The sequence below is a fragment of the Prosopis cineraria genome, unplaced genomic scaffold, assembly GCF_029017545.1.
Source record: "Prosopis cineraria cultivar Desert tree isolate PC_DT_omini unplaced genomic scaffold, ASM2901754v1 PC1, whole genome shotgun sequence".
Lineage (NCBI taxonomy): Eukaryota > Viridiplantae > Streptophyta > Magnoliopsida > Fabales > Fabaceae > Prosopis > Prosopis cineraria.
Window position 1 is genome coordinate 15,562,243 of NW_026555332.1, and position 72,089 is coordinate 15,634,331.

Consider the following 72,089-nt stretch of genomic DNA (forward strand, 5'->3'; position numbering starts at 1 on the left):
AACTATTGATATTTCATAAGAAGTTCTTAAATGGACCTAGTGAACTACATCATTTATTGTCTATTCAATAAAAACATGATATTCAAATGGTATTAAATATAAATTGATTTTGACATTAACGAAAGTAGAGAGATAAATATATAGTTAGGGCCTTAAAACCTCATTAAACGTGATTAAGCAAAATTAACTCCAAAACTCTCTTCCATTAACTTATTTAAGCACCATTAAACTTAATAAAGATTGTTAGCTAATCTCATTAGTTTAAACTTAATTAATTATCATTTGGATTTATTCTAAACCCATTATTAACCACTCTAATCATTGTCATTAGCTTAAAATAAAGATTAGAAATTTAAATAACACTCATCAAACCTCATTAAAATCATTAGAGTGGGTAAAATGTTGCTATCATTCCACAAAGCAACTCCCTATACCAAAAACTCCTAGGAAAAGCATGAAGAAAAGAGAAGAATGGAAGAGAAGCCTTATCTAAAGGTTGTTTAACTTGAAACAAGCCTCCAAGGGTCACCTTTCACTTGGGTCAGAAATTTGAGAGGATCGGGCTTATTTAGGTTGAGCTCAATTAGGACTCAACTTATTTAAATCGAGCTTAAAATATCCTACTCTCTTAAAAAAGGTCATATAGCCAAGCCTAACTCTAACTTTTTTTTTTTGTTAGGTTCAGGCATGATAAAAATTACTAACTTTATATATATATAGAGCTAGAAATCTTAACAATCAGGCTTATTCAAACAAGGCTTAACTTGAGCCTAGCTTAAAGTATTTTATTCTCTTAAAAAGCCTATATAGTTAAGCTTAATCCTAATTTTTTTAAGCAAGTTCGTTCTAGCCTATTATATTTGGCCCGAATTACCAACCTTACCTCTCACAAAATCGAATAAAGCCTCCTTGTGCTCTCGTGGTTTCACCCTCAAATCTCTCTTTTAGTTTTGCTTTCTGATACCTCTTAAATTTTGAAATTTGACACATATGCTGCAAAGCATGACATTGTGCACCACGACGGATGGCACAGATTGGAAATCCTAACTTAAGTCCCATTAATTTAGGCCTAAAGCAACCTTATGGCTCTTCTATTCCCCTTTTAAACCTTATATAGGGTCCAATGGACCCAACGACTATCCAATTATTCTAATTAATTCAATTAGAATTTAAATTAATTAACTTAATCCTCAATAAATTTTAATTAATCTTATGTTAAATTTCAATATGTTATAAGAGGAGAGAAAATGATTAGCCCCTCCCCTTCATTTTCCCATCTAAACAAGGAGAGGAAATATTTCACCCTTCCCATCCAAACAAATATATCCTAAATCAACAATAGTGCATGGATACCTATTAATCTTATAAAAGAGACCATTCTTTCCCAATCGAACTTAATAGTCTATGTTAGGTTATTTAAACAAATTGGGAAAGCCTGACCTCTTTTATAAGATTAATGGGTATTTATACATTATTATTAACTTAAATACATTAGAAGCTCCTAGAGAAAAGGTTTATTAATGTTTTTACACCTTAACCCATTTTATATTTATAATTCTAGTAGAAAGAAAATGGATAACTCGCACATCGCATTAGTTAATTACAAGTTTTTATATAATAACTTGAGAATGAAATTTTTAGTCCCTTGAATTTCCTTCAGTTATTAATTTGGTTTCTTAAGTTTTTTTTAATTATTATGTGAGTCTTTTAAGTTTTCAATCATAAATTAACTTTCAAAATAATTTAAAATGTAAGTTAAATAAAAATAAATTAACTCTTAAATCAGTTTAATTTTTTATCAATGTAATCCAGTACATTATGTTTTATTCTCTTGTTTTTTTAAAAAAAATTTAGGGTTTGCTTTTTTCTTACCTAAATAATTATACTTCTTTTCATTAAGTTGCATGGCTACCATAAATATGCTATATCCATAAACAACAACAACAACAACAACAACAACAAGCTTTTATCCCACTAGGTGGAGTATGGTACATGGATTGCAAGACATTATTGTGCTCTATTATTTACCAAGCTTTTAAAAATATTACTAATTAAGAGATTGCGTTCAACAATTTTTAAGAGTATTCTCTTAGGCCTTCCTCTACCCCTCTTAATAAGGCTCAAAGTTATATATTTCACTCTTCTAACTGGTACCTCCAGCGATCTTCGTTGAACGTGCCTAGACCATCTCAAACAATTTTCTACCATTTTTTCTCAATAGGTGCTACCCTCGCTTTGTCGCATACGTACTCATTTCGAATTTTATCTTTATGTGTTTGTCCGCACATCCATCGTTCTGCTATTTCAACTTCATGCTCGTGTTATCCTGTTAGAGCCCAGCATTCACTACCATATAACATAGCCAGTTTGATAGTAGTATAATAAAACTTTCCTTTAAGTTTATTAGGCATTTTATGGTTGTGAATGACTTATTTAGCTTTTCTCCAATTAAGCCACTCAACTTGAATCCTATGTGAAATATCCTCACTGATTTCACTATCATTTTGAACAATGGCTCCCAAAAATCTAAACTTTTTAACTTGAAGTATAATTTGATCTTCCAATTTTACTTCCAAATTACTATCGACCAGTCTCTTACCAAATTTATAATATAAATGTTCTGACTTACTTCTACTCAAATGAAAACCTTTCGATTCCAATGTCCTCCTCCATAACTCAAATTTATAATTAATCTCTTCTCTTATCTCTACTATAAAAACAATATCATCTACAAAGAGCATACATTTGAGAATTTTCTCTTGAATATGTTCTGTCAAAACATTTAGGATCAAGTTAAATAGATAAAGACTCAAAGATAATTCCTGATGTAGTCCAATCTTCATAGGAAGGTCCTTTGTTTGACCATTAGACGTTCTTATACTAGTTTTTACCCTCTCATACATATCTTGTGTAACTTTAATATAAGCAATTCGTACTTCCTTCTTTTCCTAGGCTTTCCAAAGTACTTCTTTTGGTATACGGTTATAAGCTTTTTCTAAATCAATAAAAACCATGTGTAAATCTTTATCTTTATAACCATACTTTTTCATTAATCCCCCTAGTAGATAAATCACCTGTGTAGTTGATCTACCTGACATAAAACCAAACTGATTCTTAGAAATACTTGTTTCCAATCTCAACCTATACTCAATTACTCTCTCCCACAATTTCATTGTATGGCTCATGAGTTTAATCCCTCTATAGTTAATACAATTCTGAATATTCCTTTTATTTTTATAAATAGGAATTAATGTACTTCTCCTCCAGTCATCAGGCATTTTTTTGGACTATAAAATCACATTAAATAACTTAGTCAACCATTTTACCCCTTCTTCACCTAAACATTTCCACACTTCAATAGGTATACAATCAGGTTTGTTGGCTCTACCATTTGTCATTTTCTTAAGAGTTTTCTTTACCTCCTTATCACGTATTATTCGATAGAATGACAAATTTTGTTCTCCTACACGAGTTACTAAATCCGCCAAGTTACTAGACGAACCCTCTCCATCATTGAAAAAGTTTGGAAAAGTAAGTCCCCCATCTGTTTTTAATTTCATCGTCTATAACTAAAATTCCTCCCTCTTTATTATTTATACACCTTACCTTTTTCTAAATCTCTTGATTTTCTTTTCTTACTCTTAGCAAACTTATAAATTTTTCGTTCTCCTTCATTTGTCTTAAGGCTTTTATAAAATTCTTCAAAAGCTTTAGAACAAGCTTCACTCATAGCTCTCTTAGTTTCTTTCTTAGCCATATGGTACTTTTTCTAATTTTCCTCATTGTTACACAAATGTACGGTTTTAAAACAGTTTTTTTTATGTTTGATTTTGTCCTATACACTATTATTCCACAACCAAAACTTCTTATCTCTCAGATCAAAACCTTTTGATTTTCTTAAAAACTACTTTTGCAACCTCTTTTATATTTTTTGCCATATCCTCCCACAAGATGTTAGCACTTCCTTTAAATTTCTAAATCCCTTTTTCAAAAGATTTCGTTTGAAAATATCTTGCTTCTCATCTTTTAATTGCTACCAGCTACTCTTTGATGCTACTAGTTGTCGATATTTTTGAGTTTTACTCATAATACACACATCAAGGACAAGGACCCTATGTTGTGTCATTACAGTATCCTCGGGAATCACCTTGCAATTTTTACAGAGTTTTCTATCTGTGTTCTTAACAAAAAAAAATGAATACGTGACCTTAAGGCTCTACTTTTATAAGTAATGAGATGCTCATCTCTCTTCTTGAAATAAGTATTGACAATTTTAAAATCATACGCTAGTCCTTCATTGTTTAGCTCTCCAAAACCAAAACCACTATGCACCCTCACATACTAACTAGCCTCCCTCTCGACATGCTCATTAAAGTCTCCTCCAATAAAAATCTTTTCACTCTATGGTATGTATTGAATCAATCCCTCCAAGTCCTCCCTAAATAATTTCTTAAGACTGGCTTCTGTCCCAACTTGAAGCTCATAAGTGCTAACAATATTAATAGTTTAACATCTAGCTATCATTTTTAAGAAAATAATTTTGTCTCCAATTCTACTAACTTCTATAATGTTCTTCTTCCACTCCTTATCAATAATGATGCTTACTTCATTGCATGTGCTTATTTTTTCTATATACCAAAGTTTGAAACCTTGAATATCGTTAACTTTTTATCCACGCCATTTTGTTTCTTGTAAGCATAAGATATTAATTTTTATTTGAATCATAACCCCTACAACCTCTACAAATTTATAATTCAGTGTCCTAACATTCCAAGTACCAAATCTAATTTTTCTCTCATAGACTAACTTCTTTAGCCTCACACGTCTAAAATGATGTGGTAACCCTTGCTCATTTAACACTATATCTGGGCATCAATGTAGCGGCTCTAACTTACTCATCACTATACTTGAGCCATGTAGCGCGTTACTTACAGGCAACGACCTAGCATTAGCATTATAACGTCTATTGTCTATGTTCATGATAGATTTAATAGAGTTTTAAGTTAGTTGTTGATGGCCTAATACAACTCTCCTCCTTTACCCGAGCTTGAGACTAGTTATAAACATAGGCAGAGTTATATTCTATATCCATGTTAGCAAATTTTAACATACAACATCTTTTTTAAATAATAAAAATCAAATCAATAGCCAAATTAAATTTAAAAGGAAATCAATTGATAAAAATTGAACTTGATAATCAAATGAATAATTGATACAAATTTGAAAAAAATAAAAACTGCATTATCTTAGTAATATTTAAGATATCAATGACTTTTTTTTTGGTAGAATAAGACTACAAATAGCCCTAAAAATAAGAGAGTTGTTACATATTACTTATTGAATAATGAAATTTATATGGTAGTCTTTGAAGGAGTTCAAATGGCCGAAGCATAAAAAAATTTTGAGGAAAATTATTCAACATATACATGTGTAAGTTCTTGTATGAATTAAAATAGTTTAAGCGTGTGTATATAATATTATCCTTGCAAATATGATAGGTTTTCATCAAAATAATTTGAGAATAAAATTTTGATATTAATTTTTCATTCAACTTGTTGATTAAGTATTTAATACCCAATGGTCATAAAATCATTATACTATGTTTATTTATTTGTGAGACTGCATAGGATTAATTGTTCATGAAATATCATTTATTTATGAATATTTATACATTTAGTTGATATTGTATATGATTTAATTTTATTAGCAAGTTTAAGTTCTTGGTGACCTAATAGATATTGAAAAAGAGATAATATGATGAGAAAAGTGACATATCCGGAAGATATATTAGAGAAATATATTTGCAAAATTATAAATATGATAACAATACATCTAGTATGATTTGACCAAAAGTGAGATTTACTTAAAAAAATATTGATAACAATTACATTTGAAAAATTATTATATTATCTTGAAGTACAATAATTTGAAAGTGATGTTGTCATCGAGAGAAACAAGTACACGCGGTATTTTATCTCATCGATGGTTTAAAAAAACCTCGTGAATTGACATGGGTTATGGGTGTAGTTTTGACTATATTGACCGCATCCTTTGGTGTTATTAGTTATTCCTTACCTTGGGACCAAATTGGTTATAAGGGGGAGTGTTGTAAATATTAAAAGTATAGATATTCATCTCTTTCACCTTTTCATTTTCTCTCATGAAACCCCTACTATAATGAATATTGATTATCATTTATATTTGCCATTATCATTAGCGTAACTCTTGGTAAAAGATTATGCCTATTTACATGTTATTTGTATTGTAAAGGACAATAATTCATAAGACATTCTCTCATTCATTTTAGTATTCCCTAATTGGTTAATTTTATAACAAATTTCACTGTATAATAAGTTTTGTTTAAAATTGGTTTAGTTAATTTGACTTATCAATAGTGTTGACATTTAAATTCAAAATATTTGATTTATTTTAGGTTTTGTATTTTATTGTTTTCCAAGATCAGTAAAAATATTTTAACTTCTCCTCTGTTTTACTTTAATTATAAATACCTTCTTTTTATTTTTAAAATTTATATCAACTTCCTTAGTATAAATAATTACACAATACAAACATTTCCTCTATTTTTAATATTTTATTTCCATTCACCTATCCATTAATTGAATGTTAGGTCACACATATTGGACTAAAATATTCCTTCTTTAAATATAAATGTGATCTAAAAATAATTCAGATTATAAAACAATTAGTGCATTTTTTAATTTTTATTTATATTTAAATTTTTTAGTTATATAAAAGTATTTATTTGGTAACATTTTTTAAAATTTAAATACATAAATTTGTCAAAATAATATTTCAAACAGGAAATTAAAAAGACTTGTTGAAATAAGGATTTAATATAATAAATTACTCAATATAATTTATATTTAATTTTTTAATTTTATTAATTCTAGCCCAAAATTTTAAATTATGTATTTAAATATTGGAAAAATTATTTAAAGTTTTTAAAATTATGAGAGAATAGACAATTAGATTATAAGGTTAAATAATTATTTTAAATTTTTCAGCGTAATTAAAAATAAAAAATTAAGTATTTGAGAATTTTTAATGGAATATACCTCTTGGGGTTAACAATTGAAGGGCTCTATAATTTAAACAAAACAGATGGAAGGTTACTGTATTTTACTTTTTTATTTTATCTAATATAATTAACAATAATAATTCATGTTGTATTTTATTAGATTTATTTTTTCTTTTTGGTGGAAGATATTGTTGTATTTTTTCTTGAATGAGAGAAAACAGATACTGAATGGAAGAAGATGGGGACACGCTTTTTTCCATTTCATTTCTCTTCGCTAAAGGAACGCATAGCCTTCGGCTCTCGTACATAAATGATAAATCATAGCATATCCTTCCGTTGAAGCAAGCTTTGTAACGTTCCATTCATTCCTTCCTCAATCCTTACTCACACACAAGTCACAGCACATACAACACCCTCGTCGTGTACCACCCCTAAGCTTTTCCTTCAACGCAGCGTTTTTGCACTCAATTCGCCACTTTTGCGCCCCACACAAAGTATCCATACGACACCGTTTCGGTCTGTGCCCCGGCACCGGCGTCAGTGTTTGTTCATCTCCTGCCAATTTTGTTCACTCATAAATGGATTTCCATTATTCTTCCTCACCTGGGGTTTAAATTCCGTGTTGTGGCATACCTCTTATTTGGGACATGACCTGAAGTTCTTGGACTTGAGTAATTTTGATTCTTGGAACCGAAGCCCTAAACTGTTGTTTTAGGGTTTTGTTCCTTCGGGATCTGTGCAAAATTTATTGTTCATTTTTTCTCTTTTTCAAATGGCGGATCAGGAAGAGGAGGATTTTCAAATGGCTATACGGATGAGTATGCAACATTCGCCGCCGGAGCCTAAGCGTAGTAAACCGAGGGATGCCGCTATTTCTGGGTCGCCGGAGGAGTCTCCTGAAGCCAAGAGCCGGCGGTTGCAGCGGGAACTTATGGCTGCTGCTGCTGAGAAGCGGATGATGGTGGCGAAGAGTGCTTCATCCCCAACAGTTAGAGGTGGGAAGAGTGGAGATGTTGGCAGGAAAGATGAGTCGTGTTTGGAGGCTGGAAACTTGAGTAGGGAGCTATCTCTGGAAGAAGCCAATCAATTGTTTTTTATGGTGTTTGGCAATGAGGTTTCAAAGTCCGTTCTTGCGCAGTGGAGCAATCAGGGAATAAGGTATTTCCTTTTTTTTTTTGGTTACGTGGGATTGTGTGGCATTTCATTTTCGTCATTTTTTTTTTCGATGCTTTTGGCAAAGTTTTGTTTATGATGAAGTTTCTTGATTCTCCAAGTAGCCGTTTTATTCTAACTTGACATTAATTTGAAAAAGACGTTTTGGCATTAACAACTGGTTGAGTCAAATTTGAATTTAAAACATGTCGCTGTGTTGAATCATCCACTGCATGATGATGTCTTTTGCATCACATACCGAGCTATCTTGAGGAACTTCCGAACGTGAGAGTCTTCAACTGTTACTCTTAATCATGGAATTTCTTCTAGTTGACTGGAATCTATACGAAATGTTCAATGCATAGTTCAGCAAATGTAATTTTTATTATTAACATTCTGTAAATCAGAAAGTTTTTTTTACTGTTACTCTCAATCATGAATTTTCTTCTAGTTGATTAGAATCTATTATGGAATGTTGAAAGAGTCCTGCAAATGCAGTTTAATGTTGATATTTGCTTTCTGTGTATTACTTACTTCCTTATTTGTGGGCAGTAAGTTACTTCTTTGTGAACCTGGAGAGAGTTAATCTGACTTGTAACTTACTTTGCCCCTGCCAAATATCTTTTAATGACAGAAGGGAGGGGAACAGCTAAGAATGTAATAGCCAATAATAAACTAACTGAAATGAAATGGAAATGATCACAGTGTTTCTTTGTTTGGATAATTTCTTATAATAAAGGAAAGGGAATGGCAGAATTGATTGGGAGAGCAAAAGATAGAAACGAAAAAGGAAAATAATCTATATTAATTGACCTATACACCTTTTTTTGGATAGCCAATTTTAAATAAAAATATGACAAAAGAAAACATGGAAACATTTAAAAATACTTATGGTTCAATCGAACTGTAAGGAAAGTTTCATAAGTTGGAAATAATGATGCCTGATTTGCCTGTGAACCCTGTGAAGTGGGATCTTGTTTATATGGGCCAAATTGTTGGGTCATTTGGGTAATGGATAGTAAGGTTGGTGGGATTGAGATCTTACCGAAGATCAATCAAAGAACTAAATAAATTGATTCAAGTAATTAGACCTAGTAGGATCAAAATAACCATAGTGTGCGAGTACCAGAATAATTACCAATTTGGTAGTGTACGAGGATAAAAAATGGGTCTATGTTCAAATCTAAGGGTATATTAGTTCTGTCGAAGGTGGGCATAGGTATGCCCGTATATATTCTAAAGCATGGAATTTGAGAAGCATTTGAATAAATTTTTGGTGCTAAACTTGTCGAAGTTATGTTGATTGTGTTTAAATAATATTAATGATTGGGAAAACTTCATTTTATTATATTTATTGTGAGTTTATATATATAATTTTCATGTAAACGGGATCTAGTTTGGGGGTTTATGGATTAAATGGTGAAGGAGATATTGATTGAGTTTATTACTCATTCGGGCATGGGTTTAGATATAGGGGCACTAGTACTCTTGCCGTATCCTACACATGATCATACCTAATCCAATCAAGGATTAGAAGCGTCTACCTTGAATGAATAATAACCCAAAAAAGAAAAAGCTTATGTACAAGTATGGAAGTTTCAGTTAAGCGTAATATTGTCAGATTATGTATGAATTTACTGAAACAGTATGCCATTCAAATAAATAAGGCCTGACAAATGATAACAGAGCTGTCATTTCACAGAAATAACGAGAGGAAATTATAATACAAAGTGTGAGAATGTGAAAGCAGTGAAGTATAAACGGATCCAAATTTCACTTCCTTTAAGCTTTAATAGTTTCTCCATGCCTTCTGTTGTGCCCCTTGCGGCAGCTATTGTGCAATGAAATGTCTCCGCCAGCAGCACACCAAGTTGAAACTCAAAGACAAATTAAGGGTGGGAAGGCTGTAAATATGTAGCATAAGTCATGTTTCGAGATAGTTTAATGATTTTATTATCATGTTGAAGGAAAACAAATATGACATAAGAAGACTTGCTCTCAATTACATGTGCGCTATTCCATTAGTTGGGTTGATTAATATGAGTAGGGAGAAGAAAGGGACAATAGCTCTATACAATCAGAAAACAATAAATCTAAAATAATTGAACACTGAAGGTAAAAAAAAATGGAAAAGGACAGAACTTGAAGTTAAAATAAGAAACCTAACAAAACAATGAAAGTAAAGATTGAGATTACCAACCCATCCCACTTGTCCCATGAAGCTAGATATCTACAAACCTTGAAAAAATGCTGCAAATCCAGAATCACAAAGGATGGGTAAGATCTTAAGATCTGAAAAATTAAATAGAGATCTTGAAAGATTTAGATCTTACATAGAATTATGATCCCTGGGATTATTTGGGATGTAAGATTATATGTAAATATAAGCAGCAGTACTAGTTAGTTATAGAAGTTATAGGTATGTTTGTTATTGACTGTTGGGACTAGTCCTATCCTTAGATAAGTATAGATAGGGGGTTCATGATTTTATACTTATGATTTGCTAGCTTATTGATACACTAGTCAATAATACTCTCTAATTTCTCCTTCTATTTCTTGTTCCTACTCTTCTCTGTGATCTTCCCTCTTCTTACCTTCTTCCTAGATCAATGACACCTAGAGCCCTCTTTCTAGCCTAAAATATATTCCAAGGCTGCGCAATGGTTCGTGGCAGATAGTTGAGCATAATGATTAACCTTTTTGTGCATTAGAGTCAATTTCAAGTGTTAACAGCATAAGTCATCCAACTAGTTTGTTGCTTTGACAATTCTTGCAATCACAGCTACACCTTGAATGGATGTGGTGGGCATGATTGACCCTGGCCAAAGCAATGTGACTGTCAACCCCCAATGCATTTTACAAAAGTGGAATTCCCATGATTCCAATGTGAGAAAGTTCTTGGGTGGATCTTGAAATGTGAACGTTATTTTCAGCTAGATGAAATGTTAGATAATTTGAAGGCCTCTATGGCTTGCATTCACCTTAATGAGAAGGCATTTCAATGGAACTAAGAGTTTGAAAGGTTGAGGAGGGGTGACCTAATTTCATGGGATGAATATGTTGGAGCTATCAAGAGTCATTTTAGACCTTATAAAGGTCCAACGGAAGAGATCTTATGTGACTTTGACAAATAGAATCCTTGAGTGAGTAAAGTGATCAGTTTGATACTATTACTTGTAAACTATAGCTGTAAGAAGAGTATTTGGGTTAGTGATGTATCGTAGGACTTCAAGAAGACTTTGTTGGATCATTTGACTTTTGAAGCCCATTGCTCTCCAAGATGCATGGAGTCTGGCATGTTTGCAAGAAATTAATTTGCAAAAGGCATTTGAGGTTAATGCATGGAAGAAGCTAACTATGTTGGCTTTTGTTGGTTGGTTGTTGCTCTCGTCTCAAACTCCAAACAAGTGATTGATGCCCAAGAAGACTTCTTTGAGGAGTGGGTCCTAGCAACTAAGGTCAACTTTTGCCAAAACACCCTTAAGTGTGTTGGTGGCCTTAAGTTCTAGGTCTATAACACAGAATATTGGTCCTCATACATTGAAACACCATACACAATCTAGGTCTTGAGAATGATGAGCCTAGAGGATGAAGCTAAACACTACACCTAGAATCTTTGTTTTGTTGCCATAAGAAGTATTCAAAGGGTCATAGTTGTCCTTAGAGAAAAAAAAGGTAATTAGAACTCATTGAATTTTACATTGCTTCTGAAGATGGTCTTCAAGATGCCTCTGTTGACAATGACAAAGATGGAGATTCCCTTAAATTCCTCTAGATATCTATCAATGTTGTAGAGAGGGGGAGTGGGCACCTCTTCAATGAGAATAGAAGGGCATGTGGGGTGAAGGTCAATCCAAATATTGATTGATAAAGGGAGTAGCCATGACTTCTTAGGCTATGATTTGTCTAAGAAGCTTGGGTGGAAGGATGAAGAGGATTGTTGGGTGGATGTTGTGGTAGTCGTTAAGAGGCTAAAAGGTTTATGGTGTATTAAAGGGGTTCGAGTGGAGAATGCATGGCAAAGAATTCACAAGAGACTTAAGAGTCACAAGTATCAAAACTTATGACATCATTTTGGGTTGGAAATGGCTCAAGAGTCTTCATTGTGTTTGGGATTATGATTCTTTAGCTTTGTTTGTTTTTTGTTGTAATGGAAAAAAGTGTCTTTTGTAGGCAAAACTGCAAAGGGATTGGTGAATGGTGGGCTCAAGGGAGATTGAGACTAGGAATGAGGAGGGATGCTAATTGTTCTTGCTTTAATTCTTTGAAATAAATCAAAACTAGTCATAATGTTTGGTTGTGTTGGAGGAAGAAAGAACCCTAGGAGTTGTTAATTATTTTTTGGAAGAGTACAAGGGTCTTTTCAATGATCCCAAGGGTAGCCACAGACTGGTAGGCCATAATTTATTTGTTACAACAACAAGATGAGAGTATGAAGACTATGTATGGTAGATGCTTTTTGCTCATATCTTTGGGAACATTTGGAAAACTAGATGTAGTAAAGTCTATTCCAAAGAAGATAGTCAAGATATGTATTTTACCTTTATTAATGATTTGAAGCTCCAATCTAGAATCAAAGTCTTTACAGAAGGTAATGAAAGATTTGAAGCTAATTAGAGCCCCTCTAAAGTAAGTTGGGTCAGACTCAACATTGATGGTTTGGATTATTGGATCTTCAAATATTTTGGCCATTACCCTAGCATAGTTGTAGAACTCCTAGCTATTTTGGAAGAACTCAACTTTTGTTTGAATGCTAAGTTCACCAAAATTAACATTCCTCTTTGAAACTATCAAGAAAAATAGGGATTTTGTTATAAGAGACTGGATGATTTCCTTTGACTATGTTTTAAAGAGACGAATAAATGTGCTGATCTATTTGCTCACCAAGCATCTAGAGACAAACTTGACATTATGATTTATAATGATCCTCCCCTTAGGTGCAGAAACCATATGGTTTCTAATGTGACCATCTCTTTACATCATTTTTCTGTGGCCTTGTATTAAAAGATTGTACTCAGGGTGGGAAGTTTTTAAGAAAGGCAAGATAGTTGTTGATAATGGGCTTACCATAGTCAGGCCCATTCCAATATTTAACTTATTTTTCCTTTCTTGTTTGATTTGATTTTATCTCTCATTATCCTAAAACAACAACAATAATAACAACAAGCTTTAATCGCACTAGGTGGGGTCGGCTACGTGGATTGCAAGATCCCATTGTGCTATATCATTTACCAAGCATTTAGAAATATTATTAACTAGGAGATTGTGTTCAACAACTTTTACAAGTGTTTTCTTAGGCCTTTCTCTACCCCTCTTAACAACGCTCAAAGTTATATGTTCCACTCTTCTCATTGGTGTCTCTCACGGTCTTCTTTGTACATGCCCAAACCATCTTAAATGATTTTCTATTATTTTTTTCTCAATAGGTGCTATCCTCACTTTTTCGCGTACGTGCTCATTTCGAATTTTATCTTTACGTGTATGTCTGTACATTCATCGTAACATTCTCATCTCTGCTACTTTAACTTTATACTCTTGCTGTCCCGTTAAAGCTCAGCATTCACTATTATATAGCATAGTCGGCCTGATAGCAGTATGATAAAACTTTCCTTTAAGTTTATTAGGCATTTTACGGTTGCAAATAACGTTTATTGTCCATGTTCATGATAGATTCAATAAGGTTTTACGTTGGTTGTTGATAGTCTAACATAACCCTCCTTCTTTACTTAGGCTTGGGACAGGTTATAAATATAAGCGGAGTTATCTCTAATTATCCCAATCTTTATTATTTTATATTTTGAGGAGAAATTGTAGGGATATGATTGATTTCTCTCTCCCTCTCTTTGTACTATATATTGACTCTTTTTAGTGAATAAAGATCAGATCTTTTGCTGCCAAATAACTTCATGGTATTAGAGCATTTGGTTCGATGTTGTTCAAGGCAATGGTGATGGGCTAGCCATGAGTCTTCACTGTTGACGGAGGTAACGACAACTCTTTGTCGTACAGTTAGGGCTTACAAGGGTTCGGCTCTATGTCTAAAGGAGGAGGTATTGGTGTGGATGTGTTGTTGCACATGATGATGACTGGGTCAGGTTGAGACTCCTTGCAACTCGCCATACCTCATCACCTTAATGGCGGTAATTATCCCCAATGGTCTCGGAATGTTTTAATGCTTGTCCGAGGCCGCAACAAGGAGAGGTGTCTCACCTGGAACCTAAAGCCACCTGAATCGAATGATCCCTTTTTTGAGAGCTGGTGTGTGGAGAACAATATAGTTATGGCATGGCTTGTCAATTCCATGATTCTAGAAATTAGCGAAAACTATTTACTTGCAACAATAGCGAAAGAAATTTGGGATTCTGCTAAGACCACATATTCTGTCAAGGAGAACACGGCTGTAATTTTTCAAGTGAAATGTGTGCTTCGTCATCCTCTACAAAAAGAATAGTCTGTGACACAATACAATGGTTCATTGATGAGGCTCTGCCAATAGATTGATTTATATGAAGTCCATGAATGGTCTTGCCATCAAGATAGATTGTATTATAAGAAGATTGTTGATCGAGAAAGATGCTGTGACTTCCTCCTTAGCCTCAATGATGCTTTTAAAGATGTTTGAGGACACATCATGAGCATGAAGCCGCTTCCTTCATTACAAGAATCATTTAATATGATTAAGTTTGAAGAGAGCAGATAGGTATTGACCCATTCTTCTATTTCTTCTAACTCATCTCATGACTCTTTTGCTCTAACTATTCAAGGCACTCAAGGTGATGCAAAAGGTAAAAGGTCAAACAAATGGTGTGACCATTGCAAGAAGAGTGGCCATATCAGAGATGAATGTTGGAAGCTTCACGGTAAGCCATCCAACCCAAAACAAAAGTCTAAACAGTTGTTGGTTGGTGTTGCTGGGTTTGAGGGAAGTTCTTTGGGCCTTGAAGAATTGCTGGTGCTATCTGAACCAGATTCTGCTGAGACTAGGGTGAAGGAACTTGCTAATGTCCCAGAATAGCAACCTGGTGGAGAAAGTTCCATTGCCATACTGAGGCAAAGCCATGACTTTGTACCTGAGGCAAGGCTTGAAGAACTACATTGGCCAGTTGCTTTGAGAAAAGGGAAGAGAAGTTGTACTTAACACCTTATTGGGAGGTATGAGTCATACAAGAAATTTCAATGGGGCCATTGTTGATTCGAAATGGAAACAAGCTATAGAGGAAGAGCTGAGGGCTCTTCATAAAAATAGAACTTGGGAGATTGTGAATCTTCCAAGGGAAAATCTGTAGTGAGCAGTAAGTGAGTGTTCACTGTTAAATATAACTCTAATGGGAGTATCAACAAGGGTAAGGCTTTGCCTGGTTGCTTGTGGAGTCACTCAGACCTATGGTATTGATTATCAAGAAACATTTGCAACTGTGGCGAAATTCAATACCATGAAGGTCTTATTATCACTTGCTGCAATAGAGTGGCTTCTACATCAACTTGATGTTAAGAATGCCTTCCTAAATCTTGAGGCAGAAGTTTACATGGAAGTCCCACTAGGTATAAGAAATTCAAAGAACTCTGGTAAAGTTTGTAGACTGTGTAAATCTTTATGCGGGTTAAAGCAATCACTCAGAGCTTGGTTTCAAAGGTTTTTTTGTGCTATAAAGGGCCTAGGCTATAATCAATGTTAGGCAGACCACACTTTATTTGTTAAACACTATTAACAAAATGACAACTCTCATTGTTTATGTTGATGATATAGTGTTGATAGGTAATGACGCAGAGGAAATCACTGAGTTGAAAAAGAGCATGGCAATTGAATTTGAAATCAAGGATCTTAGTGCTTTGAGATACTTTCTTGGCATGGAAGTGGCGCGAACCCACAAGGGAATCAGTGTATCACAATGAAAATACACTTTGTTGGTCTTATGGCAATTCGATAAAACTTCCCTTTAAGCTTATCGGGTACCTTAAGATCGAAGATAACTCCTTTAGCCTTTCTCCAATTAAACCACTCTACTTATATCCTATGTGCAATATCTCCATCAATCTCCTCATTTTGTTGAATAATCGCTCCATATAATCATGTTGTTGTTGATAGAGCACAATGGTATCATATAATTCATGTAGCTGACCCCACTTAGTAAGATAAGGTGGTGGTGGTGGTTGTTGTTGTTGTTGTTGAATAATCACTCTCAAATATCTAAACTTTTCTAATTGAGGTATGGTCTGATTACTCAATTTCACTTCCAAGTTACTACTCACTGACTCCTTATCAAAATTACAATGTAAATATTTTGTTTTACTCCTACTCAGGTGGAAACCTTTTGACTTCAATGTTTTCCTTCATAACTCAAGTTTACAATTTATTTCTTCTCTTATCTTTGCAATAAGAACTATATCATTCGAAAAAAGTATGCATTTAGAAATTTTCTCTTGAATATGCTTAGTCAAAACATCTTAGACTAGATCAAATAAATAAGGACTCAAAGATGATCCTTGATGCAAAGTGTTCTTATGTTAGTTGTTGCCCCTTAATTCATGTCTTGTATTGTTTGAATATAGGCAACTCGGACACCCTTCTTTTCCAATGTCTTTCAAAGTACTTCGCTCGATATATGATCATAAGGTTTTTCCAAATCAATGAAAATCATATGTAAATTTTTATCTTTACATCAATACTTTTCCATTAACCTCCTTAGTAGATAAATTGCTTCTGTAGTCGCCCTTCCTGACATGAAGCCGAATTGATTCTTAGAAGTACCAGTTTTCAATCTTAACCTATGTTCAATCACTCTTATCTATAATTTCATAATATGACTTATAAGTTTAATCTCTTTGTAGTTTGGACAAGTCATTAACTCGAGAAAAATTTGAGGGGTTCAGAAGCAAGTTGGAAATGATCAACATCTATTTGCTAGCTTGAGGGGGAGTGTTGATAATGGGCTTACCATTAGGTCCATTACAATATTTGACCTATTTGTCCTTTCTTGTTTGATCTGATTTTATCTCTTATTATCCTAGTCTTTGTTATTTTATATTTTGAGGAGAAATCATAGGGATATAATTGATTTCTCTCTCCCTCTCTCGGTACTATGTATTGACTCTTTTTAGTGAATAAAGATCAGATCTTCTGCTGCCAAATAACTTCAATATTGATAGGTAAAATCTAGCACCAAGACAATAAATATTTGAATGATTACATGCGAGTTCTCAAGGAGGGCTTGCAGGAGTTCAAGCCACATATGATATTGAAGGGTTTATTCTTGGGGAAAAAGATGATGAAGGATGTGCAGGGTTTTATCAAACATTGTCGTGTGCGTGTGAGGTGTAAATATGAAATAATAGCATCCTTGGGATTACTCCAGCCACTACCAATCTTAAAGGTTGTGAGTGAAGTGCATTCTAAAACATTTGAAGAGTTTTACAATGGTCTTGGAATGAAGTATAGAGAACAAAAATTTATAAAATTGTTAAGGGTAAGAAAATAAAATCAAGAGATTTGGAAATTGTAAGGTGCATAAAGGATGAAGTGGTTAGAGTTTTGGTTACGGATAGTTATAATAAAAGTAAAAGGGAGACCTACTTTTCCAAATTTTTTAATAATGGATGGGGTTCGTTTGGTAACTTAGAGAATTTAACAACTTGTGAAGAACAACATTTGTCATTTTATTAAAGGATATGTGATAGTGAGGTAAAGTTTTTTTAAAAATGGCAAATGATTGAGTTGATGAACTTGGTTGTATCTTTATTGAAGTGTGAAAATGTTTAGGTAAAGAATGAGTGTGGTGGTTAACTAAATTATTTAATAAGATCTTATGATTCAAGAAGATGCCTTGTGATTGGAGGAAAAGTACATTTGTTCTTATTTACAAAAGTAAAGGGTGATATTTAGAACTGTGCTAACTAGGGAGAGATTAAACTTATAAGTCATACAATGACATTGTTGGACAGAGTGATTGAGCATAAATTGAGATTTGAGACCGGTATTTTTGAGAATTATTTTGGCCTCATGCTAGGTAGGGTGACTGTAAAAGCGATTTATCTATTTAGGGGATTAATGAAAAAGTATCAATGTAAAGGCAAACGTTTACATATAGTTTCTATCGATTTGGAAAAAAAATTATGATCATATATTGAGAGAAGTACTTTGGAAAGCCTTGGAAAAGAAGGGAGTTCGGGTTGCGAAAATTAAAGCTATGCAAGATATGTATGGGAGTAAAATTAATATAAAAACGTCTAGCGGTGAAACAAATGACTTTCTTATAAGGATTGATTGGTGTTCATCTTTGAGTCCTTATTTATTTGACTTGATTTTAGATGTTTTGACTGAGCATATTTAAGAGGAAATTTCCAAATGTATGTATTTTGCGAATGACATAGTTCTAATTGCAGTGACAAAAGAAGAGATTAAACGTAAATTTGAGTTATGGAGGAGGACATTAGAGTCAAGGTTTTCATCTAAGTAGGAGCAAGATGGAATATTTGCTTTGTAATTTGATAAGAGGTCAGTCAATAGTAATTTGAAAATGAAATTGGGAGATCGGATTATACTTCAAGTGGTAAAGTTTAGATATTTGAGAGTTATTATTTAACATGATGGGGAAATTGATGGGAATATTACACATAGAATATAAGCTAGGTAGTTTAATTGGAGAAAAGTTAAAGGGATTATTTGCGATCATAAGGTACTTAATAAACTTAAAGGAAAGTTGTATTGAACTGTTATAAGACCAACTATATTATATGATAGTGAATTTATAGTTTTAATGAGATGACAAGATTATGAAGTTAGAGTAGTAAAGTTGAGATGGATATGCGAACATACACATAAAGATAAAATCTAAAATGAGTACATACGAGAGAAGGTGTGTGCTTTGTCTATTGAGGAGAAAATGGTAGAAAATTATTTGAGATGGTTTGGACATGTACAAAAAAGATCGAAGAAGGCATTAGTTAGGAGAGTGAAATAAATAACTTTGAGCCTTGTTAAAAGGGAGTAGAGGAAGGCAAAAGAGAACATTTTTAAAAATTGTTGATTAAGACCTCTTAATAAGATTTTTAAAAGTTGGCTAAATGATAGAGCACAACTACGTCGTACAAGCCATGTAACTGATTCCACCTAGTGAGATAATGCTTGTTGTTGGTGTATTGCAATGGACTTCATTGAGAGGCTACCTAATCTAAGAGAAAAGATACCATATGATGGTGTCAATGATAGAGGAGAGGAACTTGAAGAAAAGGATAAATCATGACTTAATCTACGGGGATTCATCTATATATTTCCTTCTATATCCAACTCTCTAGTGGCTCAAATATAATTGATAACATTATCATCTACACCTGATTTAATGTGTCCAATGCTCTTTTCTTGAGATCTTTTTAATTTTTTAGTTAATCAATCACATGACAGAACACCCTAGCCAAGGTTGTGATGAAAAAGCATTGGGTTTGTGGAAAGCCTTTATCGATTGGCTTTGTCTTTCATGCCTCAAACTACTCAAATCCTATACTTGGCTGGATGCCATGAGAGAAGTGAAGAGGTGGGCTTCGAAAAGGGAAGAGAAGGGCATCCCTAGATTGGGTACATGGGTAGTGCAATTGGCCCATGGTTTGTGGAGTTCTCTTTGGAAGCTAGGTTTCTTACGACTTGCAAGGTTCTGACCAGTTTTTTGGCATGGAGGGGAAGGGAGGGGAGTTAATGATCCCTTGTTTGGAGGTATTGGAGGGGAGGGGTGGTAATAATAAGTTCATAATTTTATGCATTGGTTTTTATGATTTTTTTCTTGGATGTAGTATTAGAAAAAATAGTTATGTTATAATTTAATAATTTCTTATTTTAAGGATGTGAATATTTTCAACTTATATTAATAACATTATTTTTTGAAGAACCAATACATCAATATCACAATGTATTAGTGTGTGTAATGAAAAAAATTAAAATTTTATGTATTAAAAAATGTATATATATATTGAATTTTATTATGTGATAAAATTTATTTTATTATAGGAGGAAGATAAGACATAATTTTTTAATATCAAGGGTAGTTTGGAGTTTTCAAAATAAAAAAGGGGTCATGTAGTAAATAAATATTTTCTCTCTCCTCTCTCTTCCAGAAAACCTCAAATCGAAGGGGAAGTGATGGGAGATGTTCCCCTCTATTAAATTCCAACCAAACAAAGGAGTTTTCCTCCCCTCCAAAAAACCCCAACCAAACACTACCTTAAATATAGCTTGAGAATGATACCATCATCATGGTCAAGAGTTATTCTTGCTGGAAAGAAAGAGATTGACAATCTGCTGGGTCTTGTCTGCTCATATTTTATTAATAAATTGGGTTTGGGCCTTTATGTCACTCTATTCAACAAGTTGCTGTTTCCAATGGCTTTCAGCCCAGATCTGAAAGAATAAAAAGTTGAAGATGATCCCATCAAGGAAATACAACATTGCTTTGGCTACTTTTCTTGATCAGTTATTCAAACTGAGCATCAAAATGCCTTTGTCCTTTGTCTTCTGTTCAGTCCATTCTATTCTGCTTATCTAAACAAGTTTCTCAATGGTCTACAATTCTTGGTATAAGTTTTTTGATTTGGCGAGTTTGGCTAGAAGTGAGAATATGCAAGTATCAAATTGCTGATTAAAAATTTTAGTGTGGTTGTGCTTCCAATGTGTCAGTTCAGATGAGTCACTTTTTACCCTTAGTCATCCTCAAAATTTTATGAAGGTAGCAATGCACGTGTATCTTTATCTGCTTGGTATATTTTGAAATTCTTCTTCTTATCACAAGCGACTTTAATATTATTTTCTTTATATACCCTAAATCCTGGTGGGTTTATATGCTTTCTTCATATTGTTAATAATGAACAATCTTTCCAGGTTTAGCTCTGACCCAGAAACATCTATGGGCCTTGTGCAGCATGAAGGTGGTCCCTGTGGTGTTTTGGCAGCTATACAGGTAATTATCCCCTTTCCAGGCTGTGCTTCTAAAGTCTCAGCATGCTGTCTATAACTTTGAATCTTGTTTTGACAACTAATATTTTCAACATGCTTTTTTGGTATCATATTCAATATCTGTTCTATTGTTTCAAGTTAAGAGTCTGCTTGATTTCCTTGTTTTCTGTTTCATTTTAATTAAAAGTTGAAAACCTTACTTAGAATGTATTTGGTAAGTCTAGGGGAAATTAGAAATTCTCTTGAAAGTGTGTAATGTTGACACTGGCATTTTTTGACTTTGTAAGAGAGTGTACGTTCCTATTAACCAGTTTCATTTTTTAAATTTCTCAAGAAAGTGTGCATTCCTCTTTCTCTCTAACTATATGAACCTCCACATTTATTGATTTAATAAAGTAACATTTATGCTAAGTGAAGTCAATTTGATTCGAAATCAAAATCAAATATGACAAATTTCCAACTGCATAAATTTCTGAACAACGAGAACTTGCAGCCAGATTAAATTTTTTGAAATCAACATAGGTAATGAGGAAGGTTCAAGCCTATCCTCTAGTGCTCGCATTCTTGGTTTTGTAACCCAAAAAAAAAAAACAAAAAACAAAATCTACATAATCAAACACATCCAGGAAAAGAATTTGGGAATTGTCCAATTCTTTCATTGAGTTGGCAGACCAAAAGAGCAACTGCAGCAACAACAATAAACAAATCAGTTATATGAATTACATGATACCATTGTGTTTTATCATCAATTAAGCTTTTAAAAATATTGTTAATTAAGAGGTGTCGTTCAACTTTTATAGGTGTTCTCTTTAATCTTCATTCCTCTTTACGAGGTTCATGATTATCCATTCCACTTTGCTCACTACTGCCTCTCATAATCTTTTTTGTACACGTTCAAATTATTTCAAATAATTTTCTCCCATTTTTCCCTGAATAGATGCCACACTCACTTTCTCTTGTATATGCTCATTTCGGATTTTATCTTTTCATATATGCTTGCACATCCTTCTCGACACTGTCATCTCTACTACTTCAACTTTATGCTCCTTTTGTTCCTTTAAAGCCCGACATCCATTACGATTTAGCATGGCTTGTTTTATAGCAGTTCGATAAAACTTTCTTTTAATTTTATTAAGTACCTTTCTATTACAAATAACTCCTTTAACCTTTCTTGATTTAAATCACCTAGCTTGTATCCTATGTGTAACATCCTTATCAATTTTTCCATCATGTTGAATGATTACTCCCAAGTATCTAAATTTGTATGATTTAGTCTCTCAATCTTGCCTCCAAATTACTACTAACTGACCTTTTACTCAGGAAGAAGCCCTTCAACTCTAAGGTCCTCTTCTATGACTAAAGTTTGTAGTTAATCTCTCTTAACTCCACAATAAGAATTATATCATCTGCAAAAAGCATGTGATTGAGGATTTTTTCTTGAAGACATCAATATGCTCAATTAGAATATCTAGAACCAGGTCAAATAAATAAAGGTTCAAAAAAAGATTTTTGATGTAGTCCAATCCTTGTAGGAAAGTTCTTTGTCTCACTTTCAAATGTTCTTATATTGGTTGTTGCCCTCTCATACTTGTCTTATATAGTTTTAATATAAGCAACTGAACTCCTTTTTTTTTTTCCATGGCTTTCTAAAGTACCTTTCTTGGTACTCTTACATGAGCTTTTTCCAAACAATGAAAACCATGTGTAGGGTTGCATGATTTTAGGGTTTCAATCTCATGCCAATGTGATTAATGGAATTTAGTTCATGAGTTTTAAGCATAATAATGGTGAGTTTTGCTTTGTGATGTTAGGTTATTAGTTCTTATAAATCTTGGGCCTATACGGAATGTTGAGTGAAGGGCCATTCAAGCTATCGAGTGAAAGCTGCCCAGGAATAATTTTATTACAACCTTGAACATGCCCCTTGGGATCGTTTCAATGCAAAAGCTCATGCGCCTATAAATAGTATTCCTATAATTTCTCATAATATTGCTGATTTTCAATCATTCCTTCATTTCTCTGTTATAGGTGTTACTGAACAGACTGACTACAGAAGGAGAAAAATGTTTGACAAGTAAATAATTTGTATCAAGTTGGTTGGCTCTTCAATTTGGGGAAAATAATTGACTGGCAAATTGAATAGGCTGACCTGTCTTGAGTATCAATGGTGTAATAATTTATGTTGCAGGCTAAATTTGTTTATTTTATTTTATTAACCATGATCTTGGAGTCACTTCATTTTTTTTTTTCCAGTGAAGAGTCGCTCCGTTCTCTCTCTATTATACTTAAGTAGTTAGATTATTAGATATATCTTATATGTTCATTTTGGATTATTCTAGTGTCTGTATGTATTAATATTTTTCTTTTTTTATCATCCCATTTTTTCTTTCTTCTGGTGTTTGTATTATATGGATAATCGTATTTATGTTTGTGTTATAGTGAAGTTCTGTTATCATTTTGTTATATTGAATTATGATCGTTTCCTTTTATTGAACTTTGTTGCTATAGCATGTTCATGTCATCTATGTATAGTCCCCAAAATTGGAGTCTGTTATTATCATATTTTGGTCAATCATTATTAAAGATTTATTATAATCATGTTTAAATTGTTTATTCAATGAATGAAATGATAAACAGATGTTGCGTGATTGTTTGCTGGTGATCATTTAGTGAGCACAGTTGCATGATATATTTTTGAAATGATATCAACTGAATTTGTTGATTTCCTGATGTTTTGCTACATGCTTATGTTGCTTCTGGTGTTTCAATTAATTTTCAGGCATTTGTGCTCAAATACATTCTTTTTCATGGTGAGTTAAAAGATGCAACAACCATGCCACACTATCAGGGTCTCAATGTATTATCTAAAAGTCAATCTTTTCCATCAAATAATTTTTCTTCACTCAGTGAAGATGTAAAAATGAGGTAAATTGCTTTTTCCTGATCAGTTGTTTGTCTTTTGCTTGGAAAACATGAGATTATCAAATTGTATTTTTTCTCATTGTCGTGCTTTTGTTAAAGTTATCCATCTTTTCTTTTTACACCGCGCAATTAAACTTTTATTTGATTGGACTATAGTATAGTTGTCTGCCTTCCAACCCTAGTCTGTATCCTTGTTCCGTTATTTGATATTAATTCATCACCTGCGGTGGCTCTTCATTTTACTACTTTAATGTGTCTGACCATCAGGCCTTACTTTACGTTAAAGTTATTCTTTGTCATGCATCAGTCAGGGGCATGCGATACTTAAAGCATTGGAATCATGTTGACTATGTCTACAGGGTTATATGTTTTATAGAGATGATGACCTTTGCAAAAGATGTTTGACCACAAAGATTGCCAGTGTCATCATTCCATCTTGAAAGATGCAGTGATTCAACTAGACGTTTTTCCTTTTCCTTGTCCTCTCCATTGTCAATTGCATTTTTTGTCTCCTTGTAACATATTTTCCTTGGTTTATACATTATTTTTACTCAAGGCCGGAAGCATTGAAATGATTAAACAGCCTTATGTGGGCCCAAGTAATCTTGTTTTCCTTCATCTTAAGCCATCACAATGGAGCAATGAGATGGGTTAAAATCATAATCTCTATCTCTTTTCATTAATTTTCGAATGGTACAATATCAGGTTATGTAGATTATATTTGCATATCAATTTATGTTTGTATTCAAAATTCATATTTATGAATAATTTCACCTTTCCCCTGCTGCCCTTCGTGCTTCATGGCTCTTTTTTATACATGCTATATAAGTTTGTTGATATGTATGCGTGATTTCTTTGTAGAGCCCTGATAAGAAGCATGGGTGAAATTTTGTTTTTATGTGGAAGTAGTAGAAAGGCTGTGATTGCAACTCTGAGCATTCTAGGGAGTCACAATCAGCATTCTAAAGGAATTTCAGATGACAATGTAGGTTTCATCTTGTTGATACTGGCTGACGTCTGAAACATCACATTGCAAAGAGATTAAATCAAAATTCCATTGTCAATGGAGTCATGTGTAGTCATTTCTTGCTATTCTTATTTTCTGATTCAAGTTATGTCTAATTGACAGGTTATTGCAAAAGAACTAGAAGGACTTTCCATTGAATCGGCCTTGGATCTGCAAAAGGTTCTTAGAGTTGAAACACACACATCACAAACAAGTGCATTGCGGAGGCTTGAAGCAATGATTCCTGTATACCAAAGTCGTATGGGGGCATTGCTTTTCCTGATTTCTGCTTTACTTTCTCGTGAATTGGTATGCTTGTCAACCCAAAACTTTGTAATTGACATTGTATCATTACCATTCTTGACATTTTCATCCACCCTTCTCCAGCCTAATTTCATGCTCCTTGGTTTTTGAGGACCCAGGATTTAGTCCTGGGCCTTTGGTTTCATGTGCCCAAAGTAGTGACTTTTGGGTGCCCTTTGCTCAACGACTGCCAAAGGCCCTTTTCCTTGCAGATTCTCATGCATCTAAAAGAAGCCTGGGATTTCTCTGGTTTTTTTGACAAATTATGCAAATCCAGGCAGATGTGTTGGGAGATATACATTTTGTTTGATCAACAACAATGATTATTTTCAAGGCTTGAACTTCACTCTAGCATTTTTCATGTAATGCTTACTTTCTTAGAAAAACTAATAGGTAGAACTGACATTTGAACTTCTATTGTTCCCTCCCTCCATCCACTAGGGTTGCTGTTATAGGATTTTTTTCTTACGTAAAGTAGCGGGTATTTGATTGTAGACCTTTTGCTAACCGATATAACCTCCTAATTCAAGTTGTAGACCCTAGGATGATTTAACATCACAACAAAACCCATGAAACCATTGTATCTGAAACTGGAAAAGAGAAGGAAAACCAGATCACAAATTTTCTGTGCTTCAAGAAGACATTATATTCTTGATCCTGTCTGTCTCGGGTCAGTTTCTTAATCCACTGGAACTTGTTTTGTTTAAAATAGAAGATTATATGTTGAATTAAGATCTGAAGAGAACAGTGGATGCAATGAGAAGATTGTGCTCTCTTTTGATTGGAAGATTCCATGTTTTTTTTATCTTTACTTAGGTTGCTGTGTTTATCATTCTTCTTGCTGACGAGGATTGTTGACTTTATTCTGTTTTCTTATTTTCTTTTAGATGATGCTTATATAATAAATATTATTTTTATTTTTTTCTCTTAACTACTGTGGGTTTGAAAAGTAGCCTGAGCTTGATTAGTGTGTCATTTTTTGAATTTGTTGTGTAGAGATTTAATCTCTGTAGAGCAATGAAGTATATGTTTCAATTAATTGGACCTCAGCACCTATTTCCTGACTTAAGGAAAACTTTGGTCTGTCCTTGTTACAAGTGATTGGGAAAGATAATTGTTCTTAATATGTCTGGATTTTTTTTTTTAAATGGAAAACTGTAACTAATATTCATAAAAGAACAACAGGGGTAATAGAGTCAATATATGTCATCGATCCTTCTATCATTCACAATCTCTCTCATCTGGGATGGGGGAAATGTCTGAAGTTCCAAAATATAAGTTTGAGAATACTTCAGTTATTATTATGTCTTCCCTGGTTGTTCTTAATATTATTGCCTGCGATACTTTCACCTTTTTTTCCAGGACCTGGTTCAAGCCGACAGGGATGATCCCAGCCAGCCTCTAGTTACGGCTCCTTTTGGGCATGCTTCCCAGGTGTATACTTATTGACTGCCGGAGAATGATGCTATCCTTTTAATTTCTACAGTTTTCATTTTAAATACTCTTCTGCTTATATTGGAGACTTGCTTTTCTCTGACTATTGTGCAGGAAATTGTGAACTTACTCCTCTGCGGACAGGCTGTCCCTAATGTGTTCGATGGGAGGATGGATTTAGGGGGAGGGATGTTTCTTAAAGGCATATCTCGACACGTGGAAGTTGGATTTCTCACTCTGTTAGAATCCCTGAATTTCTGCAAGGTTGGTCAGTATCTGAAACGCCCAAAGTGGCCCATCTGGGTTGTTGGGAGTGAATCCCATTACACAGTCCTATTTGCTCTTGATACCAGTGTTCAAAATGAGAATGAACTGGAAGAAAGGGAATCACAAATCCGCAAAGCTTTTGATGCACAAGATCAGAGTGGGGGTGGGGGCTTTATAAGCGTGGAAGGGTTCCATCAAGTCCTCAGAGAAACGAATGTCAAACTTCCCCAAGAGAAGCTCGAGCACCTTTGCAGTACAGGCTTCATTGTGTGGAGTGAGTTCTGGCAAGTTATTTTGGAGCTAGACAAGAGCTTGGGAGGTTTGAAGGATTCATCAGGATGTATGGGTAGGAAGGTCTTTGACCTTTACCATTTTAATGGAATTGCCAAATCTGATCTGAATGGCAGTCAAGTAAACACTGGGGGTGATATGCCTCTACAACGACCTCGGCTCACAAAATTACGAGTTTCAGTTCCGCCAAGGTGGACACCGGAGGAATTTATGGCAGATGTGGCAGTTGCCTCTACTAGTGCAAATGAATCTGGTGGGAAGGACAGCGAAGTATCTAAACCCGAGCCTTCTCAACATGCGCCGTTGGTGGATTGCATAAGGACTCGCTGGCCCCGGGCTGTCTGCTGCTGGTCAGGGGATCCTCCTAGTATAGTCTGAGATATGAAAATGTGGACCATTGGTTGTTCTCTTGTGGGTCACAGATAAAACGTAATTGTTTCACTTTCAGCAGTGGCAGGATGAAAGCAAGATGATGAAGGCTTCATGTTTAACTTTGTGTTGAAACTGGAAGCACATGAAGAAGGTACAGCAGTCAAGTAACAATTTTATTTGATATGTTCATATTATAATATGGATTAGCGTATCTTTAGCATTATCTTCTTTGATTTTTGTCATGTCATTGAATAGGATTAAAAAGGAAGAGAGCTGTGTGAATTTTACATCTATGGTCAACCCAACTTGTAAAATCCATTTTAATGTACTATTGTGGTTGAAAGTTTATAACTTGGAGGGTTATTAATAAATGTGGAAATCTGTTCTTGTTTTTCGAATTGTTGTAATCTCAAGTTACTGTGCCTGGCTGCTGAATAGGAAAATTTTCATGATTTTCCCCCTCATTGATATTACTTCCTGTACTATAAATTTATATCTCATTGCAACACCGTTGAAACAATTTGGTTTTTTTTTTAAAGTTTTTTACCCACTTCATATCAAACAATCTGGTGTTTATGCTTCAGATTCATATTTGACACGTCTAGGTTCTTGTTTCCTGAGTGTCATTATTGTGTTGATCGTTCATCTCACTGATAATATAAATACAATAGCCAATTTGGGGATAAATACTTATGATATTTATTTTCTTTTCCCTTTTTCGGTAAGCATAGTTGGGGTAATACTAATATAATATTGGCCTGTTTGTTTAAGCTTTTTTCCCATAAAAAATACGTTTTTTTTATAAAGAAAATCACTTTTATAGCATCAAGCAAGAATACTTTTTTGTTACACTCGACATTTTTGTGTCAATAGTGCATCATCTAGTGTTGGTGACAAGAATACTTCTAAGTAATTGGTTTCTTTTTAAGTCCACCAATATTCAAATCCCTAGTTGAATATAGCATTGGTTCTTCTCAACCCCCATAAGAGTATTATGAAATTGAATCTATAAAGGGCTTCTATTAAAATCAAATTCATGGATCGCACTATAATTTCTCTAATGCAAACTTTTTCAAGAGTACATTTGGTGGTTATATGGTATAACCAATTCTTCAAATAAAATCCTAGTAAAAAGATTACCAAAAAAAAAAAATCCTAGTAAAAATCTTATTTAGTATGAATTTTTTTATTCCTTTGTACTAAATGGTATAGAAGAGTTAAGTATTTTTTTTTTTTAAAAAAAAAAGCTCTGAGAAACCGTTCGACAATGTTTGAATTTGATTTAATAGCACTTATAGCTATGCAAAACAATTTAAAAGTGTATAAATTAACAGAAATCAAATTATAACATCCTAGATGTGGAATGTCTAAAATTTTAATATCTAAATAATCATTAGTGTAAGCTTGATGTGGCAACTAATTAACACATTCGCTTGATTCTCTAAACATGTGGTTAAAAATAATTATCCATTTTTTCATAGTGAGCTCTTTAGTTTTGTTCTCAAAACACTTGAGTTGGATGAGCATAAAATTTTGAGAAAGTAAGAGTAAACATTAATTTTAACAAACTTTCAACAAAGTTTGAATTCTTTAATTTTTTTTTTATCAAAAGTTTGAATTCTTCAATTAAGTTCTGTGACGGTATTAGAATTATATTCAAGGTAATTTCCTCCTTCGTCCGACGAGGCATGACCCCCCATTCCATTTGTTTTTTATTATTTGTCTTCAACGTTGAAACTGTCCGAAACGCGCCCTTGAAAATTGCATAGTAATACCAATCTAGCAACATGGAACTCTTTTTTTTTTTTTAGTTAGACATGAAGATGGTTGAATTTCCATTCTAAATGACTCATAATGATTGAAACCAACGTTTAGCTTCTCCTTGAGCTAACATCTAACGAGCCGCCATGAACATGAAGGTCAAAGAGAAACCATGGTTCTGGATTTCAGTTCTCATCCTTTGGTTTTTTCCTCACTATGGTCCTTCTATCGGATTTTTGACCTCCATCTCTGCAAACCAATCTCTCTCTGGCGATCAAACTCTCATCTCACGAGGTGGGTTCTTTGAATTGGGATTCTTCAATCCAGGTAATAACTCAAAATACTACATAGGAATCTGGTACAAACAGATTTCTCAAAAGACCTATGTTTGGGTAGCTAACAGAGATAAACCCGTCTCTGAGAAATATTCGGCCAAGTTAGCAGTATCAGGCGCTAATTTAGTTCTCTTTGATCAATCTCAAACGATGGTTTGGTCAACAAACTTGATTTCTTCCACGTCAAGTTTCGTAGAAGCTATCCTTGAGGATAGTGGGAATCTGGTTTTGAGAAATAGGTTTAATAAAACAGAGCTCCTATGGCAGAGCTTTGATTATCCAACTGATACATGGCTTCCAGGAGGAAAAATTAGGTTTGACAAAAAAACAAAGCAGTCTCAATATCTCACTTCATGGAAGAATAGCGAGGACCCTGGAGAAGGACTTTTCTCCCTAGAACTAGATCCCAATGGATCCACTTCGTGTCACACTCTTTGGAATAAGTCTGTGAAGTATTGGACTAGTGGTCCTTGGTCTGGTGATATTTTCAGCTTCCTTTTTGAAATGAGGTTAAATCATGTCTACAATCTGACATTTGTGTCAAATGAGGACGAGAGCTATTTGACTTATACTATGCATAATAATACTACTATCTCTCGACTCTTGGTGGATTTCTCAGGTCAAATTCGACAATATTCATGGTTGGAACCTAGCCAGCAATGGAACTTGTTCTGGTCAGAGCCAAGACAACAATGTGAAGTTTATGCATTTTGTGGTGCATTTGCAATATGCTCTAGGAATTCCTTGACACTGTGTAGTTGTTTGCCTGGCTTCAAGCCCAAGTTTCAGAGTGATTGGAATCTAAACGATTACTCAGGTGGGTGTGTGAGGAAGACAAAGTTACAATGTGAGGACTCTAATTCTTCCAAAGGGAAGACGGACAGGTTCTTAGCAATGTCCAAAATGGCATTACCTAACCTTGCTCAATCTGTCCAAGCAAGAGATGAAGAGGAATGCAAATCAACTTGCTTGATCAATTGCTCTTGTGTCGCTTATGCACATGATAATAAGGAGTGTTCAATTTGGCACTACGATCTTTTAAGTCTACAACAATATTCCCAAGTTGATAGCTGTGAAAGGATATTGTATCTCAAGCTTGCAGCTTCTGAGTTTTCTGATTCTATGAACATTAAGAGAATGATTACTGGAATTTTTGTTGGCATGGTGAGTGGTATTGGGGTTCTCCTAGCCAGTTTTCTATTTGTGATGATGAGAAGAAGAAATAAACTTATTCCAATGGGAGACAATGTGGAGGGTTCATTGACTGCATTTGGGTACAGAGATTTACAAAGTGCAACAAAGAATTTCTCAGAGAAATTAGGTGGAGGAGGTTTTGGTTCTGTGTTCAAAGGAACTTTGCCAGATTCTAGTGTCATTGCAGTGAAGAAGCTTGAAAGCATTAGCCAAGGTGAGAAGCAGTTCCGAACTGAAGTTAGAACAATTGGGATCATCCAACATGTTAATCTTATTTGGCTTAGAGGATTCTGTTCTAAAGGAGCCAGAAAACTACTGGTGTATGATTACATGCCAAACGGCTCTTTGGATTCTCATATATTCCAGGAGAAGAACCATGAGATTTTGGGATGGAAAATGAGGTACCAAATTGCTTTAGGAATTGCTAAGGGATTAACTTATCTCCATGAAGAGTGTAGAGATTGTATCATACACTGTGACATCAAGCCAGAAAACATTCTTCTAGATGTTGATTTCTGTCCAAAAGTTGCAGACTTTGGCCTCGCAAAGCTGGTTGAACGTGATTTTAGTAGGGTTCTAACAACCATGAGAGGAACAAGAGGTTATCTTGCTCCAGAATGGATCCGGGGTGGCTATCACATCTAAAGCTGATGTTTACAGTTACGGAATGATGCTTTTTGAGTTGGTATCATGTAAGAGAAACACTAAGCCATTTGAAGATGGCCGAGTTAAGTTCTTTCCCACTTGGGCTACAAATGTAGTAATCCAAGGAAGTGATATGCTTAGCCTCTTAGACCCAAGGCTGGAGGGAAATGCAGACAGAGAACAAGTGGCTAGAATAGTGAAAGTAGCAGCCTGGTGTGTTCAAGATGATGAAAGTCACAGGCCATCAATGGGTCAAGTTGTTCAAATACTTGAAGGGATATTGGATTTGGATTTACCTCCAATTCCAAGGTCCCTTGAATTGTTTGTTGAAGACCAGAAGAACGTTGTGTTCTTCACTACTGACTCAAATTCAAGCTCCAATCTAAAGGGCAATATTGTTTCACCGGCCTCCTCTCAAGCCTGAACAAAAGTTATTATGAGTTTTAATACCATATTTTGCTTTGAGTAAATTGAAACTTGTAACGCATCATGTTATATTACATGGGTACTTCCTTCGCTCCTTATAAGGAATGTTTTAAAGTCTCATTTGATTCTAAATATATGACAAAAATGTAGTTAATTTTTTTTAATTAATATTGTCCCTCTTTGTGAAGGGTAAAATTAGAAGTTGAATATCTTTTACAAGTTTAAGGATATTAATTACCATTTCCGAAGAACCATGAAGTTGGTTATAACTTTATCCTATAATTAGCATCAAATTATGCCATAAAATTCATTTATTTCCCCCACTTATAAATTCCCTTCATCACTATAACCTAATTATCCTTTTCTTATTATTTGAGTAGAATATTGAGATGGTAATTTTAAATTTACTACTGTAAACTCTCCTATGTATTTAGTTGATAGCATCCGATTATTATATCTCTTTGATTAACTTGCTTTAAACTATTTGAAATAGTAGAAATAAATAAATATATATATATATATATATATATAAGGTTATATAGCTTAAATATCAAAATAACCTAGATATTTTCTTGATATTAAAATGCTTATATATCTAATACTGTTCATGATTTTATTTTCATCTAACCTGATATATACAAAATTTTTTCATTTGCATGTTTGATAAATTTGGAGATAAATATAGAGAATTATTATATTCTTTAGAAGTTCTCTGTTAATATCCAACACGTTAACTCGTTAATCCTTTTTCCCTAACGTGATAATGTCGTCATGAAGATACCAATTATATCTAGTAGAAATTTTTTTGAATAAATTTTCCTTTTAACCAAATATAATTTAATAAAATTACTGAATATTTTATAATTTAAAAATAAGAAGAAAACAGTTTTGAGATGTATTATTTATACAATGTATATAATTATTTTAAATTTTATAATATATATATGTATGTATGTATGTATGTATGTATGTATGTATGTATTTCATTTTTCCTCACTAGTCATTCTTTTCCAATACTTCTTAATAGTCGTGAAATCGGTTAATTTTGCTTTAAGAATTATATGCACATTTCAACGAAAAAAAATATTAACATTTAATTGTTGGCAACGGAAAACATAACACATATGGAGTGTATTTTGGAGGCAATGATACATTGGTTATTGTGCGGTTACCTCAGAGCTGAGTATTAAAAAAATAAATAAATAAAGCTTTGAGAAGCTGCTCGATAGTGTTTGAATTTGATTCAATGGCACTGACAGCTATGGAGACCAATTTAAAAAATATATAAATTAATAAAAAGATTACGGCATTATAAAAGGAGAAAAAGATGATAATGACGAAGCAAACAAATCAGGACATAGAGATAAGAAAGAATAAGAAAAGGAGGAAGACAAGGAAGAGGAAGAGAAATTAAAAATTATAGAAAATGAGGAAGAGAAAAATTCAAAGAGGAAGAGGAAGCGAAATTAAAAATTATAGAAAATGAGGAAGAGAAAAATTCAAAGAGGAAGATGAAGAGCAAGACAGAGAGGAAGAGGAGAAATGAATATTTGGAGGAAGAAGGAGACCAGCATGAAATTATCCACAACTCATGTATATATACTCCCTCTGTTTTTATTTGTAAGAAAAAAATTATCTCATATAATTTAAAAAAATTAATTAATTATATTAATTATATTTGAGAATAAAAAAATTAGATTACAATACCCTTTATTAATTATATTAATTAAGCTTTTATTAATTATTTGTTATGACTATAAATGATAAAATTATGATAGATAATTTAGGAAGTTTGCAATAAATACTTATTAGAAAATGTGATTTTACTTAAATAAAAAAAATAGGCCAAAATGATAGTTTCTTCTATAAATAAAAAAAAGGGAGTATATGTTAATTCAATAAAATTAATAGAAAAATCACAATAAAATTTCTCAAATTATATAAATAATAATCCGATCCATCAAAATATCATAATTCCACTAAAGTCTTTACGGGCTCTTGTGTTAATAAATATTAAATTGAAAAAAAATTATTTTACCCTTATTGATAAGTTATGATTTTTTATTTAACTCTTGTAATTTATAGAACAAAAATTGTTATTCCTTGAGCAAAAGTTGTGATTAATGCTTCTTATTTTGAGAACTTATTTTTCAATAACTACACTCAACAAGTCATGATTTCTTGTTATAACTTTTACAATTTATAAAACAAATTTTGTTATTCTTTAAGTAAAAGTTGTGATTGGAGTTTATTATTTTCAATAAGAATAAGATAGTGTTTTTACTTTAAGATTTATTTACACAAAAGTTTCTAGAGATATCAGAGAAATTATGACATTTTGATGGCATTTTTATAATTCAAAAAAATTTTATTGTCATGTTTCCAAATTAATATGTTATTTTTAAACACTTTGTTTCTATTTAATTATGAATCGGATAACATTTTCTTGTTAATTTTCCTGGATTATCATGTGAAAATCACCACACCAATTATGTGAAATACATACTTACCTATCAAAAACCATACATGCCCTTGTAAAAATTGGAGTTTAACTGTTATTATTTTGTGTAACTTGGATAAAAACCAAACATGTCCTTGTAAAAACTTGAAGTTTGACTTGCAAATTTTTTGAGCCACTTTAGTGAAGGTTTTCATTGAATATAGAAACCACACATACACCTATAAAAAAAAAATAGCGTCCTTGTAAAAAATTAAAGTTTGACTTGTAATTTGTTTGTGTCACTTGGATAAAGATTTTTCAATACATGTGTAACTCTCACACACACACTTGTAAAAAACCAACTTGTCCTTGTCAATAATTATAGTTTCCATAAGAAAACTTGAATAAAGTTTATTGGTTGTATCTAATAGTCACATTTACACTTGTAAAAAAAAAAAATCCAACATGTTCTTACATGAAACTAAAGTTTACTTGTTATTTTTTTTAAACATGGAGAAAAAGAAAAACAAAACAATGCTTGAATTTATGCAAGTCTCCTGTATAAATCTTGTTAGAACTAATAATTTTAAAAATCAGATCGAATCGGATAGTTGGATCGTTGATTGGAGCTGTTAATGGCTCAATTTGGACTAAAAATCCATTTTTATGATTGAGCTAGATTGAATTGGAGTTGAACTACTATTAAACCAAAAACTGGAGTTGATCCAAGAACTGACACAGTTTTCAAAAAACCAAATGGTTTTAAACATAATATTAAAAAAGATTAAAAATTTAAAAAAAACTAGAAACATTCAAAAATCATACTAAAGCCAACTTTATTTTTGAACAATTCATATGTATAAAATATGATTTGAGACCATTTTTTTATAAAGATATTAACAATTATAGATGCAAATACAAATACATTTGAGTCTACTCATATCTAATTTAACTAAGATCTACCTATATTTAATAAGTTATAAAATTATAGTTTATATTATTATTAATTTATAGTTATGTTATATCATTTTATTAACATACTATAGATTTTTTTCTTGTATTTATTTTATATATACATTTAATATTATTTTTATTTAATTATTACGTCATCAATTTGACAATTGGTCTAACCCAATTGGAGCATGTGAATTGTGAACTATTGACTTTTTGATTTAATATTCGATCCAATTTTAAAAACATTGGTTAGAACATGATATACTAAATGAAAGTATGTTAAAAAGAAAGCACACATAATTATTAGAACATGAACTTTTACTTATCAATTTAATATATGTAACACAACATACATGTGTTATCTCCTTTCCTTCCCCCTCCTCATCTTCATTTTTCTTTCCTTGTATCTTGTTCATGTTCCTCTTCTTGCTGGAAAATTTTTCTCTTCCTCTTTTTCTATATTTTTCAATGTTTTAAAACCTAGACTAGACATCAAATCAAAAATGTTAGCGGATCACAATCTCATGGTTTAACAAGTCAGATTTGTGGTCAGACTGACAATTTAATTATTATATATATATATATATTCAAAACACCAAAAGTCTTATGCAAAACATCCAAGCTGTTAATACAATGCAACAAGTTTACAAGAAAAACAATTCAAAATCCCCAAACCCAATACTATAAGATAACTAACAAGTTATAATTTCATTGCTTGTCAAAGATATTGGCGGATCTTTATTAATCTACTTGATTAATCCAAACACAAACATTAGATTAAATTGGGCAGAGAGATAAATGAGGGAAAAAGAAAATCTCACCAAGATTAAGAGAAAAAGCAATTGATGAAGAAGATGAAGGAGGAGGCAAAGCTCAAGACTGTCTAACTATCTCTGATAGTTGCATGCTTGCGCGAGAGTCAAACAAGAATGCGAAGTCATGAACCAAAATGAAGAAAGCAAAATGAAAATGAAGAATGAAGAAGCATTTGAAGTAAGAAGGTGAGAGTCCGAATGGTTGAAGGCTGAAGTTGAATAATGAAGATGGCAAAGGGAGAACACAAAACCTAAATGGCGGTGTCACGTCCCAAAATAGAGGGTGATTGTAATGAGATGTAAATTGTATCATGCATTCCTTAAGTCTCAAATCAAGAAAACTTTTCAATTCTTAAATTTTATATTGAAGTCATGACACCCTCAATAACATTCATTATAATGAAAGCTTTAATATGTTTTTAGAAATTTTGATAGAATCTTCACTGTAATTAGGGTCTCCTGAAATCTCTAAAATAAAAAAATATTATCATATACATTCAACAGTTCAAAGATACACTCCCCACCCAGAGTTAGTCAGCATAAAAAAATAAAAGTAGGACCCTAGCTATAGTTAATGTGGAGCACCTAAACATAAATTTAAAATAAAACACATAATTGAACATTTAATTGTTAAAGGAAAAGGTGTTTTCAAAGATAAAATATTCACCTAGCACAATCATAAGCCCCTCAGTGATCGGCAGGTGGTCCAACGTCATCTTAGTAAATCTGAGACCAAAATATTTTTTTCCAGTGAATAGCATCCCCAAATAATAAAATTTAAAAGAGTAAAATAGTAAATTCAAAACAATTAAATAAACTAATTGAAGAGATGATAATTCAATATAATAAACTTAATAAATTTGTAAAGTTTACTCATAGCCATAAATTGAGTGAACTAAAAATTGCTTTATTCTATCATGCTTTAAAGAAAACAAATTATCTACATGTAAATCAAACTAATAAATTTACTAACTGAAAGCATTGAAATTTCAAATACCAAATGTTAAGTAAAAATTTAAAATTTTGAGGACTTAACAAAAGAAGTAACAAATGTGGACATACAGTCCACAAAAGTAAAATAACCAAACGCGGTTTATGTCACGAAAACAAACATGAACACACAATCTACGAGGGTAAGTAACCAAACACAACCTAAGCTATGAAACAAACGTGGACACACAATCTACGAAGGTAAGTAACCAAATGCAGCTCAAAGCCATGAAAAACAAACACGAGTATGAAACCCATGAATAACAAACGTGAAGACAATGCTCACAAAACAAACTAGCTAGTTATTAACAACAGCGTATCACGGGATAATGAAACTGTCATTAACAGTAGTGTTCTATATAAAGTCCTCTTAAAAATCTCATTTCAAACATGCGAGAGAAATAATTATTTTTGAAATAAAATTTCCATTCCCAATATTAAACTCGCCTGAATTGTTTCAAATATATAAAATTTGCCAAATTGATACATCATAGTGAATGTACAAACTTGCATTAATTGTGTAACTAAGAAATTTTAAAATTCAATAAACAAAGATACCTTCATCAATATTACAAATATATTTCTTGAGGAAAAATAAATGCACATATCATAATGTAATTGTCTTTAATCATTGTTCCAAAATTTCTAAAATTTGACATAATTCATAAAATAAAATATTTTTAATAAAAGATTATAATAAATAATTAAATGAAATGTTATTCACTTACCTATACAGTTTTCAAGTATATAATTTACTTCCAATCTATTCTCTTAATGACAATGCTTTGTCCTTAAATTCCTAACATTCAAATAATATCATTGTTATTCCCTCAAACATGCTTTACCATCTAAAATCTCCAATTCAAAACAATTCAGAGAAATAAATGAAAGAAAAACCTTCACTTTTATCTTTCTCAACATTGCATCAAACATCCTAAAGGAAAATATATAAATAGCGGTTTGGTTCTTAAATTACTAACTCAATTATCTCTCCAAACAAAAACAAGAAAACAAAATGCAAATTTCAACTTTAACTTCCATTACAAAGCATAAATGATTTCTAGTATTATTTAATCAATGGTGACATACCTATCATATATTTTTTGCCACTTAAAATCCACAATTTTCCTTTTTAAACATTTACCCAATATCCTTTATTTTACAGTGTCTAATCCACAAGACCACGTCTTTTTTCTTCTTCAAGTCCAACTTCGAGGGTTATCCTAAATCAATATTTGAACTAATCAAAATTCCAACTTCTATCAAAAAGAATTGTCTTCCATAAATTTTCTAACTAACAATAATTAAATTGTCACATGTATCTAATCGTCATATGCCAATTTCTTCTAATAGAAATTTAATCGAACACCTTGCAAGCATGGTTTTCTTTAAAATCCATAATTCCAATCCAATCTTTTCTTCAAATCCATTCCAACAGCTTCCAACATAAATTTCAAATAAAAATGTCATCTAAACCCTTTTTCTCTTGCCATGGCTATATGTTTAAATCATAAGAGCTATCTAACTCTCTAAATATCGAAAGATTGCTAAATTAATGTTTCCAATTCTTCCTTCTACCCGTATAGCAGCTATATAACAAATGTGGACATCAAAATCTCATTTGCAAAGCAAGCTCAACAATATGCGCACAGTCAAAAGGGAAGAAAAATGGATTCAACTCACAGAAAATCAAATTAACCAATTTCTATCCTGCTCTACTATTAAAATTTCAACTTGAATCAATTTCTTATTCCCACTCAAACAGTCATAGCAGCAAAAAGGAAATAAATCAATACTTCAATTGTAAAACATAAACTCCCACATACACAGCACAAGAAGAAAGAGGACTTGAAGCTTCCATACTTTAAAGCAAGAACAATGGAGAAAAGGGAAGGAGGAACTGAAGCTTGTGGCTGAACAGGGGAAAGAAATTTGGGCATGAAGCACCGAAAAAAAGAGAGCATAACAAGCAAAACAAGACCAAGAAGCAGAAAGACTCATGAGCAATACCTCAGCCTTGGTGATTCAGCTCTCACGCGTCAGCTCCCACACACCAGCAATGACACAACCATGAGGGGAGGAGGTAGAATAGCGAATGGAGAAGATGAGACAGAAGCGGGGAGGACAGTGGAGGATTCAATCTTTGCAAGGCAACGACAAGTGCCCACAATCACCGTCGGTAAGGATAGAATGGCGGAGAGGAAGGTGAAGTCGTGAATTGCAAGAGAAGGACTAGAAGCTTCTCTCTCTTTCTGGTGTGGAACGCGTCTGAACAAGTAGGAGGAGAGAAAAAAATATTTGATGGCATGAGGATATATTGGTAATTTTAAAAGCTCAAATAATTAGCATATGAAACTAAAATCCTTATTTTGATTGAACCTTTAAGAATCAAACTTGGGACCGGATTGGTAAGGTGTGGACTTAATTTCCACTAGACTAGCTCTCTCTCTTGATAAATTTGCTCTAAAATTAATAAAAATATATTAATATACATCATTATAGATTTTTAACTTTACTTGAAACTTTAGGTTATTACAGGTTGAGAAGGTGAGAGTTTGATATCACTGAACTGAACGGTGAAAGATAGAACTCAAATGGTTAGGTGGCTGAAGAGTGAAGATGATGAAGACCCATAGAAATAGAACTTGAATGGTTGAGATTTGAGAACTGAGATGAGAATGCGATGAGAACCTGTCGTGCAAGACAAAGAAAGAACAGAGAAGTGAGATTGGCTGATTGAGAAGAAGTAGATTGGGTCCATGGGCATTAGGTCCTAGGTCCGTTTGGTTTAGAAGGGTTTTTTAATTTTTAAAATGCCTATATTATCCTTCTTTGTGACCTACTTTGATCCATAAAAACTTGCTTTGGGTTCTAGGTCTTTTCTGAGTTTTTAAAAACCATCCAGTTTCAGGCTGGCCAACATCTAATATGTGTTAATTGGTTGAACTGATCCACTTTCTTCAATGGGTGAAGGTTCAACTATCCTTGTTAGTCTAGGTTTTAAAACCTTGGTATTTTTCTCTTTCTTCTTTGTCATCCTGTTTGCTTGTTCTTTTCTTATCATTATGTGCTCTTTTGTTTGTTTCTTTTGTTACCATCTTCCTTGTCCCCTCCAATTTTTTCCTTGCACTATTTTCTATTTTTCAAATTAAGAGTATTTTAGTTATTTGTATTCAAAATTATTTTTATATGTAATTTAGGACTTATTTGGCAACCTATTCTAAGAATAGTTTTTTATTTTCTTAAACAAAAAATAAAAAGAGAAACTATTTGTAACATATTTTTCAGAAATTGTTTTGGAAAACCAAAATAAATAAATAAATATTGTTTTAAAAAGTAGAAAAATAGAAATATCTTTTAGGTGTTTTGAGATCATTATTTTAGAAAATAAGAGAAAATGAAAAATAACATTTTTTTCATTATTATTTTTATTTTCAGAACATGCTTTACAAAAACATTAGTTTTTATAGCAATAAAATAAAAACAGTTTCAAACAAGCCCTTAATTGCTTGAAGGTTCTTGGTTGAAATTTTTTCCTTTATACTTCTCATAGTTTTAAAAAGAATTAGTCCTTTTATAATCAACCTTCTTATCTTCATGAGGAGGTAGATTGTGAAAGGTATTAGTGTTGAATTGGGAGGCACAATAAAAAATTAAAATTTAAATTCCAATTGTGATTGTAGAGTAATCAAATTTGTTGAAGTTAAAGTGGATAGAAGAAATACATTTTCTAGTATTTAGCTTTTCAAACCTCAAAAGATGACAATGTAGATCGGCTCTCTTTACCAGTATCTACATGAGCAGCTTTCTAACACGAATAGCATGCTAGTGCTTCCAACTTTTGTTCGTCAATTAGACGCTCCTTTTATTTCTAGGGTATTTTTATAGTTCTTAAAGTTTTGCCATCAAGAGACTCTATCTAAAAACTCGTCTCTTATCTATATTATATAGATTGGAGTTTTTATAGCCAACGAAATTAAATTTATTTCATCTCATAAATTAAATCTATGATATCATGTCTAATTTAAATTTATCTCATAAATTTAAATTATAGAATTGATATGATATCTTCTTATATCATGTTAGTCATTAAATTTAATTTATCACATAAAATTAAATTTAAAACTAACACAATAATATAATATAATATAACATAATATAATATAATATAATATAATATCATGTAATATATCATATATCATATATATATATATATATTAAAAACATATATACATATGTGTGTGTGTGTGTGTTATATTTTGAATTTTATATTTCATATATATATTGTAAAATCCCAGCTCATATTGAGCTTTATCATCCTCAATCACACAACCAATAACGCAAGAACAATGAAATATCATAATAATAACCCTTTATTTATTTTCAAATCGTGGAATCCCAACTTCTTAAAACATACATTTAAATAAGCGGGCTACCAAAAGCGTAAATGCAGCTAAATGACTAAAAAAGACACAACTCCTCAACTTTGAAAAAGGACTGTGTGCCGCGGTGTGCAATACATGTGCCATGGCATGTGGCACAGAGCCACATGCTTTGTTTTTGACTATGTCATTGCCGTGGCACACCTGTCTGAATTTTCTGCTGTCATTTGACAGCAAAAATGATTGATTTTTAGCATGCACCATTTTCACATTTGATATCCGATTGAAGTAATTCAAGCGCATACATAAAACTTACAACATATTATAACTAATGGAACAAGTTTAGACTTGGTCTGATGGTGTGATCTAAAATTGGACACTCAAGTGCAAAAAGCTACTTTTTATTCTAAAAATTACACCCTAAGTATTCAATTCTCATTCCTTACCCCATTAGACTACTTCGGGCCTTGAACTAAGTCTAAAAGGACCACATACACTTGATTGACACTACATACTACAAATATCACATCAATAGCCCAATTTGGCCTCTCAATGCTACATTACATGATGTTGGACTTATATGGGGAATGCATATACAATACATATAAGTAAATAGACTTATTTCACTTTCAACCCTTTGACTCTTACATATAAGGCTTCGCCTCATCATATGATCAGGAATCACAAATGTATTCGACTCTTTCAAATGAAGTTCCACCTCACCATTTGTGTTAAGTTCTCATATATTACACAATTCACATTCAACACACATATTCCCAAGTAAAACAAGTTACACATCATCATATACTTGCTTGTTTCACATTTAAGCCTACCTACGTACCCTCTATTGGAGCACCTCGGCATAATGCAGCACCATATATATATATATATGTGTGTGTGTGTGTGTGTGTGTGTGTGTGTATATATATATAAGCAAGATTCACGATACAATTCAACACACAATCACTTATACATTCTAGTTGTCAACTCAAACTCTATAAATAAATTTATACATTCATTTCATTCAATGGTAGTCATACCACTACTGACTGATGTTACTCTTTCCTTGCTTCCTTTCTTGGCCTTCTCACACTCTTTTCACTGTGTTTAAAAGTAACAAAATGAGACATATGTTCCAGTAACTTGGAAATAACCCCAATTATTGGTTAGTAAGCAAAATCATAAACAAGCGATAAAGTAGCATATGTATCAATAAAAATATTATCATATGCATATACATGAATTCATTCTCATCAAACTCGTTATGCTTATGCGATGCATTCTTGGTTTCACCTAGCGGAGTAATCTTTATGCTCAGACCAGGACTTCTAATCATAAGAAATAGGGCCTACCATATTACTGCTCAAGCTAGGTAATCCTCTTCGCATATGGGTGGTCTCTTAAGTCTATCATGGCAGAGTTAAACTCTATGCTACGGATCATTAGGACTTTCTTGCCTTATACAGAGTAGGACCACAACTCTCTACCTTAGTTTAGGATAATCTAATGGATCATTCAATATCCTAGGTTCGTCATGGCGAAGTCAAACTCTATGCTCTAGATCATTAAGATTCTTCTTCTAGGTCTATCCTAACGAAGTCAAGCGTTATACTCTGGATCATCAGGACTTCCTGGACTATAATCTAAGATATTCTTGCGGATGCGATGCATGTTAATGCATGTGCCACTTCAAATTCATTTCAATTAATATTCACACATTCGCATGCATATACTTTCACAGTGTTGTTACTCTATCAATTCACAACACAATGCACATTATTATATTAAAATACTTACAAACAATTTCACAAATAAACAAGTAAAAAAGTTATTCTAGTTACCTTTAACCCTTTCTACCAACCACATTGAGCTCTTAAGGGCACAAATTCTCACAAGTAATGCTATAGGTGCTCAATCTATATAACACAGTGCCCCTCAATAAATTCTCAACCTCTAAATCCCTTAACACATAAAACAGTTCAATTGAACCCTGTTTAATTTACTTATCCATTATTTATAATCATTTACCCTATAGGCTATTCAAACAATCATAACAACTTCCTAACTTATTCATTTACCTAATTTCTCAGTTTCAACCTAACTTTTAGACCATTTTGAGCCTAAACTCTAAAAACTCAACCATTCAACTCCATAATAGTTACAAAATCTTAGTTTTGTATTCAATAACCCAATTTAACCCTTTCTTTTAGATTACAACACCTTAAAATCTCACGATTTGATTTCTCAACTGATGAAATTTAATGAAAAAAGGGTGGAATTGAAGCTTGGAATTGTGCAATACTTACCCAACAAGTTATTAATCGAAGCAAATTCCAAACCTTAAGATATGGCTTGCCCTAGCAAAGCTGAACTCCTCCACCCCTCTAGATGTGTTTCCAGCCTTTTCTCTTCTAATTTCATGAGCATTCACATTAGCTTTAAGTTACCCCTAGATGATGCGTTACGGCGCACGCAACTTCCACCGCGATGTGTGGCATAATGAGTTCAATCTCACTTATGCTCGTGCATTATACCTTGAATTGTCTCTTTATCCTTTAGTCCTGCCAATATAACACACAAATAATACAAAAACATTAACTCAACACCCAAATCATAATTAATTCACTAATTACTAATTTATTCCTAATTAGCAACTAGTTCTTGGGATTAAAATTCAGGATGTTACACCCCCACACACACACACATAAATATTTATCAGATAAATATTCAAATACATATATACATATATATAATTCATTCACCTTAGATAAAGCATTCTATTCATTGAATCTAGACACATTTCAGATTCAATGAATTTGGATATTATAGCTCAAGTTGGATTGTTCTTGTGTGTGACCTTTTAGGCTTATATGAAGTTGGCAGTATGCTAGTAATGCTACTAGCTCAGAAGTCATAAGTGATTTCTAGCAAGACATTATAACTACCTAATTCGTATATTGATCGATAATCTAATGTAATATATCATATAACTGTATCACATCCCTTTTATCACGTGATATTTTGGTCAAGTATAAGACATGAAATTGTCATTCTCCTTTATTGAACCATTACTTTTTCGATCTCTAAGTGGACTGACTGTGTAATGGAAAAACTCTTTTCATGATAGTATGACTATACATTTTCTTAGTCTTACTCATCCAGGGGCTCAATAATATCTCTCAATTAATGTGAGGGATAAATACCATCTTGACTAAGCCAATGGGTTTAGTTATTACTAAAAAAAAATGAAATCACAACCCCATAATACTCTAATCCCCAGAAGATTCATATAGAGGGAGAGGAAGAGATGTAGGAAACTTACCTAAAGATAAATCTTGCTCTAAATGCTTCCAAATTGCTCCAAAAGTTGAGTCCTAGTAGCCCCAGGTCGCCATTTGTCACTTTCTCTTGTTTACTCTTACCCACATCTAATTTTTGGTTTGATTTGTGAAACTGATAAGTGAAAATTTTGTACATGCGTCGTAGGGTATGGTGCATCTATCATTGTGCATGGCACAGAGAGTACCACACACGTTCTTAATCTCTCTCCGTGCCATGGCCTACTTGAACTCCTACCTAGACCTCTTCTAAGATTGTTTAATGATCTAAAAACTTTATTAGCTTCCTAAAAACATCATTAATTAGTAATTCACCTAATTTGACCAAAATGCCCTCTTAAATACTAAAAATTTCCATAATTGAAATCTATGATGTTACAATAACACTTATTCCTCTCCATCAACATGTGAATTTTTTGGAGTTATTAATAAAGCAATTGATTATTGTTAAAACAAAAATGATACTTCTTTTTTAATATGGACTTATTCATTAGATCACAACAGTTTCTCTCCACCACAAGTTACTTTCCAAAGTTATTAATGAGGAAATAAATTGTTGTTAAAATGAAAATGAGATTAATATTTTCTCAAATGAGGACTTATTAATGAAGGAATTTATTGTTTATAATACACACACACACACACACACACATATGAGGGATGGTTTTGTCTAATCACAACCAATTTTAATTATATATAGACCCTTTAGTCTTTTAGAGTAATTTTAAAATTGTTTAGTCTTATAGAGCAATTAAAGTTTACCGATGGTTCTTGTTTGTGATTTTCACAATTAATTATAACCTCAACAAAACACAATTGGTCTTCATCACCAAAATGCTGATATTGCAGTGCTCATTTTTTTAAATTACAAAATTATTATTCTAGTAATAAATAAAAATATTATTTTAATATTTAATAAATAAATAAATTTAACTCATTAAATTTTGACCTGAACAATTTAGATATAAATTTTAGTTCAAAAAGTTTAAAGCTATACTGAAAAATTAAAATTATAACTATTCATCTCCATCAACATGCAAATTTTTTGGAATTGCTAATAAAGCTATTGATTATTGTTAAAATATAAATAATTTTTTTAATATAGATTTATTCATTAGATCGCAACAGTTCCTGTCCACCATAAGTTACTTTTTGAAGTTATTAATAAAAAAAATTAATTATTATTAAAATGAAAATAAAATTTATATTTTCTCAAATGAAAACTTATTAATGAAGGAATTTATTGTTTTTAATATATATATATATGAGGTATAGTTTTGTCTAATCACAATTAATTTTAATTATATATAGATCCTTTAGTCTTTTAGATTAATTTTAAAATTTTTTGGCCTTACAGGGCAATTAAAGTTTACCGGTGGTTCTTGTTTTCGATTTGCGCAATTAATTATAACCCCGACGAAACACATTCGGGTAGGAAGAAGTGGATTCGTTTTTCGGTGCTCAGCACCAGAACGCTCATGTTGCGGTGTTCATTCTTTTAATCTACAATATTATTATTATAACAATAAATAAAAATATTATAAAATTATTATTTTAATATTTAATAAATAAATAAATTTAATTCATTAAATTGCCACCCAACAATTTAAATATAAATTTTGATCTGAATAATTCAAAGCTATACTAAAAAATTAAAATTATAACTAATAATATAAAGTATTTTTTTATTTTATTAATTTTATATAATTATCCAATAGGTAATGTAATTTAAGGCACAGTTAAATATTAAATATAGATATTTTTTTAATAAAAATTTAAATATTAATTTATTTCATTATAAAAAATTAATTTATTTTATTAGATTTAACTTTCATTTTAAATATTTTAAATTATATTTTTAAATTTTTTAATATAATTTTAAATTGTTGAGATTAAAATTTATATCTGAATGTCAAATTTTAACCGGTTTAATATTTATTTATTATTATAATATAATAATAACTTTGTGATTTAAAAAAGATAAAAATGAACACAGCAACGGCAGTGTTTCGGTGCCGAGCCCCAGTGAGCACCGAAACCGAATCCGTAAGAAGTAGCGAATCCATTTTTCTTCGTGGACAAAGCAAGAATTCCACACTCCGTCAGACGCCGTCCACCGTTGTCAGCCCTGCGTGGTTGTTCTCAATCAAGTGGTGAAGAAGGTTTGAACTCTAGCGCTTTCCTAAAATCAGTTGAGATTGATTTGTTCAGTCGGGTTTTGAATTTGTTCCCTACATCGTCTGTTCCCTGCGTGGTTATTCTTGCTTTGTTCTAATTTTTCGTTTAATTTTATTTTGCATCTGGTCGCGTCATCATTTGAATATTGCCCCCACTAAGTATAATGTAGGTCCGCCTGTGGAGTACAGCGTATTCAGATTTTAAACCTCATCTCTTTTGTTCTTTCTCTCATTGGGGCAGTGGCAAGGAGAGGTTAAGTTCCTTATTCAATCGTGCCATTGTGCTTCTTTATCTCATCAGATGAATTGGCTATGTTATAATATTTTCTAGTTCATTTTGTGATATTTTAAGATGTTCTAGACTTGTTCTCCAAACTTGTGCATGAAGAAAGAATGAATCTTTTGTCTTTTTGTTTGGAACATGCCAGGATTAACTTTCTATTGAGTGTTACATGTGAAGGAGAACGCTGAGTAATTGGAGGCTGGGATGTTTCTGCATAGAATAAATAATAGTAACCGCAGATTTTATGCTACACCATCTCTACAATGCATTGTGCGGAACTTCTCCCTCTGGTCTATGAAGAAGGATCCAGATCTTGAATCAGTTCTATCTCGCAATCGCCGCTGGATTGTTAATAACCAAATCAAGAACATTATTCTTCGATATCATAATCAGGAAATACCTGTGAAAGTTCTTCAGAAGAAATTTAAGAACCTTGATCTTCAAGGTAAAGCTCTCAATTGGATTAAAAAATATCCGTGCTGTTTTGAGCTTCATCTCCATGGTGACGAATATCACTGCCGACTGACAAAGAGGATGATGCATTTGGTTGAAGAGGAAGAATCAGTTAAAGACATGCAGGAGCCAGTATTTGTTAGGAGGTTAGGGAAGCTGTTGATGATGAGTGTAAATAAGAGACTTAATGTTGTTAAAATTAATGAGCTGAAGAGGAATTTTGGTTTTCCAGATGATTATTTAATCAGAATTATTCCAAAGTATCCACATATGTTTCGGATTGTTAATTATAGTGGAAGACGAAATGCAATGGAAATAGAACTGGTATCTTGGAACCCTGATTTGGCTATTTCTACAGTGGAAGCATCTGCTCAGGAACAGGGAACCCGCCCAAGTTTTACTTGCTCATTACCTTCATCATGGGTAAAATCTTGGGAAAGATTTAATGAATTTAATTCAAGCCCTTATATTTCACCTTACATGGACCCAAAAGGTTTGGTGGAGGGATCACAGGAGATGGAGAAGAGGGCAATAGCTCTGCTGCATGAATTGTTGTCATTGACTCTCTGGAAAAAGGCCTCAATTGTGAAACTGAGTCACTTTAAGAGGGAGTTTGTATTACCAGATAAGTTGAACATTTTATTACTGAAGCATCCTGGGATTTTTTACGTTTCAAATAAGTATCAAATTTATACAGTTCTGCTTCGAGAGGGATATAATGGCTCTGATCTCATTCATAAAGATCCTCTGGTAGTTGTGAAGGATAAATTTGGGGAACTGATGCAGGAGGGACTTCATGAATACAACCAGAGGCATCGCTTAGTGAATTTGGAGAAGAGGAGAAAGAATGGTCTTCCTTTGGCTAGTGTAGATAAAAGAAAGGATAGAAGCGCTGAAATTTCTGACTCAGATGATAGGGAAGATAAATTGGGAGGTTTGCTTAACCCGGAAGAAAGAAAACGGTTCTATAAAGTTCTATTTGATGACGTTGCTCCATAAATTCTACCAAGGTATGCACATTGTGGATTTGATCTATTAATTGTCTGCTCATTTGCAGTTCAAAAACATATTGATATTTTTGTCCAAACAATTTGTATATGCTTATTATGGATGTTTTAAATCAGGCTGTGGAGGAGTCAAATTGTTACTTTTTTGTCGGCAATTTATTTTGATTTACTTTGGTTGTTTGCCATGATGTGATCGAAAGATTTCTTGTCCACCAAATTCTTACTTTTATTTTTTTCTTTTCGAGGAAAAGAAAAGGGGGAAATGAAGTGATTAGTTATACCACATAGACAGGGGGGTAGAAGAATTGTGAACTTTCATCCATGAAAGGCAGAATACTTCCTGTGTGTTACAAGGTATCTGAATTTGGCTGTGTTATACTCTCTGGTACTGAAAATTAGGTATTTTCCTGTGGAGAACTAGATGCCTCCAGTTCTTAAAGTGATACCTGCCAAAATAGTTGTTGGTCATGAAACACTTTTTCTTGCCACAGTTTATGCTTTTAGCCAACCTAAAGTTATCAGTTGGGAGCCATCTGGTATCCCCTTTAACTACATGTCTGTGAGATATCATAACAATGCTGCTGTTGGACTGTTTTTCCTATGGTAAAAGAATATATATTTTATGAAATTTGGAGTTGCTCGGTTTATGGAAATGAGATTTTGTAATTTTTAAGCTGGAATTAATTAGGGATTGCCAAATGGTTTGAAGTATTCATTGTGAAACGTAGAAAAGTTTCAATTTTCTTATAACTAGTACCTGTCGTTCCTTTAGTTAGTACTGGCTTGTGCTACGCATAGGACTTCCAAATTTGGAGCATTCCTTGCAAGTCCACCTGGTATGAGGGGAGATATCAAGGACTTAATTTTACACAATATGCTGAAGTTTGTTTTCTCTTCATGATATCACAAGACCTTCTCTGTCCCCCCCTGGCTCTCTCTCTCTCTCTCTCTCTCTCACGCACACACAGACACAGACACAGACACACACACACTCACCCACTCACTCACATATTCAATTTTTGATTACGGATGATTGCATTTGCCAGTATGCCCAGTAATTTGACATTAATAGCGTTATCATAGTATCCTTTCTAGCTGAGCAGCAGCCAGCACAGTGATGAGGCTACTAGTGATGTACATAAGAATTTTCCAGTAAAGGAAATTTGAAGATCTCAACTTGCAGTCTTTGACCTATCAATGTTTAATTATGTGAACTTTCAAACTGCACTTAACGATTTCCTTCTTGCCCCCCCTATTTCTTTGTTGTATAAGTAATGGGACTTCTTTTTCTCTGTTGTAGTACTTCTGTGTAGAGAAGGAAGAGGTAAATATAAAGATGAGGATAAGAAATTTTCCTTAATAAAGGTACTACAGTGACGTACAACAACGCGAGCTTGCCTTTGCATAAGACAGTAAAACTCTCCAATCCTTCTGGATATCTAACGAATCCCACATTGTCACACCAAAAGGAAGCCATGAAAATAATTGGTTTTTTCATGACCAATCTTGGGGCAATGAAATTCTACACTCTTTACTCTCTTCACAGTTGCTGAATCTTACCCAGAAAAATTGTCCTAATTCTAAAAGCACCCTAGTTATTGATATATATACCCTTGGTAATAGTTGTGAAGAGTCCACTTCTAGGTTGTTTGCTGAATTTTTGAAGTCATTTCCATGAGTTGACAATTATTACAATATTCTTACTTTAAATTTTGTATATTATGTATGAAATGCTCCAGCTTATTTCTTCTTTGATTTCCATTTGCGTGTAATCCTTAGTAATAATATTATCAACTTTCCATGCTGTTGATGTAACCAGAGTTCATCATTTCCTTACCACTTCTGAAGAAACCTAAGGTCTTTCTTCTACTATTTTCAGTTGCCTCCATTCAGGCTGGACAATGTTATGTCATTATATTCATGGATTAAATTTTATTTTTGTTCCTGAATTGTACATGAAATGTCACAAATGTCTCTAAACTCAATTATGAATCAATTTTATTTCTCAATTTTAAAGATTCCCTCCATCATCATCTTGATGTTAAAAACACTCAACGTCTGTTAATCATCAATAGGTCTCATTATTTTTTTAAAGATTTTTTTATCAGGTTAAAGGTTATTTTTTGCCCCCCAATTCAGGTATTTTATAATAAAATAATATTAAAAAATAATGTGGGGTCCACTAGCGGTCAACTAACAGTGAGAAAATGGTAAAGTGATGGGAAAGGAAATCTTTAAAGTTGAGGGATATAATTAATCTATAGTTGAGTTTAAAAGCATTTATAGCCTTTCATATACAATACAATGACAAAAATAATCCTTAACCTTATATTATGGTTTAAGTATTATGTTGAACTCTCATTCAATTTCAGGCTTGATTTGAGATACTGTTTATGGTAACAACTAGATGGGATAGGCATGCAGCTTGTAGGTAAGTCTGTTGATCCACTTCTTTTTGTCTTCCCAAAAAACTGTGAAAAGAATCTGGATTGCAATTTTGTACTAACGTGCATTAGCACTTGGCACTTTTTGAATGTGGAAGCATGCCTTGATTTTGGTGAGTTCTTGGTATCTAACTTATCTAAACTTTTTTTATTTTTTAATTAGAAAAAACAGAACTATAAAACTAGGCTTTGAAACTTGGGCATTCTCAACTGTTCTGAACAATTTCATAGGGTTTCATATAATAAGCAAGTGAATGATGGTTCAGAGAATGCCCTTCAACATACAGATACCTTGTTAGGCTAGGGATGAAAAGTTTTGTATAATTTGTAGTTTGGATTCTGTGGTCGTGAATACGACGAGGTCTTGCTACTTTTGTTTTCCTGGACTTTGTATTTATAAATTTTAATGTGATGAAGAAAATTCACCTTTGCATGCTTTGCTAGAATAAGAGGGAGACGGGGGAGAAAAAAAAAAAAATCTCAAAGTTGTTTTAAATTTAAATGTAATATCTGTTACAAATATTGGATTCATAAGCTTAAATAATGCTACAAATTTTAGGTTTTAAAACTTGAGTCACATTAATTTTTTATTTTTGAAAATTCATTTTATTTTGTAAAATGATTCGATCAACAAACCCATTATAGCTTAACTCTAACCATCAATATGGGATTATGTTGATCACATATTGTGTGTGTGTGTGTGTGTGTGTCTATATATTCTTCCTATCAGTACTGCTGGATTGTCCATTCATTAGAACCAACGGCTATTAGTTGATGATATGCTCTTTATTTGAGTTTCATCCTAAGCTTTGTTTCAAGTCTAAATTTTTATTTGTTAGATTTATTTGACTTAAATTTTAATTGCAAGTTTATCTTGCACATACATTTAAATTGTTAATGTATTTTTATTTCCTTTTGGCCTCTAAATTTTTTAAAAACCACTCAAATGTTTATTGCTCTCACATACCATCAGATTAAAATACTTAATAAAAAGGGAGAATGGCGGTTAAATCCCAAAAGATTAAGTTAATGGCAGTTAGTTTTCCAAAATTTTTTAAAAATAAATTGTAAATATCAGTTTAAATAGTTATAAATAAAAATTTATGTTACTGGTACTCTTTGATATTTAAATGCTTATTTGTAATAGAAATTCATAAATTTTTAATTGTTTGGATTGATATCTTTGACTTATTTTTCAAACAAATTGTCGAACTTAACTATTATTATTTCAATATTTTGGGATTTAATTAAACCAATTATAGTTCACTAAGACCTGCCTTAAAATTTCATGTAAATAAAATTTCTTGTATATAAAATTTTTGACGAAGTGATGAGGATTTCATTGTTCCTATATACTTGTTGGTATTAATTGACTTATGTTTTCCAAAACAAAAAGAGGTATTAATTAACATATACTCTTTCTTTTTGTCTCTATAAAAATTGTATTCCTTTCGTTAAAAAATGTAAGGTATTTTTTAACGAGTTGGATTTTTTAAAATGTAAGGCATTTTTAGTCTTTTGAAGTGTAATCATTGTATTTTTTTTAAAAGTGCTTCTATTGATGAATGACTTTATATTTATTGTAAGGTGTTTAATGGTGGTAAATATAAAATGATAGAGTTAGTTTGAAAGTAGGTAATTACTTTATTGGAGGATGAGATTCGGTTAAAAATGTCTTATATTTTTTAACACAGAGAGTATTCTTTGTATAAGTTTATTTTATTACTAATCGTGAGCGTTACCTACCATCATGATATTAACTGTCATATTATTAAGGATAAAATTAAAAAATTATTGTAATTTTGTGTGTTTTGAACTAAATACCAAACTTTTATTAGTATATTGGATTTAAAGACATCTTTTATGTAGGGATGAATGGAGTGACAGATTGCACTTGAGTATTATAAAGATAAATTAATCGACAAGCTGATGTGCCATTGCTGGTTTTCCACTTATATTGTTGTCTCTTATCTCTGATGTCCCATTCAAAAAACCAAAATATTGGTTTCACCCAATTAAGTCAAGGTTCATTGAACACTTCAAGATACTTCTTCCATTTCCATATTCTCGATCTTTCTCTCGCTCTGTTTTTTTTTTTTTATTACTTGATACCTTGGAAAACCTGAGATTCTACCACCTGCATAGACATTCTCGATCTCTTTTAGCTTTCCTTTATTTTTTTTTTATTTCTTTGGTTTTCCCCTCACAATTCTCTCTTTTAGTATTAACTATTGTCTTTTGGAACTAAGAAATATATATCAATCAAAGGACTTTGGGATTGCAGGAATATTTTGACATTTTGTGCGGCCTTATTATATATATTTTCGTTGCTTTCACAGAACTTCATAGTAATAATTCTCCCCTTTTGTTTTCATTATTTGTTTCTGATGTACGCAGAAAAACCAATTTAACAGCAAGAGTTTTGTAACATTATTAGACATAACATCATTAACCAATCACTTAATTCAATCAAACACTGGAAGATCTGTACCTTCAACCTTTTAACTTGGATTCACTTAGATTTCGCCTCCTTGCTTAGTCAGTTTGCAAACTAATTAGTCGATCCCATTAGGACTAGTTCTAGCACTTTTACATGTATGATTAAATTAGTTGGATTTGGATTTAAATTTGGTTTTAAAACAAATCCATTATTTGGATGCATAACATTTTATGAATTTGGAGCAAACATTTTATTGCAATTTTCTTTAGAATTTCAAACACCTAATTAAATGGGGAAGTGATAATGAGGGCTCCAAGAGGAGAAAAAAGAAGAGTGGAAGTCCAAAATAAATAAAGGTTTATCTATTCACAAGTGAATCAATAAACTTGTAGATGTGCATAGATGGATTTTCAATTGTTTTCGGCCTTAATTGCTTTCAGTTTCGATTATCTAATCTGTTCTAACTCTTTCAAATCTCTTAACCATTATCTTTCAATACCATCAAAATATATAGATAAGTCACACAAGTAAAACCGGTGCATTTCAAATACCCAATATTGGGTTCCTCCCCCTTAAACTACACTCAGTGCATCTGGTATTTTGAACTCTACTTTGATACATTCTTACCATTAAATGTTCAAAACCGGATCATTTTTATCTTTGTCATTAATTGAGATTAAGTTTGCTGTTAATTAAGTCTCATTGATCATATTTCAAGAATTCAATTAGGAGTCTATTCCTTGACAGGGTTGGTTGATTTTTTGGGGTCATTCAGTGTCTCGCCTATCAACTGCAAAACAAGTGAGAGTACATTTTGATTTTCTTTAGACGATGATGCTGTGACGAAATTAAAATGGTTGAATTAATTCCATTCTACTAAGAACATTCGCACTCCTATCTAATGGTTCTTGAGAACTCCGATAAAATTTGGGAGAATTTCAGTTGTAGGGTATTAATTTCGAATCAGGCTTAATAGGATCTAAAAGCATGACTATTGGACTGAATTGAAAATATATTTTGATGCAACATGACTATAACAATACACTGCATGACTATGGGACTGAATTGAAAATATATTTTGATGAGAAATAACTATTATACCCTTCATTTTTTTGTTAAAAAAAAAATTCACCTCATCAAAGCCCCATTGTTGGCTGCCTGTACAGGCCTCCGTAACGACCACCATAATGGCTACCAAAGCTCTAGCCACTGGACGTCTGGACCACTACCGGAGCTTTGGTATAGGCCACACCAGCGGATAAATCTTCCAGATGGCCTAGGGGAGCTTGAATTCCTAATCCCTTGCTTCACTAAAAATTTAATACCCAATAAGCCAATGATGTTGTTTGATTCCATAATACAAAATCTTAAATATAACATACACTTGATTAGCTTACTAGTGGAATTTATTAATAAAATCTTTTAAATATTCAATTTTGTTGTTTTGTTACAATATGAAGTGAATTTGTTAAAATCTTAATTTAACTTGTCATTATACAAATACGTGTGTTAATTTACTAGCAAAAACTTGTTAACATTAAGGTATTGAAAGGTCATTTTAATTGTAAAAAAATATAAAAATAGATTTAAGAATAAGATAAAAAAAGTTTAGTTACATTCTGGATAATATTTTTTATTGAAAAAGAAAATTTATAAAAATTAGAATGAATTTAATTTTTGATAAATTTATGATATAACGAAAGTAACATTTAGTGTTGATAAATTACTAAAAAATTTGTGATTAAAATCATAATTGTATATAATTTAGTCAAGACAAGATGTTAAAATATATTTCTTCTGAAAAAAGAAACCAACAATTATAGTTTGAAATATAGGATATGAGACCATGATTAAGGTCATAGCCCATGATGGTTATTATAAACTTTGATACAATTGCACTTTGACTAATGGTTTGAAATATGCACATCAAATGTAAGTCAGTCAGTCTGCACAATCATTTGCTTTCCTGAACACACGATCGTCAAACACCCTTCAATCTTGCATAATTTTTTTTTTTAATATCTTTTGAGACTCTGAAAGCATGGATTGAACTATCTTGTATTTTCAGCAAAGATTTAAACATTCTCTTATGCTAATCATTTCAGTAGTGATCCTAGGAAAGTAACCCAACTTCCTCACATAAATTAAAAACCAGGGAGAATTTAGTCAAAGGATCATTGATAGGATTTATTTACAAATCAAACCTAAAACATCATGAAGTATCACCGCAAGATCTTAGGTTTGAAATGAAATTAAATTGAAAAGCAAAATGATCAAAATATCCTTATTCAGTTAAATTGAATAAGACACGTAATGAATTCAAGAAGTAACAATAGGGAATTAACATGTAATATTGCTCATCTAACAAGTCAATTACATGATTTCAAAAGTAAATTGACAAGTAATGGTTTATTACATGTTAGATGTTCAACAATTAATATTATTTGTTAATTCCTTATCTTTACTTATTCAGTCTATTTTGTTACTTGTTCAATATCTAACTTGTAATAAATATATTACTTAAATTACGCATAATGTAAGTTGTTATTTCTTTATCATTGCTTGATAAGTCTATGACGTCACTTGTTAAACATCTAACATGTACTAAATTATTTTTTGTCAAGTTACCTTTTAAGTAATGTATTTGACTTGTCAAATGCGTAATATTACTCGTTAATCTCCTGTCAATATTATTGGTCCTTTAATGAAATTCTTCCTAAAAACTACTTTTATTACCATATTCATCTCATATAAATTCCTTAGATGAGGCTTCCCTTGATAATTAACTGACCCATAAGCATCTAATCTGACCTAAAACATTCTCTTATGCTATTCAGTTAGGCTCTCCATTGGGCCACATTGACACTGGGTGTGCTAAGGATGAATCTTGGATCTAATTAAATGTGAAATTTTTTTTACATATTTATGTGCACAAAATATTTTAAATGTTGCGGATAGATAACGTCATTTATAAAATACATTACTACGTTTTAAATGTGACAATTACTACGTTCTCGGAAGAAACAGCTAGTTTTTTTTTTTTTAGAAATGATTAGGACAAAATAATAAATTACAAGTTGTTTTGTACAAAGAGATTGCAAAAGAGTAAATAAGTCTTTTTCACATTAAAACTAATTAACAGACAAGTCTCTAAGGACTAAGTTACAATTATCACATTTTGCAGTATGTAATTGTCATTTGCATATTCTAAAAGTATTTTTCTTGTCATTCTCCCATATTTTATTTCAACAAAAATTAATGAATATATATATATATATATATATGGGCGAGACTTAGGTATATACCATTATATACTTAATATACTCGTATCCAATCAAATCAAAATAAATGAACTTTAATGTGTTAATAATATTAATAAGAAGAATTTAGTATAGAAAAAATAATCTATAAATGATATACATATCTTAATTTAATTAAAAACAAATATCTTAAGTAAATAAGGTTAAGTATATAAGTTTTTCCCTTTACACACAAATACACATACATACATACATACATACATACGTACGTAGGTATAATAGAGAGAGAGAGAGAGAGGATTGGTGAATTAGGCCCTACTGCCCATTGAACATAGTTTGGATTGCTCAATTTAAACCAAACGGTGGATTGCTCAATTTAAACCAAACGGACTAGACCTAAAGCTAAAAAGGGTCAAAAATTGAAATTCCTAGTTATTGGATTTCATTGATAAAATTTTTTTGCACAGAGCAGCTTGTATTTTTCTATTATGTCCTAGTTGTTTCCCAAGATAAAGTAATTATTATTTTTAGTTGTTCGATTTCATTGATAAAAAAAAGTGCATAAAAAAGCTTTTAATTTGCTATTCCCTCCTAGTCATTTAAAAAAAAAACACACTAGTCATTTCCCAAAAGAAAGTAATATTTTATTTTAAATTTTAAAATAGGGGCATGTAAAAGTGCCCAAGAGGGGGTGGATCGGGTTTAATAAAATTTTAACAAATAACGTGTAAATAAAAATAGATAAGTTAGGAAAGATGTCACCAAATATTATGAGAGAGTGAGGGAGAGAAGCTTGCATGAGATTTTCAGTTCCAACCACTTGAGTATGCATCTAGTCTTTATGTCTCAATCACTCCTCCATATAATGATACAACCCTCTTAAACTCTCTAAGCTTGAGTCCTCTATTTCAACTTCAAGTATAGAAAATATGGATAAATAGAATATGTTCAAGAATGAATAATTATTATTAAGAACTCTCTCTAATAGTAGATTTACAGCCAGTGAAATTCAAATATAATGAATGTACAAAAAGTAGGCAAAGAACTTAATGTATAAGTTCATGCAATAATTCTCTGCATTCATCTTCATAAATGTGCTTAGTTATAGTTGGAGATGTTAATTGATCCATTAGACACATATGGTTAGTTGTTAGACTTGACTATTCTTCCTTCTGGGTTTCTCTAAAATTATGGCAATGCCACTGTAAGTAAGAAAATAAATGACTACGAGCATTTAATGCCCTGCTAGAAGGTAGTTAAGGAATATCAGTGGAGCCAAATGTAATAAGGGTAGAGAAAATAATTTCATTCAAATAAGAGTGTAAAACCACCCAAAGTTGTGTTTATAAAGCATATAGAAGAACAAAAAGGCTCACACAATTTCCTGGATTGAAAAGGAACAAGGAATTTTAAGTTTCAAAGCTCATAGATATGAATACGTAAAATAGAACATTGTAATTGATACTAGTACTGGTAGAGGCCTAAGAATATCGGTATTGTCAAGAACAAAAGACAATGATAGCTCAAAACAATATGGATACAGTATGTGAAATATTGGAAGAGTTTAACACCAAAAAAATAAAAAAAGATGTTCACTCATAAATCAATTTGTACCGAAACTGAATGGTTGTATGGGTGTAAGTAAAAATTACCGGTAATTGGCTTAGTATACCGGTATAGAGGCCAGTGTTGAACATGTGGCATTAACACCGGTAAAGACGAGGAATTAAAGGAATTGACTCTTAGTATACATGTACCGGTATTGTTGTCCTTTATAATTAGAAAGGTTCTAAGTCTTTTGAACTAGTATGAGTCTTAACACCCAAATAAATATGAACACATGAAGCTCGATATTCAGTATAAGGCCTTTTCAAATAAAAGAAATTAAGAAATATCATGAACTAAGCCTTATAAAGATTTTTTTGGTTCATATCAAATACATAAATCAAAGAGATCTTGTAAATCAAAGGCTTAGAAGATTACTGGAGTTCATATTGATACTAGTGAAGACAATATAATTCCGATAGGATTTGTAACATGGAAAATTTGTCAATGTTCATAATTCATATATACTTTAATTACCCATTCCTTTAGCTTATTTAATCTTGTTATACAAAATCTTTTCTAATTTGTTATCATTAAAACCACAGTTCAACAAGGCAAATATGCCATTTCACAACAAACAAAAATGGCAATCAAGTCCCTAAGGACTAAAAAATAATCACATTTCACAATATCTGATTGTCATTTGCATAATTTGAAAGTATTTTTCTATCATTTTAATATTCTTAATACATACACAAGATGAAAAAAAATTAAAGTAAAACAAGTTGTTTAAAAAGTAAAAAAGAAAACAAAATATATATTTTAGATTTTTAATTTGCATGTCTATAACAATTAATAGCCTCAAATGAATTATTGTTTATATTTTAGTATAACTGGGGTAATTGCTTACACAATTTTACTACACACCTCCTAAACACTATTACCTTTTATAAAATTGTCACTAAGAACATCGATGGACACATACATTTTCCAAATATCTTTGCTTCTGAAAAAGTTTCCAAATTAACATTTACTCAATATTTAAGTTTTAATACTTTTTATGAGCTATTTGGTTTAAGGGAAATGGAAGTGGGATATATGAGAGTTTAATGAGTTCGATTTTCTTAAAAAAAAAAAATGAAGAAGTGATGTTATGTTTTTAATTCATTTTTTTTAACTTTTTTTTCCTCTTATAACTTCATTGTATTAAAATTTTATAATATCACTTTTCTTTTCTTTATTTTAAATTAACCAATTAAAAAAGGGTTTAAACGCATTTTGTCTCTAAATTATACTCTCAGGGACACCTAATATTTTAAACTTTACCTTCATACATTCTTTTGCTTGGAGTTACAAAAACGAGTTATTCTGGCTAAGTTTGATCATTAATTTTGTTACATATGGCACCCCGCCATGACTTAGATTTTTTTTTGAAAAAAATTACTCTCTTTCTCCCTTCAGCCTCAACAAATAGACATTAATAAAAGAAAATCTCAACAATAAAAAGCAACTCAAAAATTAACAAGATACCCAACAGTTGACCCATCATCTTCCTCCTTCTTCCTTTTATATATAAAATTGCAAGGTGTGATTCAATTCATATACAAAATCTAAAAACCAGAGCACAAAACTGAGAGAATGGAGTTAATGTAATTTCCTAAATTTTATTTCTAGGATTTAATTGAGGAATAATATTAATTTGAGGTTCATTTATGTTAATTAATTATTTAGGCAATTAATTATAATTCAAATTAGGCTCAGGGTCATATATGAAGGTTAATTTGGATCCAAAATAGGTATTTGGCTGACTTGGGCCTAATATAGTAGGAGGCTTAAGTAACATTTCGGGATTTGTACCATACGAAGCAGTGTATGATGCGCCTACCACAACGTACAACCCAAATTCTACGTTAATAACCTGTTTTGAAAAACAAAAAGGGGTAGTCAAAACAAAAGGTGAGGGTGCAGTTTTGGAGAGCTCTGCTAGGGTTTTTCATTTCTCATCATTAGGGCTCGATCTTGGGCTCTAAAGAAGCAAGGTAATCATTATAAAATATCATCTACCTCCTATTCTCCATTTCTAGTTAATTTATTGTAGAATTATCTAAATACATCGCCCCATTCTTGATGGTTATAAAAGAAAAGTATCAAATAAAAAAATACTAAATACTTGACAGTTATTTGAAAACAACCATCAAGTTTTTAAATATATACTTGATAGTTACTTATAAAAATTTGTTACGTATATAACATAAACATATTTGATGCTTGTTCTAAATAACTGTGAAGTATATGCCTAAAATACTTGACAGTTATTTTCAAACAAGCATCAATTATATAATGTTAAAGCAATTTTTTAAAAAAATATATATTTGACGCTTGTTTTATAATAATCATCAAGTATGAAACAAGTGTCAAATAAGAATTACTTGATAGTTATTACATAATAACTATCAAGTATTGCATTTTAAATTATCTTTCCCGTTCTATTTCCGTTATGCATTTTGCAACTTTCAATTTGCTTGAAAACACTCATAACCCTTTTGAAAATGATTTTCCAGCAACCTAGTGGCCAAACTCCATCATTTTGCAGTCCAATCTTCTTGGGTTTTGGATTCTCAACGTCAATATGCTTGTGGGCGCTCTTCATTTTATCATCCATTGTCATTTGCAAGTGTGGGTGCTCTTGGTTGTGCTCATGGGTCATCTTTGAGGTTGGTTACTTCATTAAACCTTGTTTGAATTTGTAGGGTTGAAAATGTGTGCTTTGGATGATTTGTTTTAAGTTGGAGGTGGTTGTTTGTTCTTAGATTGAGCTTGAACTTGATTGGGTTGTTGATGCCCGTCCATAAGGTGTTCGTTAAAATGTGTAAAAGAACTTGAATGCTTGATTCATGAGAATTATATATGGATCTTGCTTGAAATTAAATACTTGATTACTTGAATTGTTATGTTGTGCGTACTATAATTTGCCAAATTTGATTGATTATTTGAATGCAAAATTTGATTGATTAAATTCTTATTTTTGGGATTTTACTAAATTCACAAATGGATATTGATTGAATGTAAAATTCTCTACTAAAAGAATAACTAAAATGCAATACATTTTTGGAATTTTACTAAAGTCACACAAACTTCACTCTTATTTTGTGAGATTATATATTGTTTTTGTTGTTGTTGTGGAAAATAATTTTTCCAAGGGCATGAAGCTTGGAAAATGCTCAATTTTAAAATGTTATATTGCCAAATTTTTTTTCCATTGTTATTTGATCAATTGATTAGGTATAACACTATTAGATTATAGAGGAAAAATATATCTATTTGAATTAGGTCAATTATTGGTTTAATTAGTTTATTTTGGATTATTGGTTTAATAAGTTAGTATTAACTCTATAAAGGGAAATAATTTGTGTAATATGATAATTTCCAATTTTATAGGCAATGCACAATTATAAATTAATCACAATTCAACTTAACTAACTATAGACAAGTTCTCAAAACTCGAGAACCTGATAACAAGTTGTAAGGTTGCTCTTACTAATCCAATTACTTAATCATCACTCTATTGATAACAATGGGACTAACACAAGAAGGTTACCTAACTATGGTTAAGAACTTCAAAGTATTTCAAAAGTCAAGTTGTATTTTCATTCAAGAATTGGGATCCCAAGTTTGAACCTTTTTAAAACAATTTAAATATGACTTTAATAGGTTTAAAACAAAGTAAAAATAAGTATGGAAGTATATGATAACTTTTTGTAGTTAAAAGTTTCAAAACTAATTGAAAATTATCAAGTAGAAAAGACAAAGGAGTGAGCCACGGCTTGTGCACATACGTTGTGACTTGTTCCTCTTTGCTCCATGCATCGCGGCTCACTACACAGAATTTAATAGCATTTTGCTGTCATTTTGACACATAGGGGTGAACTTTCGATACATGTCATTTCTCCGTCCGATATCTAATTGAGGTAATTTAGGTATTTACATAAAAATATTTACTTAATCTAGCCAATCACATGAGTTTTACTCTTAAATAATTTCACAAAAAGGATTTGGACATCCAAACATAATTTTCACACTTCTGCACACTTTTCCACAATAAAGGTGTCTAAAACTCAACATATGTACCAAAAAAAACAAACAACATCTAGACCACACTCAATAAGCTTAGGACTACTTTCCATAACTATCAAATAATACATATTTTTCATTTTCAACTCCCAATCCCTTAATATAAAAATAGAAGGAAAGATCTAGTATTGCATATATCTCATAATAAATTCATTTACATGCATCTTCATCCATACACATCTCTAATAATCTACTTGCATCAGTATTTTAGCCCTATTAATATTTTTGGCCAAAAATACAAATTTCAATTCAACATGGAAATGGTGCAAGTATATGCATGACTCAAAAATGTAATCCAAGTTGGCAAATATCTTCATGATTACACAAAAATCAAAATAAGAAAGGAGGCTTTACATTAGGAATATTAAACTCCTAAGCCTTCAAAACTTTTCCCTTATCCTCACCTAAGCTAGAGTATGTAAAATGTTAAGAGAGAAGAATAAGTACAACCACTTAGACATACATGCATCAATATCCCAAACCACATTGCATTTACATAACACATATTATCAACACAATTGTCATTATTTACAAATCCTTTCACAATGCCCTTTGTCACAATAATAGCAACCACGTGACAGTAGCAGAATGAATGATCATGACTTGCCACAAACTCATCAACCATGTGACACGTTGGATAATATGCATGATCAATTCTACTCTTATATCCTCTTTATACCTTTTGAGATAAACCTTGGGCTATGAATCAAACAAGACTCTATCTGTGTGAATGAACTATCCAAACTTACCAATCATGAGAGTAAGCTAGACAAAAGTCACTACACTCACATCGGACCACAATTTTTCCCATTCTTGAATCCTTAGGGTGTCAAAAGCCCTAAGATAATCTTCTTAACAAACAAGTGGAGATAGCTAGGTTTAAGTCTTTTGACAAACAATGAAATAAGGCTAGGCCTTAGTTACTGAAAGGTAGCTATATAATATGGATTTTTCTACTCCCATCCCTTTGTAAACTCTTGCCAAAATAATCATGCATTATTTTATACTCACACTTTTCAACATATTTACATATTTAATAGTAAGCCTATTGATTTCAAACATACAACACGCTACAGTATGCGAGCATCTCATGAAATTTCCACTTCACTTCATCACATATATTTAACACATGCTCTCACTTATCATCATCACATCATATTCACGTTCCATTACGATATTCCAAACATCATGCATCATTCCCCTAATATTCTCACATTCATAAGTATATGTCATTTCTTAATCAATTCACAATCCATGATCTTCATATCATTAACACAACGCTTGGGGTAATATGTATATATCTATTCAATCAACACATTCATATGGATTAACAAAATCTCATAACATTCTTTTGTCCAAAACCTACCATAAGATTAAAATGAAAAAGTTAAACCATTAATGATAGAAAGGGACTTTTGCACAGATAGCCCATATTATAAGATCAAGTAAAAGAAATAGCTTTTCCTTTTTTAAATATAAAAAATATATTTAGATTATAATTAATTTGTAAAAATGCCCTTTTTTAATATCTATTTTTTTAAATACCAAGAGATTCAAAAACACAAGAAATCTTTAGAATGAGTAAGACAAGTGTGAGAGAGAAGATGGGACTTGATGTAAGAGAGATGAATGCAAGATAGCAGAGCAGCATGAATAACCTATAGTCATGATGGTGAGAGAGAAATGAGAGGTGAGATATATCAATGATACTCGATGGAATGGAGCACATCGGTGAGGAAGTGGAGCTACATATTCATGATTTTTTATTTTATTAGTTTAGGTATTTAATTCTCTATGATAAGCTAAGAGAATTTTTTGTGGACTCTGTTTGATTTGTTTTAGGCAAATAATTATGTGTTTTTCATGTTACTGATCTGCAATACTATATCATTAATATATGATTGTATAACAATTATAAACAAGTTTATGTCTGATTGTCTAGTTATGTTGATATACTATTATATATTACTAATATATAAGCTATATCAGTGAAAACTTACCAATATTTATCCTTGATATATAGCTGTATATCAATGATTTAGTATCACAAATCAATAATGAAGTTTCCTAATTTCTAATGTCCTCTTCATAATATCTAGAAAAAATAGTGAGGGAGAGAGAGGAAAAGCTTTGCAAGGAAGATAGTGATCCAGGAAAATTAGATCAAAAATTCTAATGAAGAAAGGCACTATATGAGAGATGAATATCATGATCCAGCAAAATTAGATCAAAAATTTTGATGAAGAAAGGCACTATATGAGAGATGAATATCATGATTTAGGAAAATTAGATCAGACAAGGAGCGTGCTGATATAACACATTTGTTACCCACTTTTATTTGTCAATTAGTATCCTTTTATTAATAATTTATCACCTTCAAGTACACACATTGCATTAGATTTGGCATTTTGCCTAAGTTTTCAGGTTCTGTGCACTAGGGGCATTTTGGTCCAAAAAATGAACTTTTGAGAAAATGTACAAGAAAAATTGAAAAAGTGCATTTTATATCCAGTTGATGATTGATGAAATTATATTTTTAAAATTTATTTTATTTTGGGAGTAATTAAATAAAAAAGTCAACACTTTTGTGAGTGTCTTAGTTTGACCTAGTTTTCAGTTTGCCTTTGTGTGAAAATTTTTATATAATTTTATGCAGCCTAAAATTGGGTTAATTTAATAAATTCTCTCTTCTAATTATGAATTTAATTCTGGACATTAATTATATTTTATTATATCATATGCTATTTAATTGAATTATGTGATTTATGTGACATAGGTGGCATGTGACTTGTGCATCAATTGGGCAATTGAGGTCAACACTCCTTGAGGTCAATGGATGATGGTTTGCACGTGAATTATGATTATTTTGAGGGATTAAATCAGCTTAAATGATATGAATGACACATGAAAAATTACACACACATTGAAATCATCTATCAATCAATAGGAGGTTGCCACTTTGTAAGTGTGACAAGGCTCCCATTTTCTTTTTATTTTCTTTTTTTTAATTGAGTATTCATCTGATGGGAAACACTTAGGAGCACATCCATACACCTCATTTTTATATCCAACACTCATCTCATTTATCTTCCACATTTTCTCTCTCTTGTTCATAGTGTCCTTCATTTTCTCTCTTTTGTTCTTCATTTTCTAGCACCCTAACCTCCACTTTCAGCCACTAAACCTCCACAAAACTCATACCATTCTTCTCCTCTCTTGATTTTCATTCCATCCCTTCCATTTTCACAAGGATTGAAGCTCATTTCCATCATTCAAGAGCTATGGAGTTTGGCCTTCACAAGCAATCACTAGGGTTCTTGAATATGATGAAGATTGGCTAATTTCTTTGGTGGAATCCTAGAGAGATGAAGATGGAGGATGAGTCTTGAGCTTCAAATTGGCTAAGTTCTTTTGTTTCCTATCCTTTTATGTTTTTACTAGATGGTTAGATTCCTTAATCTAGGGTTTAATCATCTTAGCTTGTAAATTCTAATTTGAATTTGATGTTGATGTAAAGAGAGAAGATTGTTTCATTTAATTTCTTCCTTGGACAGCCATGACTGAATTTTGCCACTCTTTGTTTGGCACATAATCTTGTGTTTTTTAATTAGTGAATTACTTATATTAATATTGCATAATCTTGTGGTGTTAATGCTTGTGTTGTTGAGTAGCTTGACATAATCTTGTGGTTGCTCACAATTGGTTAATTTTTACCATGGCTATTGAGAGGAGATTTTGAGTGAATCACTTGGCTAATTTCTTCACCAATTAGTTAATTGAATTAGGGACTTTAATCTAAGACCTAGAGAAGTTAGCTAATTAGGTTAATTAGTTTAGGATAATTTTCTTAAGTCATGACAGCTTTAGTCAAGAGGAAAGGGAAGCTAAAATTAGCCTAATCATGAGAAGATAATGAGTCCAAAATTAACTAATCTCTAGGGTTCCACTCTTGTGAAAAGGAAAGTTCATTTCACTCACTTTCACTAGCATTTAATTATTGCACATTAGGTCATTGGTTTAGATAATTAGCTAGGTAACTAAATTCTTATAAACTTTGGTTGATTTATTTCACTAGATAACTTTCAATTAGACTAAGACCATTCCTTGGGAGATGACCTAGGGTTGGCCCTATATTGCATTAGAGTTAGCTTTAGTTTAATTTTGAAGGCAAACAACAATTCTTATCACATGCACAATATGATTTTTTATGATAAAAATGAAATATTCAGTTAGTTAAAGATTAGTTAAATCAGATACATTTTATTTTAATAATAAATTTATTCTGAGAAAAAAAAGAAAAAATACTTCTAATTGATTTTATAAATGTGCTATATTCCAAAATATTTAAAAACCTCATCCATAATTTATGAGAGTTGTATTTTTTAAGGCCATTGAGCTAATTTTCTCTAAAAAAAATCATTTTGTAAATTTTAACCAATTAACATACAAATATGCAAAATAGATTTTTCTTAATTACCTCAAACTTTTGAATGGTCAACAGTCAAACTTAATTGGATTTGATGACAAGGACAAGAATAACTTGATTTTGTATCTTTAAGGGGGAAATGTACCAAAATAGAGTTTGTTGGATAGACTAGCATCCAAGAAGGGGATGAATTGGGTGACACTTAAAACTTTTGAAAACTTAAAAGAGTGAAATGCTTTAGTATGAGAAAGAAGTTGAGACACACAATTTTTATATTGGTTCAGCCTCAAATTTAACCTACGTCCAGTCCTCAAAATCACATTTTGAGATTTCTCATTAAATTCACAAGCTTTAATAGATGCTTGCCATTGCAATAGAACTCCTAGGACTTAACTCGTCTTGAATCAACCAAAAAACCTTGCTGCAATTCAGCAAGTTTTTACAACTACTTGAAAAATACTTTTTTAAGATTTCAGATGAATGAAATAAACTTTCACAAAGAGATTCTCCTAAAGAGTAGATAAATTATAGTTGAAAGTTTATAAACTTGTAAGAGCTTTTTCACAATTCTTTTCAAAAATAATGAATGAATGCAAGATATTTAAGCACAATTTAAAAGCTTTTTAAATGTTCAGATAAAGATAAGCTTGCTCAAGAATTAAAAGTTCTTGTTCAAGCTTGAAATGAATCACATATATAGTTTTAGTAGTTGATAGACCATTGGAATAGTATTTCTAGTTGTTAGTGTAATTTTTTACGAGTGACCTATTGAATCACATGTGAAATTGCTCTCAACATGTTCCAGATATGTGTATCTAATAAATCATGCATGAACCTCATGATCTCTTATGCGTGGTTTTGCATATATAAATATGTACTTAGTTCTATGTGCTAGAACTTGCGTGCAAACCTTTAGCTCTCATGTGTAGTTTAGCTTGCAAAAAGCCAACACCAATTTTTTGTGATAAAAATTGCATGGAAACAACTTGTTATCATGCATGAAATGGCTGGCAAAATGCCAAAGTCAATTCTTATGTATAAAACTCATGTGGAACCAAAAAGCTATCATGTGTGAAATAACCATCTCCAAACTTAGTCCAGTCAGGAGGACAAATCACATGTAGATCACATCTTTACTCACATGTGAAATAGTAGGCAGTAAGGCTCAAACTAGTCTGGGTACATTTCACACGTAGAAGTGCAATGAACTCAAGCAAGATTTTTCATGATTAGAAATATGGATGTGTGAATCACATATCATACATTTGAGCAAAATGAATTTAGCTTGAGATGACTTAAGATTTAGTATAGCAATATGTGTTTGAGTAATAAGTGATAAATCACGTGTGGCTACCATCAGTCCTCACGCATGAAATGGCCTTTGACACAATGTTATGAAACACAATTGCTAAAACTTGCATGGATACTGTAACATCCCAATTTAAATTTTAATAGTTAATTTGGGTTAATAAAAATTTTGAAAAGTATTATTAAATTATTATTATAAAAAAAAAGGTATGAAAAAACAAAATAAATAAATAAAAAAATAAATAAAAAAATAAAAAATAATAATAATAATAAATAAAAAATAAAATATTATTAAATTATTATTATTATAATAATAAAAAGAAAGAAAGGAAAAGAAAGGAAGAAGAAGAAGAAAACGAATTTGCTTCGTCCGCCGCCTCAACAGTAACAATAATAAAATAATAATAAAAAGAAAAGAAGAAGAAGAGAGAGAAAATAATTAAAAAAAATGTGGGACCCACTGAATTTTTATAAAAACTCACCTGTTCCTTCATTTCTTCAATTCCTTTCCTGCGCGCGAGCTGAGGCGGAGAGAAGCGAGTTGCCGGTGCGAAATATCTAAATTTTTAAGGTAAGAGTTTTTAATAGGATATTTAGGATGTAATTTTAAGCTTTTCAAGACTAAGTAAGTGTTCTAAAATTTTTCTTAGTCATCCTTCTTATTTAGTTTCTGAGTTTGTAGTGGTAGAAAATTTAAGATCTGGAAGAGGGATGAATTTATGTTGAATAAATATGATTTTTGAGGTTGTCAGTAGTATAATAAATGTTCTAGAGTATAAATTTATTGATGATCTTTGAATCTGTGGCTTATGGATCAAATTTTAAACTAGATCTAAAAATATATGTTGATTTATTGAGGTTTAGATGATTATTTGGGATGAGAAATGAATTATTATGGTTATAGGATTATGATTCTAAACTAGAGACTTAATTTTTTAATTTTTGGGTATTTTAGGTACGAATTTATGAAATAAAAAGAAAATTTTGATAATAAAAATTAGTTTAGAAGTTGATTTTTAGATTATTAATGTTTATTGATAATTAAAAGAGGAGTTAAAAATTATACTTAATAGTATTAACTATAGATTTGTATTAAGATTGAGATTAGGAATTATGTTATATTTTTAATTCTATTATTAGAATTATTTTATTAGTTTCAAAAATTGAAACTAATATTTATAAATAATATGTTATTTGTAGATTGTATTACTGGTGAAGATTGTGGTGAGAGAGAAATTTTAAGGAATAATTTATTGAAAAAGCCACAAGGTAACCATGCTTTTAATTTGTGATTTGTGTTACTTCATGTTAATTGGGTGATTATTGAGAAAATTATAAATTTTGTAATATTATATAATTGTGCAATATTATTATAAATTTATTTGATTATTGTGGGAGGTGTTGGGAGATTGCTATTATTGTTGTATTTATGTGCCACGTGGTATGCCCCTATTGGAGCTCAATAGGTGGTTTGTAAGGGCTCGGGCTAATCTACCTTTGGCCGGGTAATTTAGCACCGAGTGAGGGCTACGGCTCGAGGTTAATGGAGGGATATAAGGATGGTTGTTTGTGTGTATTGTAATATTTCATATATTTGTTGAAATTATATTATTTTTAATTCTCACTTAGTAAGCACACACTTAACTGTTTGTATACACTATCATAAATTGGCTTTGGTTACTGGGACTTTTGAGTCTCATTATGTGGTTAACAATTTTCAGGAGAAGAGCCAAGAGTGACACGTGGAGGAGTCCCAGAGGCTTAGTGGTATAGATCCACTGTCTCTTTTGGGTATTTAATTTATGATTTATAATGTGTTATATTGCCAATATTAGGACTTTTTTATGTTTATTGTCAATTATATGAATATATAAATGTAATCATGCCTTTCAAACTATTTCTATTTTTGGTACAATTTGGATGACTGTAATTTTAATATTTGGTTTACTTTGGATTGGTTAAAATGGCATGATTATAAGGCCAAATAATGGCTTGTGTTGAAAATTGACTAAATTGCTTATTTTACTTGTTGGGAGTATAAGGATGGACAAATGTGATTTAGTTTACTTGTTGGGAGTATAAGGATGGACAAATGTGATTTAGCCTAATGGCATGTGGGAGGTAAAAATTTATCTGAAATGTTATAGTGTGTAAGTTGAAGCCAATTATAAAATATTTTATATCAAAATTATTGATATAAAAATGTGTTGGGTGGCTGTAACCCAACTATGGTTGAGTTAAATTATTTTAAAAAAAAAAATTTTGGTGTGTTACAAATTTTGGTATCAGAGCTACATGTTTCCAATTCTTATAAATTATGAAATTGTTATACATTAACCTAGTTTATTGGCAATATACATTATTAAATCATAATGCTTCTCCATTATTTTTCTTTCTTGAGATTAGTGTTAACTTAATTATGTGACTTCCATCCTTTAGGAGGGGAGAGATGGTGTCCAAAACTAGGAGAGGTGGTGAAATTGCCGGTGATTCTATAGAGCCAATAGGAAATGACATACCTTCACTACCACAACCGGAGCCCACACAGCAACAAATCGGGCAGGGCGAGCCTATACAGTCACAACTAAGGCAGGATGAGCCAACCATGAGGCAAATGATGGATCTACTATATAATCTTAGTGACCGCATGAAGAGACAAGAAGAAGAGTTGGCCGCTTTAAGACAATATAAGGAGAATGACAACCGAGAGGGAAATGACCAACAAGAAGGAAGCCATACCAAGGTATTCAATGTGAGCCAATCTGCTGATGAAGGCTTACCTCCTTATTCTCACCATGAGACTAGTCCGAAGAATGTGAGTCTCCACTCTGACCAACAGACATCCACGATCACAAAGATTGGATTACTTTTTGTAAGTTTAATCCTCCTACTTTCGATGGAAATCTTAAGCCGGCGGTGGTTGAAGAATGGATAGATCAATTGGAGAGTATTTTTCGTATGGTTGTGTGCACTTCTAATCAAAAGGTGCAGCTGGCAATATTCCTACTACAGAAGAGTGCTAAGAAATGGTGGGAAACATCAGGACCGAAGGATGATTCCTCTCTTACTTGGGAAGATTTTAAAGCCATATTGTTCGAGAATTATTTTCCTACCGCACTGAGAGCAGAAAAGGAGGCTGAGTTTCATGCATTCCGCCAGGGTGATTTAGATGAGGATAATTTATTGAACAATTCTCAGAATTATCTAAATACTCTACTTACCTCCAGAAACATGAAGATACAGAGTGGATGGCTGAACGATTACTAGAGAAGGCGAGGCCTGATCTAAGGGAACAGTTAGCCCCTTTTGAGATCAAGACATTCAGTGAGATGTGCAATAAGCTTCGAATAGTTTCTCGGAGGAAGAGAGAGGCTAGATTAGAAGCTGATAGAGAGAGGAGGAAAGAACCTCATGGGAAACCCCCTATCCACACCAGACCCATTGGTGGAGTAGAGAAGAGGAGCAGTCAAATCTTTGGAGGCTTTAGAAATCAGAAGAAGAAGGGCTACTATCATAAGGGCCAGAGCTACAGAGGGAATCAGAGTGGAAGTCAAGGGTCCTATAGGAGCCCAGCTACCTTTAATCCTACTCCTAGTGCTGCTAGTAATCAAG

The 72,089-nt window shown here is 32.0% G+C and overlaps 3 protein-coding genes, 2 long non-coding RNA genes and 1 pseudogene across 18 annotated transcripts in view; 5 read left to right on the top strand and 1 right to left on the bottom strand.

The window, feature by feature from the left end:
• The first annotated feature begins 7,367 nt into the window (after positions 1-7,367).
• On the top strand, positions 7,368-28,121 carry LOC129307083 (uncharacterized). The gene is made up of 7 exons (XM_054947950.1): positions 7,368-8,197; positions 21,054-21,132; positions 23,908-24,053; positions 24,912-25,035; positions 25,180-25,365; positions 26,722-26,793; positions 26,908-28,121. Exons 1-7 carry the CDS (start codon positions 7,812-7,814, stop codon positions 27,727-27,729), a joined length of 1,815 nt encoding a protein of 604 aa, XP_054803925.1. The 5' UTR covers positions 7,368-7,811; the 3' UTR covers positions 27,730-28,121.
• A 1,399-nt stretch (positions 28,122-29,520) lies between these two features.
• On the top strand, positions 29,521-32,248 carry LOC129321426 (G-type lectin S-receptor-like serine/threonine-protein kinase At2g19130; annotated as a pseudogene).
• Positions 32,249-35,788: 3,540 nt separating this feature from the next.
• On the bottom strand, positions 35,789-39,525 carry LOC129308719 (uncharacterized). Its single transcript, XR_008592713.1, has 3 exons — positions 39,294-39,525; positions 36,961-37,019; positions 35,789-35,958 (listed from the first exon to the last, which is right to left on the bottom strand). It is a non-coding gene; the product is annotated as an uncharacterized LOC129308719 (long non-coding RNA).
• A 7,484-nt stretch (positions 39,526-47,009) lies between these two features.
• Positions 47,010-55,015, top strand: LOC129321002 (protein WHAT'S THIS FACTOR 1 homolog, chloroplastic). 14 transcript variants are annotated; one of them, XR_008595878.1, is made up of 6 exons: positions 47,010-47,165; positions 47,609-48,926; positions 49,175-49,277; positions 50,743-50,780; positions 51,296-51,354; positions 53,237-53,650. XR_008595878.1 is itself a non-coding variant. In XM_054966744.1 (4 exons), exon 2 carries the CDS (start codon positions 47,668-47,670, stop codon positions 48,913-48,915), a length of 1,248 nt encoding a protein of 415 aa, XP_054822719.1. In that variant the 5' UTR covers positions 47,010-47,165; positions 47,609-47,667; the 3' UTR covers positions 48,916-48,926; positions 50,743-50,780; positions 51,296-53,650. The 14 variants fall into 14 exon arrangements, 6 of the variants coding, with proteins under 6 accessions (XP_054822719.1, XP_054822754.1, XP_054822752.1 ...); XR_008595873.1 differs by having other exon boundaries at positions 51,296-53,650; XR_008595879.1 differs by lacking the exon at positions 50,743-50,780.
• A 13,987-nt stretch (positions 55,016-69,002) lies between these two features.
• LOC129295520 (uncharacterized) lies at positions 69,003-70,456 on the top strand. The gene is made up of 3 exons (XR_008589584.1): positions 69,003-69,048; positions 69,678-69,746; positions 70,199-70,456. It is a non-coding gene; the product is annotated as an uncharacterized LOC129295520 (long non-coding RNA).
• A 1,298-nt stretch (positions 70,457-71,754) lies between these two features.
• LOC129295508 (uncharacterized) overlaps positions 71,755-72,089 on the top strand; it is a 5,840-nt gene continuing 5,505 nt past the window's right edge. Inside the window, exon 1 of the mRNA XM_054934041.1 lies at positions 71,755-72,089. This exon is cut by the window's right edge and continues 189 nt beyond it. Coding sequence (XP_054790016.1) covers positions 71,807-72,089 — 283 coding nt within the window. The 5' untranslated portion in view covers positions 71,755-71,806.

Excerpts from the sequence above, each read along its gene's own strand:
- LOC129307083 (XM_054947950.1), top strand. The coding sequence starts at position 7,812 with ATGGCGGATCAGGAAGAGGAGGATTTTCAAATGGCTATACGGATGAGT. Across the intron at positions 8,198-21,053 it reads TGGAGCAATCAGGGAATAAG|GTTTAGCTCTGACCCAGAAA; the intron begins GTATTTCCTTTT and ends CAATCTTTCCAG. Across the intron at positions 25,366-26,721 it reads CTTTACTTTCTCGTGAATTG|GACCTGGTTCAAGCCGACAG; the intron begins GTATGCTTGTCA and ends CTTTTTTTCCAG.
- LOC129321002 (XM_054966744.1), top strand. The coding sequence starts at position 47,668 with ATGTTTCTGCATAGAATAAATAATAGTAACCGCAGATTTTATGCTACA.